General features: G+C 35.8%; 6 protein-coding genes and 1 pseudogene across 9 annotated transcripts; 4 read left to right on the top strand and 3 right to left on the bottom strand.

Moving 5' to 3' along the window:
• The first annotated feature begins 1,785 nt into the window (after positions 1 to 1,785).
• On the top strand, positions 1,786 to 10,796 carry LOC113738633 (uncharacterized). 2 transcript variants are annotated; one of them, XM_072045710.1, is made up of 14 exons: positions 1,786 to 2,494; positions 3,906 to 3,980; positions 4,067 to 4,174; positions 4,566 to 4,598; positions 4,689 to 4,778; positions 5,399 to 5,524; positions 6,000 to 6,143; positions 6,345 to 6,764; positions 7,262 to 7,396; positions 8,398 to 8,616; positions 8,845 to 9,120; positions 9,480 to 9,617; positions 9,994 to 10,296; positions 10,404 to 10,796. In XM_072045710.1, exons 1-14 carry the CDS (start codon positions 2,306 to 2,308, stop codon positions 10,623 to 10,625), a joined length of 2,478 nt encoding a protein of 825 aa, XP_071901811.1. In that variant the 5' UTR covers positions 1,786 to 2,305; the 3' UTR covers positions 10,626 to 10,796. The 2 variants fall into 2 exon arrangements, with proteins under 2 accessions (XP_071901811.1, XP_071901812.1); XM_072045711.1 differs by lacking the exon at positions 4,566 to 4,598.
• A 522-nt stretch (positions 10,797 to 11,318) lies between these two features.
• Positions 11,319 to 18,063, top strand: LOC113740124 (CRM-domain containing factor CFM3, chloroplastic/mitochondrial-like). Its single transcript, XM_072045712.1, has 10 exons — positions 11,319 to 12,368; positions 13,922 to 14,384; positions 14,474 to 14,604; positions 15,006 to 15,347; positions 15,745 to 15,901; positions 15,996 to 16,288; positions 16,432 to 16,491; positions 16,641 to 16,724; positions 16,846 to 17,045; positions 17,638 to 18,063. Exons 1-9 carry the CDS (start codon positions 11,508 to 11,510, stop codon positions 16,966 to 16,968), a joined length of 2,514 nt encoding a protein of 837 aa, XP_071901813.1. The 5' UTR covers positions 11,319 to 11,507; the 3' UTR covers positions 16,969 to 17,045; positions 17,638 to 18,063.
• A 532-nt stretch (positions 18,064 to 18,595) lies between these two features.
• Positions 18,596 to 22,322, bottom strand: LOC113740125 (uncharacterized). Of its 3 annotated transcripts, none has more exons than XM_072045714.1 (7): positions 22,127 to 22,321; positions 21,871 to 21,948; positions 20,313 to 20,351; positions 19,647 to 20,189; positions 19,444 to 19,536; positions 19,057 to 19,236; positions 18,596 to 18,948 (listed from the first exon to the last, which is right to left on the bottom strand). In XM_072045714.1, the coding sequence occupies exons 1-7, from the start codon at positions 22,217 to 22,219 to the stop codon at positions 18,823 to 18,825; spliced, it is 1,152 nt and encodes a 383-aa protein (XP_071901815.1). In that variant the 5' UTR covers positions 22,220 to 22,321; the 3' UTR covers positions 18,596 to 18,822. The 3 variants fall into 3 exon arrangements, with proteins under 3 accessions (XP_071901815.1, XP_071901814.1, XP_071901816.1); XM_072045713.1 differs by having other exon boundaries at positions 19,647 to 20,204; XM_072045715.1 differs by lacking the exon at positions 18,596 to 18,948 and having other exon boundaries at positions 19,142 to 19,310; positions 19,647 to 20,204; positions 22,127 to 22,322.
• A 1,011-nt stretch (positions 22,323 to 23,333) lies between these two features.
• On the bottom strand, positions 23,334 to 26,150 carry LOC113738532 (NAC domain-containing protein 77-like). Its single transcript, XM_072045717.1, has 3 exons — positions 25,858 to 26,150; positions 24,741 to 25,006; positions 23,334 to 24,241 (listed from the first exon to the last, which is right to left on the bottom strand). Exons 1-3 carry the CDS (start codon positions 26,009 to 26,011, stop codon positions 23,681 to 23,683), a joined length of 981 nt encoding a protein of 326 aa, XP_071901818.1. The 5' UTR covers positions 26,012 to 26,150; the 3' UTR covers positions 23,334 to 23,680.
• Positions 26,151 to 31,640: 5,490 nt separating this feature from the next.
• Positions 31,641 to 36,231, top strand: LOC113738788 (uncharacterized). The gene is made up of 6 exons (XM_072045718.1): positions 31,641 to 31,868; positions 31,973 to 32,418; positions 32,540 to 32,893; positions 33,140 to 33,514; positions 34,377 to 34,591; positions 35,008 to 36,231. The coding sequence occupies exons 1-6, from the start codon at positions 31,726 to 31,728 to the stop codon at positions 35,251 to 35,253; spliced, it is 1,779 nt and encodes a 592-aa protein (XP_071901819.1). The 5' UTR covers positions 31,641 to 31,725; the 3' UTR covers positions 35,254 to 36,231.
• A 7,979-nt stretch (positions 36,232 to 44,210) lies between these two features.
• On the top strand, positions 44,211 to 46,290 carry LOC113739960 (uncharacterized). The gene is made up of 4 exons (XM_027267404.2): positions 44,211 to 44,368; positions 44,555 to 44,831; positions 44,979 to 45,045; positions 45,498 to 46,290. Exons 2-4 carry the CDS (start codon positions 44,596 to 44,598, stop codon positions 45,786 to 45,788), a joined length of 594 nt encoding a protein of 197 aa, XP_027123205.1. The 5' UTR covers positions 44,211 to 44,368; positions 44,555 to 44,595; the 3' UTR covers positions 45,789 to 46,290.
• A 1,935-nt stretch (positions 46,291 to 48,225) lies between these two features.
• On the bottom strand, positions 48,226 to 55,739 carry LOC113740126 (kinesin-like protein KIN-14C; annotated as a pseudogene).
• Between the last annotated feature and the right edge of the window lie 8,104 nt (positions 55,740 to 63,843).

Consider the following 63,843-nt stretch of genomic DNA (forward strand, 5'->3'; position numbering starts at 1 on the left):
TCAAAATTTTAAAAAAAAAAAAAAAAAAGTAAACAGACGCATCCTCTAGTGTGTCATGTGTGTTCGCGGACGTCAACCATGACGTCAACAGGGTGATTCACCATACAATCGAGAATGAGGAGAAATGTATTAGTAAAAGGAAAAAAAATGTTGAATGTAATAAGTCGCGACTCGTGAGACGTGCATTATTCTTTATTGCAAGTTGCTAAGGGAAAAAGTAAGAAAATGACAACGGAATAAAGCAAAGTTTAGTTTAAATTTATGAGCTTAATTGTCTAATCTTCAAGCATAGAGTTTTCTTTTTTTGACATGTCAAGTATAGAGTTAAAATATAGTAATAACTATCCGGAGTATTAAATAATACGGTTCGCATCAGTAAAGTTCCAACTTTAGAAAAGCGTGTGAATCCAATAATGTGGGGGTCCAACTGGTTAGCAAGGTTAATTTCCTTGTGCTTTCCTCTGCGTTTAATAATCATTAGTGTGCAAATCCATGCCTTTGACAAACAAGAGATGACCTTTCCTCCTCCTTTTATTTTGTTGGAGTCAATTAAAATTGTTAAATAGTTTTTTAGTAAACAATAACGATATATGTTGGATAACCCTTCGTTTGGATTAGCTATTTTAGGATGTGTTTTTGAAAAAGTTTACTGTAATAATGTATATGAAAAACATTTTTTGAGATGAGTCGTTTTTATTTATATATTACTATAATATTATATTTGAAAAAACTTGTTTTTGAAAAATAAGAAAATGCAAAAAAAAGTATTTTTAAATAAAAGTCTAATGGATATTTGTTAATACAGAATAAATTACACCTAATTTATTCTATGAATGTACACATTATTAATTATTACCTTCCATTGTATTTATATTTTTTCCAATTAACTTTATTTTAAAAAAAATTTAACATTTGAACTATATTTTAACAGCTATCAAATGGCCACCCATTAGATAGACTCATAAAAAATATCAAAATTAATAATTTTCATCTAAAAAAAACTTACACCACGTAGCAAAATTTGGGTAAACATGGTCATTAATTATCTTGTCACCAAATACAAGAAAACATCTTATTAAGGTAAAGCGTGCCCCATGCGAAATATCCTATAGAATGATATAAGCATTTTTCCCCAAAATATACAATAAAGAATTGAACATTTTTTTAATAGTAAATCTTTTCAACACTGACGGTGTATACAATATCATCGTTGGATTCAGGACATTTGTGCAAAAGTTAAATTTTAAATTCAAATTTTACATAATTGTCATTCATCAAACACTGATAGTGTATGAAAGATTAATCCTTTTTTTAATTATTAGATGGTTGACTATGCTCAAAATGAACGCTACTTTACTGAAAAAATTTTAAACATAGAATTAAGGATAAATAGCAAGGTTTGTGACCTTTATAAGTTGTTGATGAGAGACACAGATAGGAAGCAAATTTTGAGAGAAACAAATTGAGAACTTCTTAGGATTGCCATTTTTAGTAAAAAAAATGTTTAAGTTTTTCTAAATTATTCTTTGACACATGTTTTAATCACCCCTCATATGCATTATATCTCAGAAAATCCTACAGCAAGTTTTTTACAAAAACTCTTTCCAAAAGAAAAAAAAGCAATCCAAACAATCTCTTTGAATTTTGCAAAGTCAAGTGCTCCTTCTTGAATATTGTTGAAGAAACAGGGGTTTAGAAGAAAGTTAGTAATATTGACCTTTCCAAACTCCGAAGTCTGATATCACCGTTCTAAATCCACCGTTAAGTCGCAAATGTGGAGAATTAACTTTGGACAACATCATATTGTAATGAAAGCTTTCCAAAATCTGCAAAATTTTCTGACAAAAAATAAGTACGCCTCATGTCGTACTTAACATAATTACGCCGTAATAACAAACAGCAGCAGTTAACTGAAACCTCCAAAGGCCTTTCCGTTGACTAAGACTTTTCCCCTCTCTCTTTCTCTGCACCTGCCAAAACTGAATCAGTAGTCAGTCCTTTTGAATTCCAATTTAGCTCATTTAACTCTATCAACCTCTCAATGATCATTCGTTCTGTACTCTATCTTTCAAGAAATTCTCAGAACATGAAATATTAAGTTCTGGGATTCTCTACTTTCTCAGATAAAGTTCTGGGATTTTCTTGATTTTGGTTTCTGACATATTATACGAGTGTTCAAATTTTTTCCGGGAAATCTCAGGGGTGGCAAGCCAGGAAAGTCAAGTTGGAGCTGATTGCTGATAAAAATTGAATTTTGGGAACTGGGACTGATTGAGTAGTTTTGATTAGTACATTTGGATTTCCGATGGGTTCAAGAAAGACTAGAACTTCTGCTATTAATGAAGCCACAGAATTCTTTAACCAGCTGCTAGTGGATAAGCCTCTTTTGCCTCTCGTAGTTCCCCTGTTGTTTGTACTTTGGGGTATTGAGAAGTGGTTTTTCTCTCTCTCAAATTGGGTTCCTTTGGCCGTTGCAGTCTGGGCTACTATTCAGGTAGCTTCTTATACCATTTTATTTTTCTGAGTTTGGTGAATTATGATGTCTTCTTCATACTTCAATCCTTGAGTTACTCTTGTTTCCTTTGTTTAAATGGTTGTGCAAAATCTTGAAACTATAAGGTTGAATGTGCTTGATCATTTGGACTTAATTGGCTTCTGAGATTTTCTCTGTCTCTGTTCTGGATCTTTCACCTGTGCTTAGTGTAATAAAGTTTTGGTTTTTCTTAAACCAGATTTTTTTTCTATATTATTCACTGAATACCGTGTTTTCCACTACTACTTTTCATTTTGGTTGCCTGATTGCTATTTTTTTTTATATCAACTGATTTCAGAGGTTGTAGGTTCTCTAATTCTCAAATCATCTATCAAATAAGTAATGATTTAAAAATTTTCTTAACAGAAAAGTAATAGGGAGCCAGGCATTCAGCAAGTGATGAAGACTTAACTCAAGAATCACTGCTTTCAAGTGTCACGCTAGTATTTGCTTTGTTAGTTGGCTTTCATTGTTCTTTATTTTTATTTTAGTTGGTCGATGTCTTTATGCTTCTCTTTAATTTGTACAACATCCACACAAGCACCTTTTCTCTTTAATTTGCTTGCAGCTTTTTGTCCGCAAAGTTGATTGTTCGTGCTTTTCTTCTTAATTTCTACAATCTGAAACTTCTAAAAGTTATTAACAGTGGACGCCCACCTGAATTCTGTTCAATTTATCCATCACTGCAAAGGGATGCCCTTCTAAATTTGAAAATTAAGGACTTTAGAGATCATTGTAACAATGATAAGATTGTCATGAGGCTTCCAAGATCTAGGTTTGTGGCCTAAAGTTTTTATGAGCGTCAGGTACCATGAAGAAAATTATTAAACAGAACAAGGTGTGGCTGGTGACAAATTGTTGAATAATTTTTTAAGATTTTATCTCAAATGAGAAAATGACTGTAACGTAGGTTGAACTGGATATAGGCTTTCTCAATATCATAGCATAACTAATCACATATCTTAAACTAATTGCACATAACAGAAGATGTTAACATTTTCCAAGGAAAATTTGGGCCATAATCTTTAGGTAGATTCTCTTCTTGTTTCCTAATATAAATGGTGGAAGCATGTCAGTTATTATTGGCTTCAGCATCCCTGGATGACAGTTCTTCCCCTTTTTTTTTTTCTCTGCCTTGCTTCTTATAGTACACTTACTCCGTGTATGAATGAACAGAAGCACGAGCTGTTTTGGGGGTGGGGTCGGGGGTGGTCTGTCAGGGATTGGCAACACAACTTCACTTTCCAGTGGGCTGACACTTTCTCTTTGTTACTTGATTCAGTATTTACAGCATAGCTTTAATTGCAAGATAGAATATTGATGTAGGAAATACATGGCTGTAACATGAGTTGTCAACGTTCCCAATTTGCAGTATGGGAGTTATCAACGTCGTATTCTCACAGAAGACTTGAACTCAAAATGGAAGCAACTGATACTACAGACCTCGGTAATTTTCTTTTTCATTTTCTTATGTAGATCTGCATGTCAAATAGGCAACTATCCTTAGACTTGATTTTTCATATTTCTGTACAGTCAACAACACCTTTGGAGCACTGTGAGTGGCTCAACGTGCTGTTAACAGAAGTTTGGCCCAACTATATTGGGCCTAAGCTCTCCTTAAGGTTCGCATCTATTGTCGAGGTGAGTTCTCCTCTCTCTCTCTCTCTCTCTCTCTCTCTCTCTCTCTTTGAAGGTGAAGTTTTTTATTACTTTTTATTTTCTTTTATTTTTGAAGATGCAAGATGCATGAACTTGCATGATGTAACAAAAGTTGTAAAATTGGTGTCAAGCATTTTTTTCCCATTGTAATACCAATAGCACTAACCATTGGAATCTTCTTGGTGGAATAATTTGCATTTTTGTAGAGTTTTTGGTCAACTTTCATCTTTTATGCTATAGGTCATTGTTTTAGTGAGAAATGCGGCAAATAAAGCTTCTCCTGATGAATTGCTTGATTGTTTAGTTCTTCTTGTGGTTGGTATTCACATCATAGAATAATTATCTAAATTCATTTGTACTTGTTAACGTGCAGAGACGTTTAAAGCATAGAAAGCCAAGCCTGATTGTAAGTATCTTCACTTTTCCATCATGTGACAGAATTTGCATCCATGCAGAGTCTAAAGATGTTACTGCTAAAACTGCTGTCCTTTTTCAGGAAAAGATTGAATTACAGGAATTTTCGTTAGGTTCACACCCACCTATCTTAGGTATTCATGGAGCTAGTTGGTCAACTTCAGGTGATCAGGTGTGCTTTTCTTGCTTAGATGTCAAACTTTGACCATATTCAATTCTTAGTTATCAAACTTTAGTAATTCTTGGAATGGCCGGATTTGCCAATCTGAATTGTAGCTTTTGTTTTCTATGAAAAATCTATGTCAAAATGTGTTAACGCTGCTAATTGTTGACATATGAAATGAGGAAACGCATGACGTTGGGGGGAGAAGAGAGGGCTACTAAGCAAATGTGTATTTGGTTGGTATTAGGAGAACTTTGCAAAAGTTGAATAAAATTTCCCACTATGGCACCCTGATAAAAGCTTCTCAAAATTCAGGGATATAATTCAATAAATATAGATACTTTTCCTTGCTATTAAACATGTTGATATGTTATGACTAGACTAGTTGTGGTTGCTGATGTCCGAAGGATAAAGATAAGGAAGCTATAAAGATTTCTTGAGAGTTTTGATACAGTTCATGTTGTGTCATTTCTGCTATTTAGCTATAGTGTATCTATATCTTACATGAGCTTTTCAAGCATTGAAATATATATCCTTTATTTTGCTTGTAAGGCTAATCATAGGTGTTTCCTCATTAATTTTATTTAGGATTAGATGAATTGTTTGCTGATGCCTGCTTATGTTCACAGAGAATTCTGCGTTTTGGTTTCAACTGGGATGCTACAGACATGAGCATTATGTTGTCCGTTAAGTTGGCAAAACCACTCATGGGAACTGCACGAATTGTTATCAATAACATGCACATCAAGGGTGATGTATGCACTATACTATGTCCTCATTTTTGTAATGAATCTTGAACGGGTAATTTTAAGCTGAATCTCTAGAAGAAAAACAAGGAGTTTTGGCAAAATAACAGCTTTTGGGATGGTTTTTCCCTTGGGGAAGTGTTTCTCAATCCAAAGCTCCAGATTTGAGCTTCACTGATTAAAGCCTAGATAACTAACTAACCCAAAAGTCTGATGTCTGCACCTCTTCTCTTGCACGCCCTTACCAATCCCCCCTCTCACCACTCTGCCAAAAAAAAAAAAACACGATGCATGCAATGGAATGCTTTTGTTACAAAAGGATAGGATGAGCATGAAGTTATTTCTCAGACTTCATCACTTATATATGTGGGACTTTTAGCTACATGGAGGAGGTCTTGGAGTCTAGATTTCACATTGTAATTTAGTTATTCAATTATTGCCTTTGTTGACATCTAAAGTCTCTTTGCTAAATTTACATCTACAGATGCTTTTAATGCCGATCCTGGATGGAAGAGCACTTTTATACTCGTTTATGTCTACTCCAGAGGTGAGACTAGGTGTTGCTTTTGGAAGTGGTGGAAGCCAATCTCTACCTGGAACAGAACTTCCGGGTGTCTCTTCATGGCTGGTATGATAATGCATTGAATAGATTTTTCAAATTGCTTTAAAGAACGCTCAAAAAATTGAACTTGAAGTTCTAATTTCTTAGTTTCACATACTTTACATTCATAGTTGAATATTGGCTGCTTGAACAAGAATATTTTAGCTTTGTGAAAAAACCAGTCAAGACAAGAAAATGTCATAGTGAGCTCTGTGTATTTTGTAACAGGTTAAACTTGTTTCTGACACAATAAGTAAAAGGATGGTTGAACCTCGTCGTAACTGTCTTGCTTTGCCAGCGGTAGACTTGTATAAGAAAGCTGTAGGCGGTGTACTGTATGTTACAGTGATTTCTGCTAGCAAACTTTCTAGGAATAACTTGAAGGGAAGCCCACCGAAAAGACAACAGAGCTCAGTGGTAAATGGACATAAGGAAGATCACCGTGATGACAAAGATTTGAGGACCTTTGTGGAGGTTGAACTTGGAGAGTTGACCAGGAAAACAAATGAGCGACGAGGATCAAGTCCCAGCTGGGATTCAACATTTAATATGGTTCTACATGACAACACAGGAGTTGTTAGGTTCAATCTTTATGAGTGCACTCCGGGTAGTGTAAAGTATGACTTCCTAACAAGCTGTGAAGTCAAGGTACACTTAATTTGTTATTCTTTCTTCCAACTTATAGAAATCATTTTTATCTTTCAAATGCATGGGTTTGATGGGTTTCATGTGCTGGGATTGCATGCTATATTAGCCAATGAAGAAGCATTATTTGGTAATTGTAAGACTTGTTTTATCCAAACATAACTATCTTCTGGTATGTACAATGTTAGTGGTTAAATCAAACTTGTTTTTCCAGCTGTGGACAAGGCTTTATTCTTCCATCCAGATACTTTTTTTTTTAAAAAATAATTTTCTGAATAGTGAAAATTTTTTCTCAAAATGCATGGATTTTCTAGTCTCCAAAGGCAGCATATAACAAAAATTCAACATTGTGTTTCTGTTTGCAATCCATTAATGGAACAACATGAAAAATTACATCATGAATTACCACCCAAAAAAAAAAAGAGAAAGAGAGTTCTTTATTTTAATCTTCACATCAATTACATGTTAATGAAGTGTCTAATTTATTTCCACAAACATAGATAAGATATGTTGCGGATGACTCAACAATATTCTGGGCAACTGGTGCGGACTCCACCGTGATAGCGAGGCGTGCGGAGATTTGTGGAAAAGAAGTCGAGATGACTGTTCCTTTTGAGGGAATAAATTCTGGAGAGGTATGAACTGGGGATGTTTTGAGTAATGTTAATTTATGCGTTCCACTATATTCGCAAAATATGCATGTCTTAGCTTATTCCTCTGAGATAAAGCTATATTAGTGAGTGAAGGTCCTCAATTCGTGTTCACCTGCATTTACATTTTTTTTTCTTGAAACAATAATTGTATTGATAGTGTCAAATGTATACAATATCTGGACAAAGGTTCAATGAGCTATACAAAAGTGCACATTAGCACAGAAGAACAGAATTGATCCATTTTTTATTTCGACAAATTCTTAAAGCATAATTACTAAGAGATGTAGTGATATCATTTTTCAACTGCCTTGGCACATAAAGTGGAACTCACTCAATTAGATGCCTGAGACACCATGCCTTTGTTCTTGAGCTTTTTCTTGTTATTTTTAGTTTTGATCCTGGTTGGTCAGGGTTGAGGGGAGGGTGGGAAGGGTTGATAGGAGGATGTTGGCTATATCATCCTCCTGCTCTGTGTCTATGTACTCCCCCCCCCCCCTCTTCTTCTTTCTCTTTCCAAACCGCAAATATGTGCTCTGGTCTCTCCTTGAAAGCTTCAGTTTCACATCAATCAATTAAAGATAAATATGAGAGGAAATACATCAGCAATCAATTAAAGATAGCTTGAATAAATAGGATATACATCAGGAATTAAAGATAAAGATGAGAGGCTTTTTGGTAATGTGAAAGTTTGGGTCATCCGTCCACGAAGTTTAAATTCTTCCAATCATCAAACAATTCTGAATGTGATGAATATACAGTATGATGTCAATCTCATATGTTGCAGTTTTCACTTATTTAAGTTGTTTTTTTCCTCCTATTGTACTAACATCATATGAAATATCTTATTTAAAATACTGGACATGCCTAAAGGTTTCATTCTTTTAGCTCATCAAGCATGCACAAGATATAATTCTTGTTAAGATTTTCCTCAATAAGAGCATGAACTGACAGAGCTACTTTTTTGCTTGGAATGACATCTGCAGTTGAAAGTGAAACTTGTCTTGAAAGAATGGCATTTTTCTGATGGTTCACATAGCATGAATGGTTCAAGGATTGGCTCAAGGCAAGCACTCAATGGGTCATCAAAATTTCTTCCAACAACAGGAAGAAAAATTTATGTAACTGTTACAGAAGGAAAAAACCTTGTTGTGAAAGACAGACTTGGGAAGTCAGACCCTTTTGTTAAATTGCAGTACGGGAAGGTACAATCCTTTTCTCTGTTCCTTAATCAAGCCCTTCTAACCCTTGTTGGACTCAGTTACTCTCTGTATTTTAATAAAATTGTGACCCCTTTCTTGAAGAAAATTCTATATCATTGATTGATTAAAAAGCAAATTTGATCATTGCACTATGCAAGGCACATGATGTTAACATCTGCTAATGTAGACTACTGATACTAGAATTGTGATGGTCATAAATCTTCTTTTCAGGCAATTCGAAGAACTAGAACTGTCCCACATACTTCAGATCCTACTTGGAATCAGAAGTTTGAATTTGATGAAATAGGAGATGGTGAATATCTCAAAATAAAATGCTATACTGAAGAAACATTCAGAGAAGAAAGCATAGGTGGTGCTCGGGTAAATATGGAAGGCCTTGTTGAGGGATCAGCAAGGGATGTTTGGATCCCTCTTGAAAAAGTGAATTCCGGAGAGCTGCATCTTCATATAGAAGCAGTGAGAGTTGAGGATAATGAAGGATCAAAGGTATGCCAAATTAAAATTTCAGCTTGTTCATGTTTCCAATTGTCAGATTTTTATTTTTGAAGCAAGACAGCCATGGGACTCTGTTTTATTTAAGAGGATTACTGTGTGCCATGCCTATTTTTTGTAGATGTACAATGCTCTTAAAATGCCAACATCTAGGCCAGATTTTGGAATAATGCTCCGTTGCTAGTAAAATGCTTCTACAATGCAAATCTTTGTAGATGTGCATGTTTAGAGCATTTATGTGATCATACATCTCTGGTTGCAATGTCATTGGCTTCACTATATTCTCAGCTGCAATTTCATGACTTCAACTCATATGTTTCCTAACTTTTCAACCACTTTTTGTGTTTTATCAGGGATTGCACGGATCTACAGACAATGGATTGGTTGAGCTTGTTCTTATTGAAGGAAGAGATCTCTTTGCTGCTGATCTGAGAGGAACAAGTGATCCATATGTGAGAGTACACTACGGAAACTTGAAAAGGAGGACTAAGGTTAGAAAATGTGGTATTTGCAAAATTGCTTTGCTTGTTAGTTCTAGCTCTTTATTACCTATAAGTGGTTTCTCTTTGGCTCTATGATTATAAAATGCTGACATTAGTGGTCTCCAACACCGCACGACTATGTTGTATGTACTGCAATGTACTCACAACTGTCTTCTACACTTATGGCAGTAAGAAAGGCTTTCAGATCCTTGTCCCATTCCCCAATTTTTTAGATTGGTTGCAAAAACTACTGAATCTATTATATGTTATAGTCCTTAGGTGGACATACCAATCGCATGAATATTTGAATCCAAAAATACTAGTATTATATACTGTTTTATATTACTGCATTGTTGAACTTGCTTTGTTCTGCTTTTGATTGCAGGTTGTGTATAAAACTCTATATCCACAATGGCATCAGACCTTTGAATTTCCTGATGATGGTAGTCCACTTGAGTTGCACGTCAAAGACCACAATGCTCTGCTGCCTACATCAAGCATAGGTGACTGCGTTGTAGAATACAAGAGATTACCTCCAAATCAGATGTCCGAAAAATGGATACCACTACAGAATGTAAAAAATGGTGAGATCCATATTCAAGTAACTAGACGAGTTCCAGAATTGGACAAGAAGCCACCAGACTCTGAGTCGTTTTCAATTCAAGCACGCAAGCGAACTTCTAAACAGGTGAGAACCTCACGCTTCTCTTACATTCCATTTCTCTTCCATGTTCCAGATAATGCGCCTTATACGCACTCTGAATCTTGCATGTACTGATGCAATTCTTTTATCAGATGAAGCAAAATATGATCAAGTTTCAGTCTTTGATAGAGGATGGCAATCTTGAAGGACTTTCAGCATCACTGAGTGAGCTGGAAACACTGCATGATGCTCAAGAACAGTACATTTCCCAGGTTGAGATGGAGCAAATGCTTCTCCTGAACAAGATAAATGAACTTGGTCAGGAAGTCTTAAATTCCCCAGCTCCCTTGATTAGAAGAGCTTCAATTCCTTGACGCTGATGTTAACTTTAGCAATGTAGTTAGAATCACGGGAAACCCGTAGTTGCTAATGCTAAGTATAGGGTCCTAAGAAAATTTTTTCAATCTGTATATTGTTTTGCCACATGTATGTATGACTGAGAAATGCTTATTTTGCCCTGCAATGAAAATATGGCCTTAGATCCACCCCAGAACTTCATTTTTTTCCCCCTGATGTATGCTAACTTTTCTTCTTAGATCAAGTGCACTGCTGGTTTGTTATGAATTCACTTTCAATCTTTCATAAAGCAAAACAATATACTGTTATAATTCCTGAAAGATCTGCAGATCACACTTCTCAGGCTTCAATATTCCAAAGAACTGATACAAAAACATATATGCATATTACAAATTTATGAAGAGCTTGGAAGATAGCTTTTTCCGAAAAATGCATGTCACAGAATAGCACCAGAACAATATTTAAAAAGTCGCATTTTCTTTATTAAGGCAATTATTCTTGTAGTATATCAATTCTAAATTTTTTTTTTCTTGGGTTTGGCATATTTTAGAAAGAAATCAAGCACATAAAACATCACTTCAAAATTCTTTTTCTTTCTAGTTTACACATGCAAAAAATTCTTTACTTCAAAGCCGATTAAATCTAATGATTCTGGTCCGACGTGTACAAACTGACAGTGCCACGTAAGCAAGCAAAATATCTGAAAAAAAAAAATCCAAAAATCTCACAATCACAACCTCCGTCTCACTCACCATAGCCAAAACTTCCTTCTCATCGTCTTCCTCCCTAAAACCTCATCTTCTCCGAGCTTCACATAAAATAAAATTAAACAATCCTGCTTTCTTCACTTTCAGAACTTCATTGCTATGCTGCCCGAAGAAGCTGAATTTGGTTCATAAATGGCCATGTCAACCGCGAAATTCTCGGAAATGCCACTGCCACCCCACTTCTTCTCCTCCACTTCTAGGAAACCCTCTTTCTCTCTCTATTTCCTTAAACCCTTTTCCTCTTCTCTCCGGCCAACTGCCCCCGCTACCACCTCCGCCGGCAGAATTCCCAAAAAGCCTTTTCAAAACCCGGATGCTGCGAGAACCACCACCAAACATTCTTCTTCTTGGCTGAATCAATGGCCCTCCTCCAACCTACTTCCTCCTGTTCATTACAAAAACCCCAAAACCCTCCAACCCGAAATCCAGGACTCCCGGGTCACTGGCGAACCGGGTCGACCCGTGACTTCCGCAATCGACAGAATTGTGCTCCGGTTGAGGAACCTCGGGTTGGGTACGGATGATGACGAAGAGGAGGATGGCATTGAGGAACCCGGCTCGGCCTTAGTTCCGGGTCGGGTTGAGGATGTGGGACGGGTGAATGGGGAGGAGAAGTTGGGGGATTTGTTGAAGAGGGATTGGGTCAGGCCGGACATGATGTTGGTTGAAGATGGGGAGGACGCAGATTCGACATTATTGCCGTGGGAAAAGGAGGAGTTGGCGGCAGCGGCGGAGGCAGAGGAGGGGGTTTTGGGGAAGAGGAGGACGCCAAAGGCGCCGACTTTGGCTGAGTTGACAATTGAAGATGGGGAGCTGAGGAGGTTGAGGAGAATGGGGATGACATTGAGGGAAAGGATAAATGTGGCTAAGGCAGGGGTAACAGGGGAAGTGTTGGAGAAGATTCACGATAAATGGAGGAAGAATGAGCTTGTTAGGTTGAAGTTTCATGAGTCTTTAGCTCATGATATGAAGACGGCTCATGAGATTGTTGAGGTTTGTACGGCGTAACGCCAACTCTTGGAATAATGTCAAATAAGTTTTGTGTTTAATTATTGATGTGAATTTAATAAATGTTAGAATTGTTGTTCCCAAGTTTGTTGCTTTGGTTAAATTAATTGAAGTTGTCTGATGTAGGCCACATTAGAATGAGTTGAGATTTGTATTTGTGATTAAGTTTATCGTACTTGGTTTGGCGTAGGGTATGGATGATTCAAAGAGGTCTAAGAATTTAACCAGTAGTTGTGGTCAATGCGGATGATACTAGAATGTGTTTATCCGTGAACTAGCTAAACCAATTTTAAGTTGAGAGACAATAATAGGCCAGCTAGTTAACCTTCCTGATGCATGGAGAGAATGAATATGGAAGTATAAGATCTGAGACAAAGGTCTTGATGTATAAATAGCCCTATCTTGTTAGAACAGGGATTTTTTAAAAGTGGGTATTGATGGAAAGAATGGAGCAAAGGTTAAGCCTAGGGCATCAATTGGAGATTGGAATGGGTAAGGAAATGCACTGAACTTGCAGAAGTAGGGTTGAACACAAGTAACGAAGATAATAGAGATAAATGCTTGGGATCTAGACTATCAGTCATATAGGAAAGCTTAAGGATCCTGTTCTGGTTAAGTTCTAGGAAGGGAGTTTTGCAAGTTGATGCAGAGGAACTGACTGTAAACTGGACATTGATGCTAATCTTTTACCAAAAGAAACTGGGAGCTTGTCTAAAGTACCAAAATAAAATACTAGGTGGTCTTATGTTCAATTTTTTCCGGTTATCTTCACTGTTATTAGATATACTTAATTATAGCTCATCAACAGCCAAAGAATTTTTGGTAGCCAGTATGTCTAAGAACATACCTACAACATTTACGCACATAGGTACATATGTACGTATTAGTGGTCATTGGAAAGTGAATGCTCATAATAATAAGTACATAGCAAACTAATTTTGCTCACTCACCGTGTCAAAATTGTGTGATTTTTTTTTTTAGCTTTTCAATCTAAAAGGCAATTATTGCAAGTTATTGATGTACTGGCAGCTGTTCGGGATTTAAAAAATGACTATCCAACAACTTATAAGGTTTTCTATCGTTTCAGGGAAAAAAAAAAACAACTTATAAGGGAAATAGATTAGTAAAACAAAAAGAGATAGTGTATGGACAATTAGCCTGTGAAAGGTCTTGGATTTTGAACTACAATATTCATTATCAAAAAGTTAAAAGTAAAGATCTCATAGAGTTGGATGCCAAGTTCCAGATGGTTGATTGGACTTTCAAGATGGAATTCGCCTCTGAGATAAGGACCAGATATAAGTAGCTATATTCCTTCTTTGCAGGACTCCAGCTCGTATCATTTAGCACACCAACATTTGTTCATTACTTCCTTAGTTCCATGCTGATAAATGTGATGTTTGTTTATGATGCTTCTTCCTTAAGAGAGCAGATAATATCAGGAATCAGCACACTGTTGTGTAGCTTAGATACAGAAGCAAAGAGTTCTTTTGGAAAGAACTGCTAATTTGGTGCTAATGTTGTTGTTTTTAATGCAGCGTCGAACCAGGGGACTAGTTATATGGAGGTCAGGAAGTGTGATGGTGGTCTACAGAGGGACTAATTATGAGGGGCCTTTATCACGATCCCAATCTGAGGGGGGAGAAGGTGAAACTCCTTTTGTCCCAAATGTTTCCCCTTCTGGTACTTCACTAGCCACAAAGAATGGCATTGTCTATCCTGTTCTGGAAAAGTCAAACCCAGCTGTCACTAATGGTGTTGAAAGCATGACGGAAGAGGAAATTGAATACAATAGTCTGCTAGATGGTTTAGGTCCACGGTTTGAAGATTGGTGGGGAACAGGAGTACATCCTGTTGATGCTGATTTACTTCCTCAGACAATTCCTGGTTATAAAACGCCTTTCCGGCTTATCCCTGTTGGAATGAGATCACATCTAACCAATGCAGAAATGACTAATTTACGAAAACTTGCTAAATCACTTCCTTGTCATTTTGCTCTTGGTAAAGATAAGCACCTTAAATCATTTTTTTCTGTAGTGTAGAATATAGATTTTTTTATTTTATTGATTATCTTCCATTGTATTTATTAGGGAGGAATAGAAATCATCAAGGTTTAGCAGCTGCAATAATCAAGCTCTGGGAAAAAAGTTTAATTGTGAAAATTGCTGTGAAGCGTGGAATACAAAATACTAACAACAAATTGATGGCTGATGAGTTGAAGGTATGACGCAAACTTTTTAGCTTGTTTAGTAATTTCGTGTCTTTTCTTTTGTGTTCCTTGGCTTTCTCTTTTCCTGAGCATCTTGTATAACTCGGTGTAAAATGGGTAAAGAAACACTATCCAAGATGGGTGAAACTAACTTAGCTAAAACTTGTACTATATTGAACAGGGGAAGGACAGTTTATAGAAAATTACTACCTCATTTTCTTCATGTTAGTATAGTACACCACTGGAACTGCTTCGTGGTTCGATTTAATTTTTAACTATGGAAAAAATGGTTTAGTGATCAGCGTGTGCTATACATGTATAATTGATTGGGAAGGTCGAAAAAAATGGGTACTTTTTTGGAGATGGTCAACGTGAAAATTTTGGGGTAGATTGACTGTTGAACTGGTTTGCAGAGTTTAACTGGAGGGGTTTTGCTGCTCAGAAACAAATATTTCATAGTCATGTATAGGGGTAAAGATTTCCTGCCCCCAAGTGTAGCTACTGCTTTAGCAGAAAGACAGGAGATGACAAAACAATCACAAACTGTTGAAGAGGAAGCTAAGATTGGACCAAGCAATACAGCACCAGTGGGTCAGGGTGGAGAACCACTTGCTGGTACTTTGGCAGAGTTTTATGAGGCTCAAGCCAGGTGGGGAAGAGAAATATCTAGACAAGACCGTGAGACGATGATAGAGGAAGCATCCAGATCAAAGACAGCCAGGGTAGTCAAGCGACTGGAACATAAATTAGCCATTGTAAGTGTGCCTTTCAAATATGGCATTTTTTTGAGAATGCATGTATCTGTCTCTGTCTTCAATTATCAATTTTTAATGGGACATCCGTGTCTTAGATCATGTTAGAACAAGGAAATGGGAAACTGCTATAGTAGAAGGTCATTACAGAAAAGTTGATTTCCAATTCAAATGGGGCTCGGGCCCAAATAAGAAAGACAGCACTTGCTACATTTCGGAATAAGGTGACTGAAGTATGGGTGCTACTGGACTCTTGAATTTTGTTCTTGATTGCTGTTCAGGGATTTGTATTGTTGCTGACTGTTTATTGCAATCATTAGCTCCTAGATTCTTTGAAGTTAGTTTAGCACGTTAGTGGCTCTCTGTATCTATTGATAAAGGTTCTTGCATGTGTCCACAGGCCCAAGCCAAGAAGCTCAAAGCAGAGAGATTATTAGCTAAGATGGTGTCATCCTGGATTCCAGCTGATCCAGATGATGACCAGGAAACGATTACAGATGAGGAACGGGTTATGTTTCGTAGGGTTGGTTTAAGAATGAAGGCATACCTGCCGATTGGTGAGTTTTCATCCTCATCTAATTAACTCAACTAATTTTCTTCCAATGCAAAATGAAAATGGAAAATGCACAATCTGATTATGGTATCTCCTAGGCATTCGTGGTGTCTTTGATGGTGTTATTGAGAACATGCATCTCCATTGGAAACATAGAGAACTAGTAAAGTTGTTATCGAAAGAAAAGGAACTTGCTTTTGTCGAAGAAACAGCAAGGCTATTGGAATATGAAAGTGGCGGCATACTAGTGGCAATAGAAAGAGTCCCAAAAGGTTATGTTCTTATATTCTATCGTGGAAAGAATTATCGACGACCCATTAGCCTAAGGCCTAGAAATCTTTTGACAAAGGCAAAAGCTCTGAAACGGAGAGTGGCTTTGCAACGCTATGAGGTTTTTCTTCATCTTTATGTTTCTATTTCTTTTTTTTTTGTGTTGATTTTACCAAATTATTCTCATGATGTAGATTGTCAGGTACTAGTTGCATCTGAATGATTAATACACTTTTTCTGACTTTGTCTAACACTGTTCAACAGGCCCTTAGTCAGCATATTCATGAAGTAGAGAACAATATAGAGCAGATAAAAGGAGAAATTGTAAGTTGTGATTTCATATTCAAATTCATGAAAACAGCTAGAGCTGCTAAACGCACTCACCTTTGTTTGGATTTTGTTGGTAATCTTCTATATTTTTCTTTTGTTCATTTCAAATTAGCTAAGTGTATGTTGCATTTGACTGCATATAGGGTGATTCCAAAGAGAAGGAAAGCATTGGAGTCTCGAATTTGAAGGATCATACCCTGTCTGACCATTTCTCTGAGTTCGCTCATGTGAGTTACTCTATTTCGGATGTCGTGAAATGTTTTGTATTTGCATGGGGAATCCACTATTGGCCTCTGTTGTTTGAAGGATCATACCCTGTCTGAATTGTATTGTTTAAACATAATGCAGGGTGAAGGTGAGGCTTCAATGGAGGTTTCTGATGTTGATGAAAGTGATGCTGATGAAGATGGAGACCTTGAGTGGGAAGATGATGAAGATTCTGATGTTTCTACTATGGAGGACTTTGATTAGGCATCAAGTGTGGATTCCCTTAATTCTTTCTAGCGGCATCAAGTGAGAGGAGGCAATCTGGGAACTCTCCTGTTGAGGTAATCCATGGATTGAAGTTTCTCAGTCCATATTTGGTTAGCTGAGAAATTAAATATGTTCTTTTCGAAGATGGACTGGTTGTACATGTAACTCCATAGTGCTTGTGTGGATAAAACAGTGTCTTTTATCATACTAGTAGTTCCTGTTAGCCATCATGCTGCAGGTTTAACAATGAATATAATCTTTGTCATGCATTACCACCTATTGGAAGCATTGGCTTCTGTAATACTGAAGTCATGATCATTAGACACCTCTTGGATAAGGAGGAATGATAAAAAGAAAATAAATTTTGATCAACAAGTGGAACAGTAGATAGTGTTTAACTAGAGCCATTTGTATATTTATTGTCCTTTATGTATAGATTTCTACTTGTGTACTGCCTGGTAGAAATCTTCAAACTTGAATCGTTTATGCATGAGTTACAGTTGCCAGCATATGCTTGAAAGCTCCAACTTTTTCAAATTGCTTGCATGAGTGACTATAATGGAATCTTCATGAAAAAAAATTTCAGGGCATCTATAGCACTTTCCTAGTGGCGGTAAACTAACTTGTTTTATGCAGTTATAAAACTAACTTGTTTCTTACTTGCAGGTTAATGTACAGAACATCCTTGTATCGCATCCTTGGTGGTGGTAAACTAACGCGTCCAAGATAACTGAAAATGTTGGTTGGAATGACTGCTGATCCAATGTTGAGAAAGTCATCATGATAGCGAAGTTATTCTAAATGAAGGGTTCTGATGCCATTATATTTTAGCAATGAATGCTAATCCTGTATGTACTGTACAAGTGCTATTTGTCTCAAAATTTTCTTGTGGAGGTAATTTGTCCTCCAACCTCAATTTTGAAATAATCCTGTCACAGCCAAATCTTATGGAGGTTCCACCTGCATGGTTTTGGAATTGATGACATCATAAATGGATCGTTCCTTAGATTGTGAATTCCATTAGTGAATACATTGGCATTGTAATCACTTTCCATCTTCATAATTACATGAGAGAAACTTCCATTTGAATGATTAGAGCTGTTTTAATTCAGGATTGTTAGAGTCTTGGTGAATAGTAAACAGACGTCCAGATGTTACCGTTAAGTTGGTACTATGATCGTCTGGAGCTTAATATATATGCATTCGGGAGTTTAGAGAAAAATATTGAGGTGAAAGAAAAGTGTGAGAACATCGAAGAGTGAGAGCAGGACAATGAAAATCAGAATGGATAAATAAGATTATGCGAAACAAGACAGACGGAGAGGATGATGATTTAATCAATATCTCAGCCATTTGCTGTTAAAATGGAACTTGGGGCAGGAATGGCCATTCTGAATATCTGATGACTGTCCTTCAAAGGTTCATGATCATAATTGGCTTTAAAAAAAAAAATTGTGAGGCTCAAATTATTACACGTGCATCATTTTTACTTACTATGTGAGATTCACAAAAATTTGTGTCTGTTTAAAAATTGGTTCTATCTTTAATTTGTGTTCGAAGTGAATTACAACCTGAAAAAATGAATGTACATCTTGTGAAATTACATAAAAATCAGCAGAAACAGTTGACCTGAAAGCCATTTATGTCCTTGTCCATAAAAATGCAATAACTTTTTCTGATGCATAAAATAAGACAAAATGAAACGATAATATACATATGCCAGACATTTGGCAACAGCATTGTTTCTCCATGCCATATATTGATTGATAAATAGCCTAACGAACAGCCAGAGACGCCACTAGTTGGCAAAATCCCAAAGAGCACGATCTAATGCTTCTATCACGAAAGCTCTTATGGACGCAGCATTTGCTGCAACTGCAACACTTGATTCCTCTGTTCTGGAGGTAGCTGGTTAATCTGCTCTGGAGTGAGGCTCATGACCTGTTGAAGTAAGGCCTTTTCCATCTCAGGCGTCAACTGCACAATCATCACCAGTATATATTAGTGCCTTCAAAAAGGGTGGCGCAACCATGTTTGACCAAAACTCATGCACAAAATGAAATTCAAAAAGGCTGGATAAGCTACCGAAGGAGGTCGAGGCTGCTGATTGCCTGTGCCCATTTGGCCAGGGAATTGTGGTTGTCCTGAAAGCTGCGCCGCAGAAGCACTCTCTTGTTTCATTCCAGGAATCCAAGGAGATCCCCTATCAGCTTGATTGGAGCTTGCAATTTGATTGAAGTCCGTCCCTAATTGTGAGCCTCCAACCTATAAACGTTCAAGGATGAAGTATCAGGAAGGGATGCAGCATCTCCTTTGTCAAAACCTAAGAATTGCATTAACTGCAAAAATGTGGTGGACAAATTTAACTTTTTCAAGTGATTGATAGTGAACAAATTACTAAAACCCAGGCATCGAAATGAAACCACTGTACAAAGCATGTCAACCCAGAAAATCGAGCATCAAAAGCTGTACCTGATATGGTGGCTGTAATGGGGCCTGAATTGGATGTGGAGGTTGTCCCTGCAGAAATGAATGCCCAGGACCAGCTGGAGGTCTTGTGCCTGACTGAGATTAAAAACGTCAGACAAGTTAAGCTTTCAGAAACTAAGATTCTTTTTAAGTAAGACATCAAAAACTAAGTTTCTTTAACCTCAAAACATAAGTTCCAAACTTACATGATAGACAGGTTGGGAAGGATGCAGCTGAGGTGCACTGGAATGCTGAAAACCCACATTTAATCCCATCTGGGATTGACCTTGATGAGGGAACCCGGGCACTGGAGGCCTTTGTTGTGTTGGTAATGGAGGTTGTAGTGGGGGAAGATGTGATACGCTAGTAGTCTGCATTGGCTGCTGCAGCTGGTTAGAGGCTGAGGGAATCGGTGCTTGTAGGTGTGAAGGTGGCTGAGCAGCAGCATGATGTGGAAGATGAGGCATATTAGGTAATTGAGAGGATTGACGTATGGGCATTTGTGTCGGTTGGGTAGCAATATGTCCCTTTGGCTGCTGTGTGGACTGTGAGGGATGCGATGGAAAGGATGGAGGTTGAAGATTTGAAGGAAGAGCAGAAGCTGAAGATACTGTAGTTGCTGGCAGGTTCTGCTCCTGCTTTATATTTGGCTCCTGCTTTATTGTTGGTCCTGGAACTGGTGAAGAAGTCTGGATATTTGACTGCTGAATCGGTGATTTTGATGGCTGAGGATTTTGTGATGCTGCCGGCTGCACATTTGGGATCTAGAAGCAATGAAATGATCACTAAAACGCAGCACAGTGATATTATGTCAAAAAGTATAATTTGAACAAGATTCCAAAAACAAGCAAATAAACAAACAAAACACGTACCGCTTGTGGGGGCTGCACCATTCCAAGCATAATTTGTGCCTGAAAAAGAACTTTGTCAATAGCTAAAGAGGCAGCTTAACAGACAATCCATGACTTTCAATATCAAATACTAAACAAATTCAACCAAGCATCAATACAAGTTGAGTTCTAACTCCATTAAATTCAGCTAAATGAAAATGAACGAAAAGAACTATCTTGCTGGATAATGCTCCATGAAGAGCTTCTCAGATTGTTTTACAAAATGACCAGGACTTATATTTTCTTTGCTAGGTCCTAACCTCCAAGCTATCAAATCTTGGCCTAAAGCAAAACTAGTGATATCTATTCCCTCCAAAAAAAAAGAAAAGAACTGGTGATATCTATACTAGTACATGACAGTCCTCAAGAGGCTGGCATCCTGTCCACCACCTACCATCCAAAAAGGAAAAGAAAAATGTTTCCATAATTTACAAGGGGAAGTACATTTGCATAGTAGAGAAGCTAGACTGGAAGGTGAATACAATTGAACATTTTGAACTTCAAAGACCATGATCTTTTTAGAGAATATGTTGTAGCTAGAGTCCCACGAAAGAAAAAAAGCAATTACCTCACTTGTGACTAAAGTCTCTACAAAATTTTAGTATCCAGTAAGTTGGATAAGAACTTCAAAATAGTCTAAATTTGTAACACTAATATCACCATGACTTTATAGACATCAATTAATGACACAAAAATATAAATCTCATGGTAGCGGAAGGAAAGTAGAGGTTAGCTAAAGGTGAAAGCCAGAATTGAAATTAGCCACGGTACAGGTAAAGTATCTAAGGCCAACTAAATCGCCAAGCTCAATTTTACATAAAGATATCAGGACTGTTAACTAAGAAAAGAGCGGCAAAATTATAATAACCTGAAGCTAATGAAAACAAACAACTCACTTAATACCTTAATCCACACATTTTTCCCGTCCTAAATAGTTCTTTCAAAACCTAAATTCTAACTTGCAGGAACCATTTCACAATCCTAGAAGACGGTTACTATCAATCATGCAGTAATTTTTATATTTTTCTCAGGGGATGAGTAGAACATACAGTTCCTCCCAAAAAAGAAGGGGAAAAAATCTTTCCAGATATACTTCTAAGGCTCCGTTTTGTGGAAATAATAATAATAACAATAATAAATTGACCTGTTAACAACCTATTCCAGAGAGGCAATTGCAGAGCCAAAACGCTAAAACCCACTATCAAACAAAAGCTGCCTACCCCCAATTTACGCAAACAGTGATTCTGCAACCACTGACTATCAAGAATCCAATTTGACAAAACGCTGCCCCAAAATGGCCCTTGCTCTTAGATTCGCAGATTACCGTGAAAAGACTGAACTTTTTTTCCATAAAAGCTATTCCCAGTTTCTACAGTGATATTCAAGGATATAACAGTTCACTTTCTATCTTTAACCCTACGAACAGTGATCTGGACCCCAAAACGATTTTTTTTTTTTAAATAACACTTCAAAATATAAACACAATGATACCCAACAGACAAAACATTTTATATTAAAAAATGTTCAAATTAATCAGTACCTGAAAGAGGGCTCTAGTGAGAACCGGATTTTGGATTAGGATTTGTCTCGCTTGTTGCTGGTTCTGTTCAATTAATTGCTGCACAAATTTAAAAAAAAAAATCCCGTTACCAAAAATCAATAAAAAAATAAAATTCTATCCAAAGAATTTTTCTGTAATGAAAGAAAATCGAAAAAGCAATTCGAGATTCAGTGAATCCAAGACTCAGTTCATGATATGTTTAGAGGAAGAGCAAATCTTTTCTTTTTTCTTTTACCTTCATCTGAGACATTATATCATATAGTTGATTCTTCGACATTCCGGCGAGGTTCGCCGATATGCCTTCGCCGGGCACCTGCTTTCCCGCCATTGACAAGGCAGTGATATCGGTTTTTCCTTTCTGTTCGCCTTTTTCTTCTGTTTCGCTCTTTGAGTAAGTGCGATTGAGGAAGAGGAGACTGAATAGGGATGGTAATAATGGGTTGTATATTTATTCTAGGCCTGTTTTGTCCTGTGAAAGTATATGTCAACAACTTATAAGCCCATCAGTTAAGGGCTCAGGCCCATATTAAATTGGACTAGAGCCTACTGGACTATAATTAGCTGATTTTGGGCAATTTCATTTCTGCTGGAGGCAACTCGATTGCATTAAAATATTAAATTCTCATGTTTGATTCTCAAGCTTTTTTTTTTTTTTTTTTTTTTACACTTAAGGGACAAAAAAAAAAAAAAAAAAAAGACAAATCTAGAAGTTAGTTTTTTTCTTTCTCTTGACTTGTCGTTTGCTACTTTGTCTTTAGACTATGTTATTGTATCAGTAATAATTGAAACAATACTAAACCAAATCAAACTTTTTCAACCCCAATACTTGAGCCCTTGCAATACTTTTTGAACAATGAATGGAATATGGATGCGACCCCCATTGAAATGGAGCAGCTGAAATACTGAAGATGAAAATCATTGCATTGTTAGTTTTATGTATTGTTTTTATCTCCCAACACCATTGAGAGACTTTAGTAAGTTTCTTTATTGGCTGTAATTGATAAGAAATAGAGAAAGAAAGTGGTCAAGAAAAGATTAAGAGTGCCGGCATACTCAAAGGGTGCATTTCCAGCCTTTGGTGCACGGATGGAAAAAAAAAGGAAAAAAATTTAGTCTCCCTTTTAATAGATAATTCTTACAGATGAAATGATAGTATGATATCGGACAAAGGGCCACGACTATCAAGGAAGGAATCAAATGAGAAGATTCATGTCCCAGATCAATTGAGTCTAAAAGACCCTTTTATCTCGTTGATGAAAATGTAAAAGACCCTTTTTGTGATGGAGTTTTTTAACTCCTGTACTTTGAATGCATGATCTTCCTCTAAATATGGTCGTGAAATCTTGCTAAGACCATGTTAACTACGCGCATGCAACATTGGCTTCTTCGAAAGCATGATTCATGATTGCATACGGTTCATAGAATCTATATGGGAGGGACTCTGCATGAGAAGGAGAATTATATATATTGCATAACGTTGAGTCGACAAATAGTTTGGAGTTTCATGTTAATGGGTTCTTACACTTTACAATGGAAATTGACGATGCAGGATGCTTGATCTTCTGACGAAAATAAGTACAACAATGACTAGGGATTTTCCCCAGTTCATCACTTCTTGACCTAAGTAGACTGCACATATTATTAACGCTATCGAACTTATTCAACGTATGATCCACCTTTTTCTTTGATGCCTTGCCAGTTGCAATAATCGTCTTGGATCCACAGAGCATCGGATACGATAATAAACTAACCAACACTAATTTTACAAGCAGTTAGTCAGTTAGGCACCTCACCAAATGTTGGAGTCCAAATTAAATGGTTGCTCCTGCGATTGTTGCTGCACAGAATGATGATCTAAAACCCTATTAGACGACGAAGAAGCCGCCAGATGCGAGCTAAAATCATTTCCAAACTGATTAGAAATCATCCCTTGTGGCATAAATGAGTAATCGGCACTGGCTGTTGTTGCTTCCGTGGGCTGATAATTCCTCATCTGCAGCGCCCTCAGAAGCAAAGGGGCACTCATTGCAAGATTAGCAGTACTTAGTAAGCTAGGAGAAGGCCAAGAAGAGAGTGATGGGAGAGCATTTGCTGCATCTCTTAGTGCTGCCCAGTTGAAAGCATTGTTGAGATTGTCAGTGGAGAAAGTTTGTGGAGAAATGTTGCTGAAGATCCCGTTTGCTGAATTAACTGCTAAGGTACTAAAATTTGGAAGCTCGATATCTCCTAATTCATTTGCAAATGTGTTGGTATCACAAGGAGATTCTAGTGATTGTGGTGAGGATGGCGCTGCTTGTGGTTTCTTCACTGTTGCGGTCTTCTGAAAAACCCTACAAACCACCCATTCCTCCTGCGCAAAACATATTTATAAAATATTAGTTGTATGCAGATTAGCTCAATATAAACATAGTTGTAACTAATTATAAGCAAACACTTAAAAAAAGTTGTAATCAAGCATGCACTTAACTAATTATAGTTGTAACTCACTTAAAAAAGAGTTGTAACTACTAGAAGCGGATCAAATAAGCTAGATTTTTGTGCCCCCCTACCCTTTCTGCACTAGATCAGGTTAGGATGCATAAATGAAATGTAAAGGCATTTATGGATCACATCTTTAATTGAACAATAGATGCATCAAATGACTTGTATATTACTATATATATATATATATAATTTGTACATAATAGAAAAAGGACTGCTCAATGATGAATATATGGAACTTTATTCCTCTTGGCTTTGGCCTAATGAGTATAGTGCTGTATTACTACCCAAAGCAAAAAAGAAAAGAAAAGAAAAAAGAAGTATGATACTTTATTTCACTAGCTAGGGAAATTAAATAGCGGAGTTACCTTTGAAGTTTTGAATGCGAGCTTGGTTTCTAGTCTATATTCATGCATGACCCAGTTGGTTTTCTCACCCTTGGGAGCTCTACCTCTGTAGAAGACAAGGGTTTTCTTCATTCCAACCAAAACACCACCACGAAAGATCTCCTTGTCCTTTCCTGTTGTTTTCCAATAGCCAGCTTCTGTAGCTCGATTGGTCCGCATTCCTGTTGGGTATTTTCGGTCTCTCAAGCTAAAGAAATACCATTCTTTTTCTCCCATGGAGGCTTTGGCTGTACAACATTTAAACCATGCAAACCAAATCCTTAATTTGTGTATATCCTTAATTTGTGAAAGGCAACTAACTATGAATTAGCCTACATGGGTACCTGTAGTATCAATTACAATGCATTTTATATCTCATTTAGTTTGCACAAAGTAGCAGGTGACTAAGTATAAGTTGTTTACATTTTCTGTAACACAATTCCTTGTCTCAAATTTAAACCGTAGGACCTTTAACCACTATCATCACAAAAAAAAAAAATTGTTAAGAATTACTAATGAAGGTAAGGCCAAGAACGCTAGGAAGCAAGAAGAGTGTCAGCTTCTATATGATTATCATTTTACACATATAATTAGAAGTCAAACTTGTCCCACTTTTTTCCTTTTTGTTTTCAAAAAGAAGGTTAAACAACAAGAACAAAAAAAAAAAATTTGAACAAAGCAGTTTATGTAAAATATAATTACGTTTTGAAACACAAAATGCCTTCAAAAATGAAAGAAATTCCTTTGACATTTTCTTTCTCTTGAGTGTACAAGTACGCATACTATTATGCACCAGGATTTCCATTCAAAAGCTAAGATACGAACAAATATGTTTCGAGAGGGAAAGAAAGTGCCAATGACACAACATGCAGAAAATTGATACAACTAGGTAAAATTACAATCACTAACAAGAATAAATAACTCATAGTAATCTCAGAATTAGTTCCAAAGGGATGAAAAGGGTGAAAGACATGAAATACTGCAATTGTCTTGCATTCAACTGTTAGACAAATGATTTTATTCTTTCAAATTTGAGAATTGGGGAAAAGTTCTTTTGATTGAGCAAAGGAAACTACTAAACCCTAGCATATTTGGCTACCTGGGAGGTCCCATGGCTCAGACTTGTTGAGATCAACATCAGTGATAGCTTTTGAGGTGAAACCAAAATCAGAAACCTTGTTGGAAAGATAATAAGATATGAGCTCTTCATCAGTGGGATGGAACCTGAACCCTGGAGGAAGACTTTCCTCCATTTTCTGCCTCCTAGAGAGCTACTAAAAAGAGACCTGTCGGAATCTGCTTTCTTGAAAGCAGTGATGAAAAATGGAAAATTTAACCAAGTACGGATGCAGGAGGGCTCGGGTATTAATGGTGCCAGCCTCCGACTTTGTCTTCTATACCGTCATCCTTCAAGAAGAAGCAGCTATTCTTAGTCTTTCTTTATTCTGATTATTACAGCTAACATATTGACAAAGATAGTCCAGGAAGATTTTAGATTTTCTATTCTATTGAAATTACAGTTTTGCCACTTGCTGAGGAGAGCTGAGATGTCCCATTTCCTTATCTGCCATTAGAATTTAGAACTTCGTATTGTCTCCAATAATTGAAATATGGGATATCACTTAGAAGTAATTACCACTAACTGGCTGGATCAGCAGAAATTCATGAACAAATGGCAACTTTTGTAACCAGAATTTAAAATGTGCCCATGATCCATCCTCTTCTTGCTCTTCTTCTTTTTTTTTTTTAAATTATGGCATATCATATCCTAAGTTTGTCATTTACTTTGTGTACTTTGTGATTAGATGAGTGACGATTACTTTGTGTACTTTGTGATTAGATGAGTGACGATTAATTTAGGCCGCAGGGTTGAGTCAGTGTTACATCTAATAGCAGATATTATTCTTCCATAGCATGTCCAACCACCTTCACCCATTTCTACCCACCAAAAAGTCCGCCTGACCTCATCTCTCCCTCCAATGGGAACAAGGCTTCTTTATCAATTCTTAATACGCAACCATTATCAGCCACTTGGCATTTTCCTAAGTACCTGTTAGTGTGTGCTTTGTGCACGTGTATGTTGGTGTGAGATGTGGGTCGTAGAATTGATGATCATGAGCAGAGATCATAGTATGAATGGGGCCCTTTGGTAAGCTGGCCTTAAAGAAATTTCTTAACGAATTTAATGATTGATTAGGGGTACCTAGGGAGAGGGAGTTGAGTAAAGAGGTTAATCTCTTTTGTTACAATCTTTTTGTCTTTTGGACGAATGGTTCAAATGGGATATATACCTGATCACATCATTTGTCTATGGCCATTGCATGGTACAACAATCTTGAATTTTGGTTCACTACGAGGATTATCATCTCTAGCTAGCCCTCTACATTGTTTGCATACATGGGATCGATGACCATACATCATTCAGCGGCTACCAAATAAAAGCCATCACGGTGATGGTGATTAATCATATGCATCAAAGAAACAAGTTAAAACTATCCCAGGAACTTAAGGTAGATTAGTTCGCACCAAATCAAATCTTTTGATATAGCTAGGGGGCAAAGGTTATTTGAAGTGAGAGTGGTTAAAAATGTTCACCAAACCACAAGACTGTATCTAATGCGTCAGTCTTGATTTCAAAGATTTCTATGGTTGCTGCTTCAAGCCTTCACATTTTCAATCCTAACAAGAACTTTCATGTACTTCATCTTTAACCCTCCAACACAACCCCCCCCCCCCCCCGCGGCCCTCTCCTCTCCTCTCCTCTCTCTCTCTCTCTCTCTCACACACACACACTCTCACCTGAGACAGCACACATATATCCTTAGAGACTCTTTGAGAGATCGACGATGGACACGTCCAACGCACACATACATAGTTCAGGGTAATTGAGCTTGTTAGTAAGTGTGAAAGTTACAACAAATTAAGGGCTTATCTTTTGAAGTCTTGAGGCTTAAGATTTACTATTGCTAGAAATATACATTGGAGTGGGTTAGTGAACTTCCGAAAGCAAATGTGAATTGAATCTTTGATTTGGTCCTTTGTGGTTGTGACCTTAATGTCTTCATTATCCTTTTGTGGATCGACCAAAGAGCTTCTAGAAATGTACGCACCCCCCATGCACAGTAGCTTTCTGGACACGTACGTACGCACAAGTTGTTTCGCAGACTATAGGGTTTCTTGCAACTGTCAAGTGCGAATACTACGAATGTGGCAACTTCATTTGAAAATGACAAGCTTGAGCGATTTCTTTTCTATTCAAGAAGGTAAAGCCAAACACTTGACACTATAGTAAACTTCCTGGTGAGATCATATGAATTGGCCTTTATACTTTGCACTTCTTGCTAGCATATAATTAAGTGTTGAGATGAGATGTTAAGCACTTCTTGCTAGCATATAATTAAGTATTGAGATGAGATGTTAAACTGAAGAGAAATTGTGAAATGTGCTTTGCCAACTCAAAGAAAGGAACTTATGCTGGCAACCCAAATAGGAGCAGAATTTTTTATTTTTTATTTTTAATGAAAATTATGTGCAAATGAGCACAAGAATGATTAGGCAATTCGCTAGTAATGTATTTTGATAATCTTTCTTGATTGAAGTTTAGAAGAATGAAGTATAATATTTCACTATTTTATATGATTTTAGTAGAATTACAAAAAAAAAATATTCTCTACTCTGAGTGAAAGTGATTTTTTTAAAAATTACTTTTCTATACATTCATAGTATATACACTTTTACCATTAAACGCATGATACAAAATCTGAATTTGAATTTAAAACTCAAATTTTGCATATGTATCGTACATTAGACTGTGATAGTGTTTATAAAATTTACTCTTTTCTTAAATACTAATTACGTCTCCAGCTACAAAAAGTGTGATTAAGATGGAGTTTCAAGATTTTGTGGCAGTGTTGAAACCTGAAGAAAATTTTACATGTACCTAACCTAGGCGAGGGCTAGGAAAGATTTCTGGAAGGGATTTGGTAGGTGGGCCAACGAGTTTTAAATCAACAAGGGCTGGGCTACATTAGTCACCAAACTCGGACACTCTGTACCAAAGGAACAGGCCCCGGCCTTACAAGCGCCCCCGGCCTATGTCGAGCCGAATCCAGGTCACCAAGAGACGATGGGTTTATCCGTTGGAGGATGGGTATGACATTTGCTTCAACAGCACCATACATAAACCAAAATACAATGGCAGTGAAGACAGCGGGTGTAATAAAGAGAAATCAATTCACAATACACCTCACTTGAACCATACATCTAAAAGAAGAGGAAATGGATTATTTTAAGTTCCTGACACTGAAATGCAAGTCTAGTTCTTGATTGAAATACCTGTAATCAATAAGTCATGGATTCGAGTCATTAAGGGTAAGTACTGTTAATTCTCTTTATATATTTTTTTTTTAAAAAAAAGGGTCTTGATGTCAATACAAATTTAAGATTCTAGTGGTGGTATCAAATTGTAACAAAATAGAAAATACTAACAAATTACAAATCAATGAAAACCGAACTTACCAACAAATGAATGATACTAACATATAATTACGAATTAAGTTTTTAACCACTATCAATATACTGAATGCTTTACGCTAACAGATGTAAAATGTATGCAACCAACACAAAAAGTGAATTTCAAATTTAAAATTAAATTACATGATATACATTTACATTCGCTCGTATATACATTAATAGTACATAAAAAAAATGACTCATCAATCAGTAGAAACTTACGTGTGTGTACAGTAGGGGGGGCAAAATTATCCGCTAACCCGAAAACTCGTTACATCGATCCGATCCGATCCGAAAATTAGGATATCCGATTTTTATTATTTGATCGGGTCAAAAGAGGGTCGGGTATCTGCTAAGATGCAGGGTGGGTTAGGGTCACATAATTAAAAACCCGCGGATACCCGATCCGCCCCGCATATATATATTTTATTTTTATTTTTATTTTTATACACACACTATAAAATAATAAGTTAGAACTAAATAAGTAATTTTATTGAATAAATTGCATTACAAAATATGAGAGACTATAGTTTATTTACAAGATTCATTTGTAAAGGCCATGATCTTATATTTTATAGAAAAAAGTTTAATTAACGTGGAATATATATATTAAAAATTGTGCTATTTATTTCAAACTTTTATTGATTTTGAATTCTTTTAATTTTTTACCTTTATCTTATATTCTCTTCATATGCTTGTTTCTTGGTGGGAAACCTTTTTTTAGAAAAAAAAATTATTAAATCTTAGATGAATATGTAAAATATAAAATTAAATTGGTATAAATCATTTTTTAAAAAAAAATTAAATGATAAACGGGGCGGAACGGGTACCCGCTGATATTCGGGGCGGGTAAGGGTCAGAAAATGGCTGACCCGTAAAGTACGGGTCGGGTCAGCCAAATGGTGAATGGGGGCGGGTACCCAACCCACGCCCACCCCTAGTGTACAGTGAGATCCTAAAATCATAATCTCTAATTTTTTGTACTTCCACCTCATCGTTCTATCACTAAATTAAAGCTCCAGCAGGATCTATATTATAATCTCTTTTAAGAAGTGAAATACTTGATCAAATATCATCCAACAAACGCAACAAATTCCAATTCATTAAAGTTGATTGGCATGTTTTTTAACGTGTAAAGCTCTCTTTTACCAAGATCTGGCCAAGTATAGGTCTAGGTCGTGCTGGGAAACCCATAACCTTTTGGTCCTTTTCCCTTCCAATTTTCCAATTGCTATTTTCTTCAATTTTCCTGCAGGCCGAAACATGAGAAGATCCTCTGATTGTTGACCTTTTTCAAATTAATATTAATGAATTTTGAGGGTCGATCTCATGTATCCACTGGGACAAAAATCTTAGTAGAAAGCACATCCACTAAACCTTAGTGGCCAAGTTAAAGACAAGGGATGATTATTAACGAAAGATTCATGGGAAAACTTCAAAATGACAAAAGCACCCTTCAACTACTATTATGGTCCTTCCTTCCACAAAGATGCAAAGAATAAACTTACCCAACACAGTCGATTTAATCCCATCAAACGTAGAAGCAGTTTTCTATTATATATGTACTCTTACGATTTTGAAACTAATATTTCTAAACAACGAAAAACCATGGTAGCACTTAGTATTTTAACATTTCTTTTAGAAAGAACAAGTCGGACATGTTTCCAGATGCGTGTGGCCAAGGTTAATTTTGTTCTCTTCTTTTCATTTTTGTTTTTTTTTTTTTTAATTAGACAGGGAAATTAAAATTTACCTTAGCCTTACAATACTCAGGCCGATATTTAACCATTTAGCAAGCGATGAAAAAGAGCCTTAATTTGCACCCAGAATTTTGATTTAGTTACACTTTGCACTTTTTCGAGTTCCCCTAGCTCTGGTCCTTGATATATTTAAAATACTTTGGTATTGCTAATTATTAGTAAACGTCGACTAAACTGAAGGTAAAAGAAAAATCAAATCATATAATGTGATATTGAAATTAATCCAAACTCCAGTACCATTTTACTCAAGTTGTTTAGATCATTAGATGTACATAATCATAATGTTCTTGAAATAAAATAATTAACTGGCACCAAGAACCTGAATTAGTCACTACAAAGATCTTCATTAGTCTTCCAAATTACAATTTCAGAGTCACTTTACTCTTCATTTGGTATTCAAAGCAAAGCCTGCCATGAATAGTATCAATATTCCTTGCAGCAAAATCCTTTTGCTTGTCTGAGCCAAAGGATATTTGAAACTTGACAAAGGATAAAAGGTTTCTTAAGGACCAGGGTACAAAAGTCATTTTGAAACTAGAAGATAGGCCATCTTGCCAAACAAGGGAAGTAAGAAAAGCAAATAAAGAGCTCACCTTTTGAATGTCACTTTGTTTTGCTTTGTCTAGGATAGGATCGTTAGGGACTCAAACCTTATTGTAGTCAAGTAGCAATAAGCCAATAACCAAATCCAAAAAATGCAATGTCCCGGAGAAACCATTGCTGGGTTGTTTTACAATGCCTCAAGCTCCTTCCTACTTCTCTTCATCTTCTTCTACGTCACTTCCATTTTGCTTGCTAAACTCTTTAGATTCCTTGGTGGCAATCTTTTCTTTTCAAGGTACTTAATTATATATATATGTGTAAATCCTCTTCCTTTTTTCCCCTGAATGGACCAACCCTTTTTTTTTTTCTCTTAACCAAGTAATATTGCTGTTCTTGTAGGAATCAGAATGAATTTGAATACGGGGAATTTTCTGATGAAGAAGTGGAACAAGAAAATGGACATTTTCATGCAGATTCCATGCAGCAAAGTGGTCCCTTGGAGACAAATATACTTGATGGTGGTGAAACACTAATTTTTATGCAGGAAAACAGTGACCATGAAGATCCAATCCGAGTTCCAGGAGAGGAAATTGTGAACCCTGACGAGGAGGCATTCAGCCAAGAGTGCAACGAAGCAAGTTATAATTCTGAAGAACTGTCTGTTTATAGCTCAGCGGCTTTAGAATCTGTCCATAGTGATGAAGCTGTTGGTGAAGAAGAGATTCCCCCAGCAAGAGATACTGATTCTTCTTATGCTTATCAGACAAATAAAAATGACCCCACTTCAAGAAGGACCTTGAATCAGATGAAAAGTGGCTTGATTATGGATAATAAAAATAATAAGGGTAAATTAATTAATTTTGATAATTAAATTTAGTTATTGTGTTTTGGAGCACTAATTAGTGCTCCGTATTGCTATCTTAGATAGACCTGATCGTTGGCTCTTGTTTGTTTTTGCTTTTTCAGCAAAATGTGAAGAGGGAATTGCCAAGGATGAGGAAAAAGATGCCACTTTCACAAGAGATGAAAATTTTCTGGTGTTTGCACCGTCAAAGAGGGAAAGCAAGAAGCTGCTTCAACCTGAAGGAAAGGATGAGGAAGATATCTTTGGGGACTCATGTACAGTTGGATCAACTTCTAAGAGTTCTTCAGAATGGAGAAGCTCAAATATTAACTACAGGGACTCGGGTACCGATGATCCATTTTCGTCGTCTTCACGAAGGAGTTGTCCCAAGTGGGAGTCCTACACGGTGTTCCAAAAATATGATGAAGAAATGCTGTTTCTAGATAGAATCAGTGCCCAGAAACTTCATGAAACAGGTTTGTATTAGCTATACATACATTTCTCTCCTTCATTCTTTTCTGTCTACTGTGGCTAGGGGAGGTGAAATCTGGCAGTTTGGCACGCCATTTGGTTCAACTTTGCTGTTATAATCCATCTTTTTTAGAACAATTTGTGTCCCCAAATATTGGAAAGTAACTAGCAAAATCACAACACAAATAACTGATCCTGCTCTTGGTTTGATGAATTTTTTTTGCAACAATGTTGAAACAATCAATTTTCAGAATCATTGAAGTCGATACAAGCATGCCCAAGATCAATATCGGACAGGATTGTATATAAGTTGGCAGCAAAAAATAAAAGCTCATCAGATTTCCGTCGCAACCCATACCATGAGCTGGAGGGTACATATGTAGCACAAATATGTTGGACATGGGAGGCACTGAATTGGAACTACAAGTACTTCCAACGCCTAAGAGCTGCAAGAAGGGAACAAGACCCTGGTTGTCCTGCTTATGTGGCCCAGCAATTTCAGCAATTCTTGGTGCTTTTACAAAGATATGTTGAGAATGAGCCGTATGAGCATGGAAAGAGACCTGAAATCTATGCCCGGATGAGAAGCTTGGCCCCAAAGTTGCTTCAAGTTCCAGAATACCGAGGTACTACTAGTCATTTCCAATATTCCCTTGTCCCATCCCATTAACTTTGTGCGTTTTGACCATGAGTACTTACAGAGAAAGTAATTGATTTCTCTAACAAATTTATCTGAAATTTTGGCAGCAATTCTTCTTTTCAGATAAGTAAAAATTCAGGTGCAATGTAGGTTTAGAGTTTAGAAACAAATATATATATATATAACTAGCAATTTCAGTAAAATGTGTTCTTCTATTTCCATAGTCAGACTCGTGAATTTGTTAAAAAGACCCACCTACATGGTTTGCTTTTTTCTTTTTTGGTTAAACATGGTTCGGAAAAAGTTTTTCATATCTTGGCCTTTTCTTTTTCTTCTTTTTGGTGGAAAATCTTTCCCATATCTTGGTTGCTGGGAGAATTACCTAAATGTTCTTAAGCATTAATAAGTATATATAAGCCAATATTTTTCCTCTGTTTGTTTTACAACAAAACCAACCAAACTTTAAGTAAATTAATTACTCTAATTACTTGAGGAATATCATTATGTAGAAACTGTGTGATATATTACTTTTGGCTTATTTTGACCAATCAACACATACTATGACCCTTCTGATCATAAAGATGGACCTACTGGAATTCATGTGTTACCAGCATCTGACTAGTCGAATGCACTATTATGAAATGTTGGCAATTAACTTTAAAAAAAAAAAAAAGAAGAAAAATTGGTTTGCATGAGCAATTTTGACAAGTCATAATGGGTCATAGTAAGCAGTTCGGAAGTGATATAGTTGTAATCTTTATAGTATTAAATTCTTGAATTAATTCAGCACTCTCGAGTACTAAAGTTAGTAACTTCAAAAAAATTGTTACTATCCATCCACCATGTAGATTCGGAGGAGGAGAAAAAAGACGAAGGTTTGGGAGCAAGAATTTCCTCGGATTCTTTTCTAATAATCATGGAAGAATCAATTAGGACATTCATGAATTTCCTCAAAGCAGACAAGGAGAGTCGCTGTCAAGTACTGGCAGCCTTTTTCAGAAGAAACCGAAGAGGCTCAGCTGATGCCACGCTTCTTCTCCTATTAAAGAAAGTAAATAAAAAGGTTAGTCGATCTGTCTACACTTTTTTTTTTTTTTTTTTTTTTTTTTGCCATCAACGTAATATATATATATACATATATTGCAAGATAGAAAGAGAATAAAATAATCACTGCGCAAAGAGGATTACGATCCAGCACTACACCTATACAACTACATTGCATATATAGAAGAACCGAATGACATGTTAACGGGTGTCAAGTGGGCACTTGTTGAATGGGTCTTTTCTTTAACTAAATGTAGCAAAAGGTTTTCAAAGGGGCAAACTTTTATTTTCACAATTAAGAATACATTGTCATACGGTATAAAAAATCTTAATGAGTTAAAGCATAGGGCTGACTTCCTTCACAAACTCCCTAAGAACTCGTATATGAAAGTAAACGATTTTGTTTTTCATATCTCCTTGAAAATAAATCTGCAGAAAAAAATGAAGCTCAAAGAGCTCAGGCGGTCTGGAAAGTGCTTGCGGAGAAGAAGATTGAGGCTGGAGGAGGAGATGGAGATATTAATGGCTTTCATTGACCTGAAAGTGGTATCAAGGGTTTTGAGAATGAGGGAGGTACATGAGGAGCAGTTGCATTGGTGCGAAAACAAGATGAGCAAAGTGAGAGTCTCTGATGGGAAGCTACAGAGAGATTCTTCACCACTTTTCTTCCCAGCACACTGATCATGATCACGACTAATCAGACTGACCCACCACAGACATAGATTGAATTAGGATGAATATTGCTTGATGACTAGATTTTGCATGTGCATGACTCCAAAGTTGAAGCCTTGAAGGAGAATAATAAGGGAATGAATATCCTCTTGGGCTTGGCACCCTTTACCAAGAAAGGAGAAAAGGTTTTGGTACACGTGACATTTAGTTGAAAAACTCGACCAATTCCTCTTTTTTTTTTTTTATCTTCAAGATTTCTCGTTACACATGGCATACAATTACATTTTTCAGATGAGTTGATTTTTTTTTTCTTTTGGAGTGGGTCGAGCTTTTCACGTTGATTTAGGTTTTCATTTTGTAAATAGATAAAATTAAAGGGAAAGAAAATAATGATGAAAAAGGGCTTCGCAGCCCCACAGGGATCAAAGTCGCTGCATGCATGTGGGTGAATGACATAAGACATGGAATTGGATTTGAAGCCCTGGAATCCATGAAAGATGAGAGGTCGAGCTAAAGCGATTAAAGATGCGGTGGCCGATTACTGGTTTCGCGCAACGTTGAAAAGTGGATTGTTGAGGCAAAGCAAGGGACATGAAAGACGCAGACAAGTGTAGCTTTAGTTCTCTTTATCGTCTTTTTTGAATTAGCTTGGGTTTCATCTACGTAGAAAGTTGATCGTATTAGCAGAATTGAAAGGCAAAGCTGCGAAAAATATTCACTGAGGAATGAAAAGGCTGTGGCACGTGGAACACATCAAGGGATTAGCAGAGAGCTTAGTGTATTATGGAGGTCCCACTTGTTGTTAAAGCAGGATTACGTAGAAAATAAAGAATTGAATTAGTACTAGCTAGCATCAGATCTGAAGTTGCATCCAGAAAGCAAAAAGATGTCAAGCTTTGTAGTTGGTACTGGTATTAGTGATGTTAGGCAAATTGAGGGATGTACACGTTCTTTAAATAAGTGATTAATCATTTTCAGATGTAGTAATCATGTCTCTTCAAGTCAGCTCTACCTTGATAAAGGATTTCTGCTCCTAACTTTTTCTTTTTCTGCTCAACAGCCTGATTTATTTCGTCTTCCAATTTTTCAAATCTTACTTCAGAATATTTTTTTTTTCTTTTTTCTCGTAAAAGATAAACTAGAGGACACAGGGAAATTGTGGAGGGGATTTCGAACCCTTCTTCTTCTCCATTGAAATGGTTGAATATTGATAATACCTGTTTTGGACGCAAGAGCAGGTGGAGGAGGAATTTATCAGACAACAGAATTCTGGCCCAGGATTTTGGTAACAGGCTCCGCAGAGTGGCGCGCTCCTCATTTCAGCCTCTCAGCTATGGGCTTCATGGAAGAGCCCCGTACCTCCCTACATGGGGGAAACATCGATGATATAATACAACCAAATTTAATATTACCATCTGCAAGCATATAAATATCCTTTAAAATTTAATTTGTGCTTTTTCATAGAGATTCTGAAACAATCATGAACTCATGAGTTGGGTTCGGGTGGATATAGGAACAAGAAATGGTTGAAGAGCGAAGAATAGGCTCTAAAATGAAAGTTCCTTAACCTTTTTATTTTAAGCACCATTTCATGTGTGGTACAAGCTCAAATGCGTCCCTTTGCACTTTCCCCTCTTACGATTTAGATCCTGTTTAATAATTCAATTCGACACTTAAATTTAATAGATTCAAATCTTAACATGTTCATACGTATTTGATAATAAAAAATTGAACATTTGAATTAATTAAGTGGCACTAAATTTCCTAGACAAAATTATGTCCCAAAATTAAGTGATAAGCTATTCATTTATCAGTGAATGTGATATACACTCAAATCTATTAGATTTTATAATTAACAATTTACTATCTTAATGGATTCAGATTTTAGATTTTAGACTTTAGTTTTATCAAACGCATCCATAGATTTTTCTTTGAAATTAAAAGAAAATCCTATAGATTTATTATCGTCTCACTGGAAATTTATTTTATATGCCTTTTTTTAAGCAATGCCATAGAGTTTGAGAACTTAATTTGGACTATCAATATTGAAATAACCATTGGCCGTGCAGTAGGTGTTGCAAAATTAAGTTCCTATCTCATCATATAATCCATTGTCTCGCTATTGATGAAATTCTTAAAATTTAGAGTACACCATTGATGCTTGTCGTAAGGGTCGTAAATCTCCTTCAAATTGCGACTCACTTTAGGTCAATATATATATATATATATATATAGGTCAATGGATAATGATTGTTGATTACTAATCTCTTAATAAAATCAATGGTTTGAGAATGAAAATGGCAATAATCTAAGACTTCAAAGTTCTTCTCGGTATGTTATAGTCTAACCAATTTTCATCTCTGTTGTAACATTCTAACCAATTTTCTTTCTTTCTTTCTTTCCTATTTTTTAATATCAATCGACAACGTTTACATTACTTCTATTCTAATCGAGCAATTAAGGGAGTGCTTCTAACCACTCTTTAGAGAAAAAGTAGAGCAAGGGTTTGGTTATGTTTTGCAAGACAAGAAGATTGCAATAACCATTGGGGTTAGCCCATTTAAAGTCACACACGATCTTCCTTCCCTTGTACAGTCGGCTGTCAGGAACAAGAATATTATGTCAAGAAATGCAGAGAAACTCTTCAGAGATGAATTAAATTGAGAACAGAATTCAGGAGATATTCAGAAAGCAAGAAGAAGAATGAAGAAGAAAGAGATAGAAGAATTAGGTTACTAATTTGGTTACTGAATTTGTAACTAATCCTTTTACTTAACATAACTACATCATTTAACCAATGCTGCTGCCAAAAGACTAAAAGGACAACACTTCATTGTCACCAGTCATTTAACATATAATATGTAGTATATCCTGACATCCTCCCACTTGAATGCTGAGAATGGACTTGCACAGCTTGACTAGAAGAGGATGGCTATTTCTTCTTCAATTTAAGAACCATATTTTCATCCCTCATCCCTACCATTTAAGTATACTAGTTTTTTTAGCCTCACGCAATGCGTGAGGATGCCCTGGGTCTATGTTAATCAAGATCAAATGAAGGCAAGTGGATTAATGTAAAATGGTTATATATTTAATACATGATAGGTGTTAATAAATGTGGAGAATTTGACTTTAGATAAATTGAATATTGTTGTTACTTGTTTACTCATTTAATTTGTAATTTTCTCTTAGATAGTCAGTCTTTGACTCAAGATCTTTGCGAATTCTTGATATTATAAATAAATGATGCATTCATTTAAAATGTACAAGTACATACATATATCATAAATATGGTGACGTTGATCACTTTTAAAATTATGCACACATTATTTGTATCTAATCAAGAATGAAATAAGTTTAAACAAGATCAGCTAGGTGAGAGTGCAAGACTTCACCTTGTAAAACCGCCAAATCTAGGTCTTCAATTGGAGAAAGAAACACATCCAATATGTTGCTTTTCAGATGACTTTCTCTCAAGATTACATAGGCAATACAGCTTTGTGCGGCTCCCACAGACCGCTTCGGACACCACCCACCGTCTACTCACCAGGGGAGCTCAAGCAACTACAAATATACGATGAAAATACAAATACACGTCTGAACTCTGAAGCACAAACACAAAAGCCACCAAAGTTGACCAAGCACACAGCTGAAGCACGAATGCAAAAGTCACCGAAGTTGCCCATAATTTAGGCGGTGGATCTATTTTACAAATGGGGTAACAAACTCATGTTTAAAATCCAAAAATATGTATTTATAGAATCATTTTTTCATGCTCGAAAGAAAAATTGGAACTACGGTAAAAGTTTAAAAATTATAATCCATTTCTTAAATTGCATATTTTTTTATGAAGAAAGTTTATCCTTTTGCAAAAAAAAAAAAAGGTTTACACAGCCACAGGATGCCTTCATATTTTTAGTAACAAACTCATGTTTAAAATCCGAAAATATGTATTTATAGAATCATTTTTTCATACTCGAAAGAAAAATTGAGACTACTGTAAAATTTTAAAAACTATAATCCATTTCTTAAATTGCATTTTTTTTATGAAGAAAGTTTATCCTATTGCCAAAAAAAAGAAAAAATGTTTACATGGCCACGGGATTCCTTCATATTTCTTTTAATTTTTTTTCCAAAATAGGAGGACCCTCTTGTTTATATTGACAGTATACATTTTCACATTTTAATGCATATTATTTAATCCAAATTTGAATTCTAATATCAACTTTTGTATATATGACATGTATCCAAAAATGATGGTGAGTGTGTTTGGATTGAAATGATTTGAAAAAAATAATTTGCTTCACAAATTCCAATCACCTTTTTATCTCACATATATCACATCATAAAATATGCTACAGTAATTATATCAAATAAACTCCTATCCAAATAAACTCAGTGTATACTGTATATTCTGAAACTCTTGGTTGAAATGTAAGATAATTAAAGAATATTTCATAAAGCTACATATGCAAAACAGTGGAAATGTAAGATGCTACTTTCAACGTGAACCTACTGAAATAAAATGCACAAAAACATAAACAATTTGATTGTAAAAAAAAAAAAAAAAAAAAGACACAATCTTATGTAAGCAAAGAAGAGGACCATGTGCCGAGCAGCTTACAACCGAGCTAAGTGGACACATGAATGCACCAGCAAATTGCTAAGAATCAGAAGACACACTTTAGCAAAGAAACACGCGGACAGGAGCAAATTCCCAGCAAAACCACTACCACCGAATGACAAACGACCAAAATGCCCCTTAAGCTCACACAAATAACAGCATAACCGGACCACGAGGCACTGTTCACAATCCCAACTCCCGCTTTTAGTACAGTAAAGATTCACTCTATATTTTCTTGCCTTTTCCATATAATATAGGCATACTTACTCCGGATATAATAGATGATTATCAAAAATTTCATGGCTTAAAGATTACCACAAAGTAACATTTTGAATTTATGTGTGTAGCTTTAACTTTCATGGCTTCTATAATTACTTTAGAGTGATTTTCCAATCCTATAGAATATGCAACAAAGTAGAATCAGCCATTGAAGTTGAAACTTATGTTTATCCAGGTAAGTTACGTGGTCCTGTTTGGATTACAGTTTTCAAAAGATAAATTTGTATGCTTCATATATCTTTCAATGACCTTTCTATTTCACATATATTAAATTATTATCGTACATTTTTTTTTTTAATAAAAATCCCCAAAAAAATAACAATCCAAATGGGACATCCCTCCAAAGTTTAAATTCACTCATGCATAAAAGTGAGATACCATATTGGCTTAAAATGAAATATATATATATATATATATATTGCTACAAAAACCTCAAAAAATAACCATTCAAATAGGACATACTCTGAGCTCTTCCTCCAAAGACTAAACTCATTTATGCAGAAAAGGGAGGTGCCATGGATGGAAAGTGTTAGTGGAAGCCACAATCGAGAAAAGCAAGAAACTCAGAGAATCATGATTCACAAATGGGACCTGGATTATTATTTATTTATTTATCCGTTTTCTTGAATGGTCAGAGATCAGGAGGAGTGCCACTACTGCTTCTGCTTCTTGCTCTTTTATATTTGGTGATAGCGTCAGCAAAAGTAGAGGGGGGGAGCGGCCTATCCCTCATCTTGTTCCGCTCCACAAAGTGCGAAAATGACAATACCCTGCATGAATTGGATTTGCCAGTTGCACCCAAGATTCGAACTCATTCATTACCATTTGTCCTTCATGGTTAAATACATATATAAGCAAGCAAGCAAGCATTCCCCAGTGTTGCCGTTGTTCCAGTAGCTAATCCTATATACACGTAAAATCTTTGACCATATATGTAAAAAGATCTGATAAGTTTCGTGATGGATAATATTGTCCCAATCTTATTGGTGTATCTGTTTATTGTATAATTATGAGATGAACGAAATGGTTAATTAATCCTGGTATACCACAACCCTTTTTTCTTTTAAAGCAATGGTAGCACCACCTGACTATAATAATCGCATTGTTGATTGCACCTAATATGAGTACTGTCCAAACTGCATTTTAGCGTACAAGCTAAAGCTTCTTTGAGGCTTGTCAACTTTGATCACAAGTCTTAGTTTTGCTGATTTAGTCAACTAAAACTGGTCTGTGATTAACGACAAGATGGACCAAATTCCCAACTTAAAAGTAAAAAAGTTGAAAAGGTTATTCTTCCTTTTTTTCACATTAAGCGATTCAAAAATATAAAAATAAATGGGTTTTCTCAAATTTCTTTTTTCAAACTTATTAATACTATGAAAAGAAAAAGAGATAGGAAAGAAGGAGCCAAAAAATTAGATTTTGCAAAGAAAGAAAATAAAGAAAAATCTAATATTATCATATTAATTTAAAGTTGTCGGAATTAGAATTGAAATTTGGTGGTAACAAAAAAGTGAATAATTTAAAATAATAAAAGTATTTAATTCGTTCTTATTTGTATTTTTTTTAAAAAAAATTTTGAGCTCTCCCTCTCTCTCTCTATCTCTATCTCTCCCCGTCCCCGTCCCTGTCCCAGTCCCAATTTTTCTATTTTTTTCAATATTAATAAAATTGTCAAGAAGAAAGAGATTAAAACTTTGACTTCTTTTCTTGATACTAAAAAGGAGAAGAGCTACTCTAATTTTTTTATTATTTTTATTATACAAAGAGGAGGGTACTTTCTTCTAAAGTTTTTTAATTTGCTAAGTTAATTTAATGGTGGGGTAAATTTTCTAAAAAATTATTTTATGGAGTAAATTGATAATGAGACTATAGTATACGGGGTAAAGTGATAATAATTTTAAGGGTTAAACACGTCTTTTCATTTTAATTAACAAATTCTGTTAAATTTGACCTCTAGTTTTGGGTTAAAGTGACTAAAAGGTAACGTTAAGAAAGAAATCGACAGTAGCACCAAACATTAAGAAATAAAGTGATGATAACCCTTTAATTTATCATCCACCTTATCACCATGCAAACTGCACTTCTCTAAAACCGTCTTTGCTTTTTCTTTAGCCCATATTTGAATGCGCATGGGCAAAGAAACAAGACCCAGAATTTGAAGAGCATTTAAATGTGATACACATATAGAGATCGATAACCGAAAAAATTTGTGGGCAAAATCAAAATGGCCTGCCGAGGAATCAATGCCAAAGCAAACAAAGAGAAAAAGGCAAAGATAACCAATGTTTAGTAGTAATATTTTTGCGTCCCCAGCTGCAAATCTGATTTGTCTTTTCTCACTTTGGAGCGGAATCACATGCACTACACGACTACGTAACAACGCTCTCTTTGGCCTACATTCATTCTACTGTTGAGTGCTGGCCTTGCTGCTGTATGCTACAAACCAAATGGGCTCTCCTCTCTCTTCGTTCTTCGGTCACTTTATTTAATGTACTTTTGGCTTTCTTTAATTGATCCTGTTAAGTACACCTTATTTATTACTCCCTCCCTTTTTTTATAACTGGCGTTTAAGAAATTTGCTTTTAAGTACTTTTATCTGTCGTTTTATTATCCCTATGCAGCATTAATTATTTTTTCACAATTTTACCCTTTTATCTCTCTTTTCATAATTGGTGAGAGTTAATTTGCATTGCTTTTGGCCTAGTAAAACAGCACCATTTAATATTCTAGTGAGAGAAAACATGGGTGAATTGGATAATTAATGAGGGTACAAAAGGAAAGTAGTGTATAGATTTAAACAATGAAAAACTTTTCTTAATTGGTGTGCAAAACCTTAAATGTCAGTTATAAAAAAAGGGAGGGAGTACTTCTCAATTTAATTATCAAAGGATCCTGACGCTTGATTTGTTTATAGGTTCAATGGGAGTTTTTCCAGTAGAGATGAAACAAGTAAATCTTGATTTTTAATTACTTGGGGTTTCGTGCTGATCTTGAGTTTCAATCTTGAGCAAGTCAACTTCGTCTGCAATAGGCAAACCTTAATGTGGAAAGTAAAAATTGACGCAAAACGGTTGTTGGTTCTGTGTTTCATGGCCTCCAGGCATATGGATTCTTATCTGGACGATAGAAACTTGACACCAGCGTGTGGAGTTTTACTTTATCTAATGATGAGAAAAGAACAAGCCATCTTTATGTTTAAGGCGACCAATCCCTTAATTTGATAAGAAAGATTTGGCGATTCCCCATTTTTAATTTTTCTTTACGGAACCTCTCGTAATCTCATGCCTTGAATAGTAGATTATTATAGATGAGTTGTTAAACAAAATGATACTGTAACATTTTTATGATGTGATATATGTAAAATATGATGGGTTTGTTTGGATTGTGAATTATTAGAGATATTTTTACTGTAGTACTTTTTGTGATGTGATGTATGTGAGATAAAAAGGTAATTGGGAAGATAAAAATGTGTGTTGGAAATTGTAATGATGATGTAAGTAAATATATTTTAGCAAATAAACTGCAATCCAAATAAAATATTCCGTTTAATTCACTTTATATTTTTAGATTCTTAGTTATGCCACAATAACAAAAGAATTTTTCACAAAGATAAGTAGCAGAATCTAATGGTAAGGCAACAAAAAAAAAAATTAGGAGAAGGATAACTGCACTTATGTTGCACTACTTCAAACCAAACCAAACTCAAACAAGATAAATTTTCGTACCAATTAGACTCAACTCAAATCGTTAATTTTCTCACTCAATTTCTTAAGCAATGATTTCGTTTGAATAAAGTTATTTTATTAAAAATTTATTATTTTTTACCACCTTCTATTACTCGTCACAAAAATGTTAAAGTAAATACCAATACAAAAAAATTTTTCTAGATAATCATCCCTCCAAATTGTAAAAAACAAAAAAGGGCGCAAAAGAAAAGGTAAAATTGGCTGACTCAGAGAACGTGCACGTGCATCACAGAACGAATCACAAAAATGTTTGCCGTACCAATCCATCCACAGTTGTCCTCATCAGTCATCACACCCTGGAGCCTGTGCTCCGTCCCGTCTATGAATAGCCAGCCCACCCATTTTCTTATCCCTCCCTCTTCTTCGTTCGTCCCACCAAAAATCTCTCCCCGTCTCCCTCGTCTCTCTCTCTCTCAGCCTAGCCCTCCTTTGCTCCATCTCTCTCTCTCTCTCTCCTCTTCCCACCACCAAGGTCCGCCTCTGTCTCCCTTTCTCTCTTTTAAAGCCGGTTATTTTCCCACTTTTATTTTATACTAAAAATAGTATGTAATTGTTATTATTTTCTCCAATTTCTGTATCATTTCTGGAATTCATTTCTTTTTGATCTGGGCATGACTAATTTTTGTGGGATTCGTGAACATGTTTTTGTTTTGCATAGGCTTGGATCTGTGAAGGAGAAAATAGACTGAAAGTAGAAAGATGAATAGGTGTGCATATCCAAGCCAGCAGCAGAAGGCAGCCTTGGTGGGATTGGGATTGGGATTGGGTTTGGGAATGAGTAATTATGTTGGAGTTGGAGGAGACTCTTTCTTCAACTCTTCTTCTTCGTCGTCTACGGCTGCTGCTTGTCCAAACGGCGTCGTATGTCCTAAGCCTCGTCGACTTGTTAATAATGACCCCATAAATGTCAGACCCTCCAGAATTGTTCATACCAAGTACTATGTTCCTTGCCTTTCTCATTTCTTTTTCTTCCTTTTTTTTTTTTTTGTTGGCCGTAAAGTTTTTTGTTGATATTGGTTTGGTTTCTTCTAATATCTTAATTTTTTTTTCACTATTTTGTGTTTTTTTGGTTCATGTTACAGTAATCAACAGATGGAGAGCTGCGAGTCAAGGGCAGGATCAGAGCTCCTGGACATAATTCTTGCAAAGGTAGAATTCTGTTCTTATTTTCTACGGAAGGACTAGTTCTCCGTGTTATGATTTTTAAATCCTCTTTAAAAGGATTTTGATATTTGTTTCTTTTTTACGTTTTAGGAAAAAAAAAAAAAAAGAGAGTGTTTCTTTTGTCATCATATTTTTCCCATCAAGTACAGCGCTCATGTAAAGTTTTCCCCTGAAAATTATTTTGAGCCCTTTTAAAATAATTTCTTTAGGGAATCCTAAGCGGGCCGTATATAGTCTCTGCATCTCTGGTTTGGCTGTTTCAATTTTAATTAAGTACCAAAATTAGCTGCTCTGATAGTATAGTATTAGTATTGTTGTCGAGATTCCTCAAATTCAAAGCGTTTTGTTAAATGAATAAATGTTTTGACCTTAATATGTGTGGGCTGGGCATCTTGATCAAGATTTTGAATTTGACTCTTTTTTTTTTTTTTTCAAAGGGTAATTATGGAGCTGGAGCTGAGAAGCCCAATTTTCAGGTGGCTTCATCTCCTCCATTTTTCAATGGATCACCACCGGTTAGAGCCTCAAATCCTTTAATCCAAGATGAACAATTTGGGATTGGGAAGATGAGTCCGCTATCATCTCCTCCAATGGGATCGTCAGCTTCGCCGCCGTCGCGAAAAAACAGCGGAGGAGGATCATCTGGCCGCGTGAAATGTGGGAATCAGCCAGCTCCGGTGAGAATTGAGGGCTTCAACTGTCGCGGCATTTCTGCTGTGATGGCCTAAAAAAAAAGAGAAAAATTGAAAGCCCTTTTTTTACCTCAAAACATAACATATTATATGATTATAACAAACAGGTGTAGAGAAGATTTTTAGCCCATATGTCAAAGGTTAAAAAAACAAAAAAGGGATTGAGTGAGAGTGAGGGAGAGGGGATTGATGAGGAAGAAATTATATTATTGTTTTGTTTAGTTTTGTAAATAGAGGAGTTTAAGGAGAAAAAAAAAAGGAGAGTGAATGTGAATATGTAATGAGGAAGTTGATCCAAGGAAACAACAATAAAAAAGCAAAGAGAAGGTATGGCAATTTCATGCTTCTCTTTTGCTTATGATGATTTTTAGGTTTTGTGCTTCTAGGCCATGAATTTGGCTCTTTGGAGTAAGAAAGCACTAGAGAAACTTTTGTAATTGATAAAGTTTGCCTTCTTTCTTGTCCTTCATTGTAATTGTGATTCGAAGGCAAGGACATGATGGTCTTTTTATCAAGTTCCTGGGAATTTTCCCTTCAATTTTCTTTTCTTTTTTTTTTTGTTGGTGGACATGTTACAATTGTTAATTAATCTGTACAAATCATGCGTGGGATCACGTGGTTCTACTGCAATGCTCAACTCAATAATAATAAAATATTTTTATTATTATTATCGTTGATAGTAATGTCAGTGGGGTCGGCTAATTTTTGCTTGTTCAACTTTTGCTCTTGACAATAATTTCTTCTAACTTTTATTATTGATTTGTTTTTACGTTGCCTGGCTCTCAAAAGCTCGCTCATCTTCGCCGCTCCTAGTCTAGTAGCCTACTCTCTACTAGGAAGTGGTTGAATTATTAGTGCTGGTGCTACAAGCCACGTATGATATATGATAATAATAATGTGTGTATTTCAGATGAATTCAATTTATATAAAATTTTCATTATTAAAGCAAATTGTGATTTTTTTTTACTCCCTTCAAATGATGGTTTTACAGTAATTTTTGTTAAGATGTGTTTAAATTAATTATGATTAAAAATAATTATAGGTAGATATTTCAACAATTTATATTTAGATAGTAAAATAATAAGTGATTTTAGCAAGGATAAAATTGAAAGTATATAAAATGAAAAAAAAAATGTTTTATCGCAAATTCTCATCTCTCTCTTTTCTTCTCTTCTCTTCTCTTCTTTATATAAAGTGTAGATGTATAAAGTATGGAGGTCCAAAAGTATCAAAGAGATTTTTTTAAATTGGTGGAAAGGAGGTGGGAGATGCCAACTTGTCCAAAAGCAGGTGGGATATATATATATATATATATATATATATATATATATATTTTTTTTTTTTTTTTTCTTCGGGTGAAGGGAAACATTGGAGACTACGTGGACGAATTTTCTTCTCTCTTGTTTGTTTTATAAGCAGTATGATAACCTTTTCCATATGTCCGAATTTTGTAATGTTTTGTAAAGATTTTTTGGGGGGGGGGGGGGTGGGTTGGGGGAGACAGTGGGGTATGGTGTTACGTGTTAATATATATATTTAGTTGGGAGGACTTGAATGCTGACTAATGGCTAGGCTGGCTTTGCTGGTGGTTGGCTGCCACCTAGCAGACAGACCACTAATAAAAGAGTCCGGGGACTAAGAAATGGTCTAGGATTTGGACCATGTCCATTTCCAATAAATAGGGGGGCTCCCCCTTGGTACTCTCTTTTCTCCGCTACTTGAGGGAAAGTCCAAATCTTATATTGGATTCGTTGATGCAGATTCTTAACTCAACTAATCACTATGCTCCATCTAGCTAATCACCTTTTTTTTAATATATACATATATATATATATATACTGTATATAAACGACTAAATAGAAACGTATTAAGAATAATTTTTTATATATTGATAATGTATGCATTGCTGGTTAATGCTAAGAGAGCGAGCGAAAAGTAGTTCGAATCTTATATTGGATTCAGTAGCGAAGATTCTAAACTCAAGTTGTCTTGTCTCTTGCCTCGCCGTCATTAATTACTGTGCTCCATCTAGCTAATCGCTAAACAGAAACGTATTAAGATTAATCTTGGATGAGTAAATGTTATATAAAATTTGAATTCGAAGCTAACGACGATGATATATACATTGCCGGTCGGTGTACATAAAATTCACTCAACTTATTATGATTTCGTCACAAGAAGGGAGATTTCTATTTCTAGCTTTAATAGTTCTAGAGTAAAACGCACGAGTTCTCAACTTTCACGAGATAATATTGTTTAGGAAGCATCAAAGGATTTCGTAATCCTTTTGTATGTTAATTTTTGCAGACACTTTATGGGATTTCAAATTCCGCTGCACGACAAAGTATTACTCAAGAAATGCTTATTCCAATATGAGTTGCTTACTTTACAACTTTTGCACGTTCTTTTTTACTCAGAATGCATGCAGCGATGAAAGTGGAGTACATAAATTGAACTCTCTGGGCATCAGAACTAAGAAAATGTTTAACTTGATATATATTAATAAATGTAGCTTTCTTGTAACAACTCCTTTGCTAGCATTGTTATGTATACTTGGAGAGAAAGAAGTCCTACAGCTTTTATGAACCTTACAATCTGAGCTGAACGTCCTAACTAAAAATAAGAGATGCAAAACTGCCAGCACAAGGCACTGGCCAAGGATTCTTCATCAGAGGCATAAAAAATGTTAAAAAGTTAGTGACCAAACTGTACATTTGAGTCAAATTGAAATTTTGTAAAATTGCTTCCTCTCATTGCCACCTTCTGGGAGTGGGAGGTTTAGGTGATAAATTGGCTCCACTGGCTGATTTCTTCAATCCTGAGTAAATGCAGAGAAAGTCTCAAAAGAAACATCGGCAGAAATGAAGCTCATTCCATTCATGCAAAAAGCATAGCAGTGCAATCTATAGAGCACCATTGTGCGTACCAGTTGAGGCTCTTGGAGACTCCTTTGGTGATTTTTCTCCTGCTGTAGGTGATCTAACTACTATTTTCAATCTGCAAAAGGTAATTTTGAGAACAAATGATCAAAGATCCCGAGCCAGTCATACCTGATCGCCACTGCATAACTGCAGAAGTAGTAAAGCTAAGGTAACATAGTCCCTTGACCTATTTAAGTGGTATGAAAGCCTAAACCACATGGTTAAAGCATGGCTTAATCTGATCGAATCAAAGTGGTCGAATGTCCGAAAAGTGGCAGAATTCTTCATTAGCTGTGAAAAGTTATAGCAAGGAACAAAAGAACAAGAATGATGGCAAGGTACTTTGGCTTTAATATTTCAGAAAATAAGGGGTGAAGGAAGGAGAGTGTTCGTTCTACTATCAGTGGTTTAACGTTAGACAATTTAGAACACCATATCCTCAATTACTTGAAAAAGAACTTCAGGCACATGCATAAACAGTAAATATTGCTCCTAGTACTTTGTTACATGGATGCTTTCAGTAAACTGTAAGATAGAAACGTATAAAGACTAATTATATTGTCTCGTTTAGAATAGGAGAAAGCACTGAAATCGTTACGCGTATTATGAAGGTCCTGAGAAAACAAGATGAAACATTGAATTGGCTAGTTAATTATACACTTACTTATCAATATTCTCAGATCGCCTTGCTCCTTCAGCAAGGGGACTTCTTTCCACTGAGCCATCAGCTTCTGTGCCCAAAGAAACACAAATATCAGACATATCAGTCATTCTTTGCAAATTATCTGCATTGCTGGGGTTCCAAGGTCTCAGCCTCAGCAGAAAAATGTTGACCTATATTAACCCTCCAGCAGTCTTGGATTGCTGGGGGGGGGGTGGGGATTCTTTTTTATATCTCTAAAATCATTGGTTTGGAACTATCTAAAGAATGTTTATCACTACCCTCTGAGTTATCTTCATCAGAAGCTGCTTTCTCTATTAGTCCTGAGCCTTCCTCACCAGATAATTTCATGCTTCGTTGAGGAGTCCCATACCTCAGTGAATTTGTATCATTATTAGCTCCAGGGTACACATTTTTGAGATCCTTGAGGAGTTGTAATCTCTCAATTTCCTCGTCTTTCTTCGCAATTGTGTCTTTGAGGGATGCAACCTGCAACATTCGGAATGAACCACATTTTCTTACCGCATATATGAAAAGTTATCTCCAAGAATATCAAAGTTACTCGAAACTAGGAGAGACTAGAAACTAAAATACACAAATTTCTTTATAAGTGACTTCTATGATTTCGACATCTGTAGTTGTTTGTTTTTATCAACGCAGCCTAGAGTCCAGTTATACTTTTTCAACTGCATTTCTTTTACGAATTTTCCATGCAACAGTATATAATTGAAATCCTTTATGAAAACAAAAATTTCCTAACACACATGAAAACCAGTAAAAAAAAATCTTAGAATTTCATAATGTCTATATGAATTGTAAGAAAGAAAATAAACACTACCTGCTCCATCAATTCCCTAACATCCCTGCCATCTTTGCTGCTTTTAGCAGCACCTAGCTCAACTCCAGATGCCCTTTCAGCAAATTTCAAGGTACTTAGAGTTTCTGAATAAGAATTAACTTCAGGGTTAAGTTGCACAAACATGAGAGTCTTCGCATTTCCACCTGCATCACAAAAATGGGAAAAAAAAAAGAAAAGAAAAAAGAATGAATGAAATGCATTTCACTTTTCTGGTCATTGTAGTAATCCAATTGCCCACGAAATGCACCCCAATGTTTCTTATACTGAAAATTACAAGATTCTGTCACATAGTACAGTGTTTATACTAAGGCAGATAATAAATTGTCAGCCATTTTTAGTTTCGTTGGTTGAAGAGGGGTATGGAGGGAAAGTAATTAGTGTGGAGGCCTACTCAGGATAAAACAGATTACCTATGCACATTTAGACAAGGAATGCACAAGAAACGTACTTGCAAGGCCAAAGATACGAGGAAAAGAGAAATCATCCCCTTCGAGGACTTATCTCCGAAAAAACCATCTGAGCTTTTTGCTGCCTAAAGTCCTATGGCAGAAAATGCTAAGGAGTTTTACTGAGTTTCACATGAAGTACTAAACTTGTGTCATACCTTGCCAGCCAACTAAGTTTTCATCCAATGCATGTTTAAACATGACAAAATACTAAAGCAACGTGAACCAAGTGATACTACCCCATGTATACTTGAACCTAATAAGATAATCTGCAAATGTTCCAACCAGATGCAGAAAGTCCGTAAAGTAACTCGGAGGCTGAAACAACAACGCATAGAGCATTTGCTTAGCTTTTATATACCCCAAAAAAAAGCAGTGAATTAGATCCATTTTCGCTCATATGAGGCAATATTACATTGACAAAAAATAACATACCCAAGGAGCCCTGAAGGACTTGAGTGAGCTTGCTATTTCTATATGGAATGTGAGGACTCTTTTGTGCCAAAGCAGAGATGACATCTCCAAGGGCAGACAATGATTTGTTTATGTGTTGTGCCTCCTTTAATCTATCACCTGTGACCTCACTGCGGTCTACTCTTTCACTTCCCGCAAGATCCACTAGATGAAGACTACTCTGCATAGAAGATCGGGTTTTCTGATCTACCCCACGAGCATGTATACTCACAATGCTGTGTAAATGGCATGCCAGTTAAAACGCTGACAATAACATGAGAAAAATAATTAAGGAACTTTAACATGATAGTAAGAAACCTGTGTGATCGACTGCTTCTTTCGTTTAGTGCTGTGGAACCTTTAGCTCTATTCTTCAGTCCAACATCCATCAGGTGCAATACATCAGATGTCGCTTTAACTGGGTACATGGTTGCATCTGGGACCGCTAACCCATTTGGTTGGGAGCCTGACAAAATCCCAAGTGTGTGCAAATAAAGGAAAACCAAAAGAAAACTGCTATTATGCAATTCAAAAGCACTTTATTGTAATAAAGATTTACGTGAAAAAAGGTTGCAATTTCTGCTCCAAAAGTGGTGTTATTGTATAGCTTGGAGCACAATTATTTTACTAGGACTTTATTGGGAGAATGCACTTATAGTTAGAGCATGAAAGAGGACTCAAGATCAAGCTACAACTCGGTCTCAAAATAATTATCTTCCTGAAGCAAGATAAGATATTCCAGCATATAATGAAGGATATCTCTTTTGGGAAGTATCACTTGAGAGTAAGTCACGGACTTGCTCGTTATATATTTCCACCATCTGAACAGAAATTTCGTAAGAAAATGCGTGCTCTCTATTCTGAGAAGTTTGGAACAGATGGTTTAACGCTCGGTAGTTAACACCCCATTCATCTTCAGATGCTTTATCAGGTCCAGTCTGGAAGTAGATATGATATTTCAGCGACGCAGACCACAATGAAGCATATGCACTGTAGACAGAAACTGATCAAAATATTCATACCATAGTATAGGTTTTCCCTGATCCAGTCTGGCCATAAGCAAATATACACACATTATATCCATCCAAAACTGATTGTATTAATGGCTGCGTATCTGAAAATACTTCAGCTGCCATTGGGGGAAAAAACAGTGAATTTCCATGTTGTTTTGGCCTATGTACTTGAACAAAAATATAGAACCAAATAGCTTAATCCTGCATAAAACTGTTCTGTGGAGCATACCAAAGGACATAAAGAGAATCAAAACCTTGTGTAGCAGCTTGACTGTAAACCTTGTTGAATTTGAATGAACGACGACTTTCTTTTCCTTGTTTGGCAGGATTTACAATAATGAGTTCTCCATTTTCACCAACATATTCAATGGACGACTGCTTTTCTCTCTGACCCGGGAGAAATGGCCTTATACGACAATAAACTCTGATATTTCCTGTTCATGTTTAAAGAGCAGAAGAAACTAAAGAATACGATCGATGTGTAGTTAGAACCTACAAGTTCATAATATTGATATAGAACCTTTTAGCTCTTGGAGCTCATTGTGTAGCTTTTGATTTTCAGCCAGCATTGCATAATAGCTTTGAGCTGCTTTCTGCATAGCTTTGACATTCATTCCTGCAGTTAATTGTTAACCATGAGGTCAATTCATGACTTGTCACTTTAAACAACCAAAATATAACCCCGAAAGTAGAGAGAGGTGTTCTCAGAGTAGGGACCTAAGACATTAAATTCCTCTGAGTAGCTTTTTTGTGTTTTCACAATTTCTTGCTTGATTGACTGCGAAGCAAACCTGAGTTCCTGAATATTGGCGTTAGATCAGGTCAAACATAACACCCAAGTCAGAAAGCCAGAGAAAGGATAAATAACACAAACTGAGGCATACACGCAGTGCGCCAAGTTGGAATTCTGTAAATATTTGGTATATGTGCTCTTTCTTGGTCCATCCCAAAGATTTTGATTCAGATAACGCCTCAAGTTCCTTCACCCTATTTCTTGACTCTGCTAGAAAGTTCATGACCTCCTTCAACTTCTTCTCTAATTCTTGTTGAACTCCTCTACCTTCTGTTTCCATTTGTAAGCAATGTTCCTCATGCATTTTCCTCGATACTTCTAGCTCTTGCTTCAAAGCTGTGATTTCATGACTGAAATCATCCTTCTCTTTTATCGTTCTAACCGGGTCCTGCTCCTCGACATTCCTTTTCTCTTCTACTTTGCTCTGCTCATTCTAGTGTGAAAACGGACAGTGAAGCATTTAAAAATAGCAAAAGCATTCCTTATAGAGGGCGAAGAAGCCGTTGATCTATTACATGATTTACATCATAAAAAATAAACCATGTCTTTTCAAAAAATCCATAAATGAGGAGATGGATCTGTTGAAAACAGATAAATAATCAGCATTAAAATATCAATGCCCTTCATTAACAAAGAAGAACATTACAAATTACATTTTAGTGGTTTAAATTGTTGGACTAACAGTGGATTCAACATGCTTCCATCACTACGAGAACAGATTCTTTTAAATCTGCCAAGCGCAGGGTGGCATGGTTGGCTGCTAAAAGAAATTGAGGTCTAGCAGAAACAGACTCACACATATGAACCAAAAGAAAACAATGACATTTACAAGAAGAGTGGTAGACAATGCCGAACCATAGAAAATGGAAGTTATACCTTAATATGATGTAGCTGGGGCGTAACATGATGTAGCTGGGGCGTAACAATCTGTAGCAGAGAAACTTTGGTAGACAAAGGACCAAATTTCAGCAAAATTTAGGAACTGCAAACTGGCAGTGCAAGAATGACTACCTGTGACTCTTGATTACTCCCAGTTGCAAGGGCTTCAAGTACTCTAATCCTAGACTGGTACTTCTCCTCTCGGGCCTTGAAAAGATTGTTTTGCTGCAGGTTATATAAAGAGGTTGGTTAAAACCATATTGCTGAATTTATGAGAACTGTTCCCAAGAAAGATGCACAAATCATTACCGTTTTCAAGTGTTCCCCTTGAGTAGATATCCGCCGCTCAATCTCTTGTACAACTTTCCTCAAAAGGCCTGCCACTCGCTGTCAAACAGAATCCATGGGGATAAGTTAAATCTTGTTGATTGCCAAGTACATGAGAAAAGGATAATAATGCTTGGACTCATCAGGATTACTTGAGGAATCTCCCCATTTTTCCGCTCAATGCTTTCATCTAGAATTCCGTTTACAACACTTAGAAGTGATTGAGTTGGGGCATTCTGCACAGAACAGAAACAGAAATTGTCTATAAGAGCACGAAATGCATTGGTAGTGACAAGTCTCTCTACAGAGTATAGATCCAGTCCATAGAATTCACAAAAGCAGGACCCGAGGACATACATCCAAACTGTTTGATTTCATCATTTCAGAAATCTTGGAAGCAGGGAGATCTGCATAACGCCCATGTTTGAGCTGAAATACCTCATGGAACTTATGCCCGACATGATGCTTCGTTGTCGCTGATGGTTCTGAAGAAACGAAAGAAAAAAGGAGCATAGACAAATCACGAATAAAAAGATAATGATTGCATATGAATTCAGTTTGTCATGATTGACAAGCAACAAGTATGAGTTTGTCTTGTTATGATTCTTCTTTTGAGAGTAAAACGTAGCAATATACCTGCCATAACTGGACTGTGTGATGCATGTTGAAAGGAAGAACATTTATGAACACCATGACCACTGCGAAAACAGTCCCCTAACAACTTCCATTTTGTACTTCCATCACTTCCTAATTGATTGGTCGAATGTCCGCCAAAATGATGATGTGCCCTTGCATTTGGCATAAAATGTGCTCTGAGAGTTAAAAGGCACTCCAACACCATTTTCATGGACCCCTGTACCATTTAGATGCGTTGAAGATGCAAATGAGCAAAAGAAGTGCAAGAAGCAGATGAACATAAATGTTGTCAGGGTAAGAAATCATACTACCACATTCTGCATTTATGAAACTATTTACTGAGAACTGAATTTTGTTTACCTTTTCCAGGTCTGATAACTGGAATCTGGGCAACCCCATTTGATCCATAGTTGCTAAAAACCTTTTGACATTCTCTGACCGTGACTCTGGAGACTGAGCAGGACCACCATGCTGTAAACGATGCAACGCAGATTATCAACATTTGAACACAACCATTTGATAAACTTCGCAATTTTACAGATGAAGATCCAACAAACGACAACCTCTGTCACACAACCAGGTTTTAATTTGTTCAACAATTGGCATAACACTATGCCATCAACCAAGATTTCTCGTAATTCTTCATCAGAGGCATTCATTGGCAAACTTAAATTAGGAAGAAGACTGTTCAACCATTCCACAAGAATGGCCCTCTGCTTAGCTGTGGAATCAAAAAGGCGAAAAGATCAGTCCAGTGATCATTGAGATAGGCACGTATTCTAACGAACGAAAGCAAATGCCGCACCAGCCTCACCATCACTTTTTGACATAGGCTCAAAAGCATCAGCACTGAGAGACATAGTTGAGCTGTTGAGTCTATCATAATCCTTGGCTCTCCAGAGGAATTTAGGACAGCAGGCCAGGGTTCCTATCCTCTTTCAGATGCGAGCTGTAGCATGAATGCACCGTGCAAGGAAACGACCTTTGATTACCACCAGAAAGGGCATAGGAAAAGCATATTTAGTAATGGAATAGTGAACCAGATTTCACAATAATCACGAGACTTTTCTGGTTGCAAGAAAATTTAGCTGAAACATAAATTATTGTCATGCAACTCTGTGGACAAACAATATAAGAAAGAATCACAGCTCAAACTAGCTACTTAAGAGAATTTGCTAAAATAAACCTGTTTCATTAGAAAGTCATGCTAGCCTTTGTGTAGAAACAAATGATATGGAATTTTACTCGGTAGCAGCTTGAAACTGGCTATATTTATTTTCCATGCACAAATAATTGCTTGCAAGTCATTTTTCAGCAAGTAAAGCAGAAAGAGAGCCGAAGCTAGTCTTCGTATTTTCATATTTTTATCTGCAAAATAAATCTCAGCATCATTTCTTAGAAAAACAATAGCCCGTATTTGGCAAAATGATTTGATATAACAATGGATTTGTCCAATCAATTTTTTAAGAGTCTGAAAATGAGGGAAATCAAAGTGAAAATTGGTACTGGCATTCTTTTATGTGATTTATTGGGATAAGTGAGAACCCAATTCTCAAAATTAAGAGGGGAACTAACTTAGGAGATGAACCTGCAATTAGGATATTTAGCAAATTACAAAGCTAGCGATCAATTGAATCTTTCTCAAGGTCTGCCGGACAATGACAAACCAGAATCTGCAACATGGATATGGAAAAGATAAAAAAAAGGTTTCAGAAATTGCACTAAAACAAGCATTCGATCACTTATGACCACATTTAACGCGCAGAAATTCTAATGATCCAACAAAAACCCGAAGATATAACAGTTAAAGAATAGAGTCCTTGCCCTGCTTCAGCTTTGAAGAAATCAGACAACCTCCAACACAGTATAGATTTAGAGCAGAAATATTGAACATCATACCAAAACGGGCTTCAAATGTAACAATCCACACGTGCAAAATGCAGTAAACATGCAAGTTCTCATCCCGCTATCAATAAATTAAAACATGAAATATTTCGCTTACGTGCACTAATTTGTCATCACCTGTTCAACTCTGAAAATAAAAGAAATATGATCAGAGAGATCCATAACAATGTGGCCATGCAAATCGAATATACATTCCATGCAAATAAGAAGAATAAGAAGAAGATGGGACGAACCAGAGAAGAAATGCAGCGGCATCAAGGCTAAGAAAGGCAACAAAATGTGAAGATTTTTTTCTTTAGTAAATAATACTAGTTATCTCTCATTACTACTCGTTTACTTTTTTGGGGTGTGAAAATTATTGGTAAGGGAAAATTCTAAAGCATTTCTTTCAAGTCTTCCGTGAACTCTTGGCATTCCATCTTTGTAAGGTTAAAATCCTGTCCGTTCTCCGTTTATTCAGGAGTCGATCAACAATCTTTTAGCTCTCTCAGGTGAGGTCTCAAATCAATTGAGTTAGCTTCGCCTCTTTGCCTTTTTTGGGTCTTTCTAATTCCCGTTTTAGTAATAACTGATAAGGCATATTCTTGATTCATGTGTGTTGGCAGGGAAAATTTAATTCAATACGTCTACCTAGGCAACTCTTGAATAATTGAAAGAATAAATGGAAATGAGGCATGTACGTAGGCTTGGGAATAGGAAGAGAGAGATCCAGATTCTTTATTGGATTTTTGTGGTGAATATTTTTGTTGAAGCTTTGTCATTTTTTTTTTTTTTGATTTTCTCTTTTTAACCCGAAGTATCCTTACAAGTGATAAATTAGTTTGTATATAGGTGATTATGACACATGAAGGTTTTAGAGTCACAAATTTTGTAAAATTTCCACAAACAAAAGGGCTTGGCCAACAGAGGGTCAATTTAAAAAACGGTCGAAATGCAAGGAGTATTCATATACTCTCTCCGTTCGACTTTGATAGTCTTGATTTTTTTTTTCACACAGTTTAAAAAAAATAATTAACTTTGTTAGAACAATCAATTTAGATAGCTATTTTCCTAAAATACCCTCACATTAATTAGAGTACAATTTTATAAGAACTTGAATTAATGGTAAAAAAAAAAAAATCAACTCTCATTAGATGGGGTAAGTTTATAGTAACAACAACATACATTGAATAAGGGGTATTTTAGAAAAATTAAAATACAACTACATTCTTCAATTGGAAAGTGGACTACAATTTGGGACAGACGAAAAAGGAAAACGAGACTATCAAAGTGGGACAAAGGGAGTATTAAAAAATTAGGTGTTATTCAGGTATACTAAGAAATACTATCATTGAACAACCGTTACAAAAATTCTAAACAAAAAAAAAAAAAAAGTGTGCATTCGATGCTATTGTTAATGAAAATATCATTTTAGAACAATCTTTCTTTTTAATTTAGGAGAGATTCTAAAGTGTTTGGATTGTATTTTTCATGGATTTTTCGTTGAAAAATTACTGTAGCGATTTGATGTATGTGAGATAAAAAGGTGATAGGAAAATGTGTTCACGGAAAATAAAACCATTTTTGGATGGAAAATGGTTATCCAAACAAGCTAACGCGTTTTTTGTTTCGTAAAATTTCACTTACAATGAATTAATTGGTCGACAATCCTTCTGCTGCTGCTGAACCCGTGGGATCAGTTGTAATGAGTCGCCTTTAACGAAGGTTAATTGTTGGTCGAGCTTTATTTTCGTGTGCCTAAAGACTAAAGTAAACGAAGCTTCACATTGAATAACAAACCCCATTGTAGACAGATGATCTAACCCTTTTTTTCAAGTGCAAATGAGAGGACTAGAACTCGACCACAATCACTCAATTCATTCCTCTCTCCAAATGATCTAAACTCGAGGCTTTCCAAACTTACGCAATTCAACCCGTCGAGATACTTCAGAAAATTTTTTAGCTCTTTTACATGCATACATGTATAATTAATTCTTTTAGGACTTGACCACGAGGAGACGGCAAAGGCAAACAAGAAGTTGAATTAATTGAATAGCTGGTAATGTGTAAAAGTTTCATCGATGATATTTTTTTGTTTTTGGCCAAGTCAAGTTTGAAGATGCAACAGGAGGGTTTCCATGCTCTCGAATATCCTTTACAGCTACTGACTGAAAAGTCATCTTAGTCTTCGGTGTTACAGCGCCTAGACTTATTACTGCCCACCCCAGGACCCCAAGGCCAAAAAAAAAAAAAAAAAAAAGGGTTATTCTGTCGCATTACCTTTGTGAAAATTAGTTGAACAAAAAACAGTTTAACAAAATAAAGGTGGTGTGCCATAAAGGAAAGAAGAAAAAATTATAGTAACTTGATGGAAAAATCTTGTTTGGCTGACAAGTTTTTTAAAAATTTTAATTATAGTAATCTCAAAAAATTTCTCAAAGTTTTTAAATTATACACTTCAAAATATTTATAAAAAAAACGCACTTCAAAAATTTTTTTAAAAACTTCTACAATAAGTTACAGTAAAATTTTAGACAAACAGTCAAAAAATTCACTTGCCAAACAGGCCGTTCTCAGATGAATTATACAAGGAATGGAATTTTTACATAGAACTAACACAAAGATTAGGTTACGATTTTTTTTTTTTTTTTCCCGATACAATGGAGGATCTGAAGACCCAACAACTAGTCGGATGCGACCCTCGATGTATCTTAGCTTAATAGCTGTCTGAGTGCAAAAGGAGCATCCTAAGAACAACCAAACCAGCAGATTGCTGCCTCACGCTAAACATGGGCAATTCCAGTCTCTTTCCAATAAAAGCCCTGATCTTCATGACGATATTGTAATATTGACTCTCAATTGGAGCATGAATTTTGTTTCTTTAGAAAAGATATTACTGTATCCTGTTTTCACATAGAAAAATAATTTCAATAGTATAAAAAGTTTTGGTCGAAAGTATAAAGAGCTGAGGACATGGATGTCTAATAAAAGTATAGAGAATGAATTTGGTATCGAACCGTGTGGATTTAGTGCCTCCGTTGTTAGAAAGCCCTGCTTTTGAGCACTACTACATAACCACTTACAAGAAATACTCTCTATTTTTTTTTTTCTTGTTTTTCATTGAGGGGTGTCCAAGCCTTTGTTTGGTCAAACTAATCCCTAAGACTAGCAGAGTCCCGACCAAGGATGTCAGCAAGTTACCTCACACGAGTCGAATCTGAAATTTTACAGTAAAAACTAACGACTAGTCCTGACCGGACTACCCGTGGAGGGCACTCTGTATTAATCAAGTAAAACCTCTAATCCCCACCAGTCACCAAAAAGCTAGAAAGCTCTATTGTGTTGCTCCAACGTTGGAAAGCACGAGGACCATGAATTGAGAAGATGCTAGTCACCAAGCGGAAGGAAGGAATGGAAACCTTCAATCCATTCTTGAATTGTATCAGCCAAATTTGGAATTAGAGAGCGTAGTTATTCACTTCCCCCAGTTGCCATCCTTGCCTGTCACTCGGGAAGATTATGAAAGATTTGCACCAACAGTCCAAAACAGGTGCAAATTGACATTTAAAAAAAAAAAAAAAACTTATCTGTAGTCAATGTCTAACAATCTTATCAACATCAATGATTTTAATTGTGCCACTGCTCCAACCAGGGGAGTAGATTTTTGCACTCGTCCCATGTCGTTGTCAGCTTGTGAGATTTCTAAAAATAAGTGACCTTTCGTATTGTTAAAGTAGGGAGAAAACTGAAGACAGCAACATTGGGCACTAAAGCCTTCACGGAATAGAATACACATTTGATCGGCTTTCTTTATCGTTATCCAAACAAGTGGGATCATAAAACAAAGGGTCTTAGAATTGGAATTTTCTGTGCTAGCTGTACTGATGCACAGAATTCTGCAAATATTTGCGCCATGATGTTTCATGCATCATATCAAAAATAACTTCATTATTGACTGGCTCTAGTAGATCAGATCATCCACTTATACTGATAAAGATTGGAAATGGACCATGACTTTCCCATTAAAGAGTCTCCATTTGTCCTGCTCCGTAACCTTCTACTAGGCTCCAAGGCCCCCCATCCCACACCAGAGAAGACATAAAGGCCAGGAAAAAAAAAAAAAAAAAGAAGGATTAACCACATTTATAAGACTTACAAGTAAGTAAACTTTTTTTTTTGTGATCCAGAACATGCTCCTCCAGCTCGAATCACTTTGATGAATCTGAACCGACACACCAAACTAAGAAAATGCGTTGCGGTCCCACACGTTGCATTCCAAGCGAGTCATGAGAGTTCAAATATAAGGTGATGGGTTGGATGATACAGGAGGATGATGGAGTGAAAATGAAGGATTTTATATTAAAAAATTTTCACTTATTTTTTTTTGAAAAAAGTTATGCATGTTCACTTTCTTTCAGAATAAATTTTATTTATGTAAATAGAAACTTTAATTTTTGTCAAATCGAATGGTATTTGTAATTTTAGATGTGCGTCTCAACCACTTTTTTTTTTTTTTTTTTTTTTTGCTTGTTGCACATACATAGTATCATAAAAGTCTTACTATACAATATAAAAAACAAAAATAAAACATGCAATCCAAACAGATTCTGTCAAAGTTCTAAATCTAGTAATCCCAATGGACAACTATTGCAAGTGAAACCCTTTTCTTTAATAAATAAATAACTCAAAGAAAGTATCATATGTGTGTGTTTTGATTGAGATGATTTGAAATAAAATAATGTGTTTCATAAATTTTAATCACTTTTATATCTTTTTAATTTTTTTTATCTCACATACATCACATCACAAAAAAATGCTACAGTAATTATTTCAAATAAACTCCTATCCAAACAAAATTGTACCAAGAAATCATTATTATCTTTGGGTATTAATTTTGTTGAGAAAAGTTAAATTAATTTGAAAAAAATCCAAATACAAAGAATGCAGTAATAAATATGAAAGTGTGCATTTAGATGGTAAGTGAGATGTAATTTAATGTAAGGGCCTTGCAGCAGTCATCAAAAGTATCTGTGAAGAAATGGAAAGGAAATTAATAGGAAATTGAGTGGAAGTTGAAGAAGAGAAGAAAATGAAGTCAGCTGCCCCCACCTCCAGGGTTTGCGGATAAGAATGGATGAGAAAACCAGAGGTCCAGTACAAAGGGCGCCCACAGCCCCACTCTAAACCAGTGTACGGATTCCACAAAACCGGGAGTTGTCCATGACTTTTCCCCACCAACGCCTTCACACGCGCCTACTCCGTCCATCGGCCTTTTACTCCCGCAGAAGATAAGAAAGGAGCAAGCCAAAGCAAACATTACTGTCTTTTGTTATTAGTTATTACTACTATATATTAGTGGTTGAACTACAAGTGATTAGTTTTATAGGGGTTTACAGAGGATATTTGTTGTTGCATTAGATCAAAATTGAAGTTGTTATGCAGTTGATTATATATGTGTTTAACTAAATTGGTCAAATATTTTTGCCAATTTGACAAGAAATTATTAACTTTACATATGATATTGCTAAAGTAGTATATATATGGCATAATCTTGTGAGTTGTGCATATGAAGCTTGATCATATACTGTATATGTGGTTTTAAATTAAGCTCAATAAACTCAAGAATTAGTACTGTATAATTTAATTTCATCTCATTTAGTTTTGTGACCTACTAGAGCTTGAAAATTATTACATCAAGCTTAAGTCGGGAATGAATAATTTACAAGTAGTTTGTTAAATGTTTAATTTTAGTCTCATCAAAACTAAAATAAATGCGGGCATATTATAATATTATATTTTTTATAAATTTTTATTAAAAAAACGTGGGTGATTATGATAGAAAATTATTTTTAAAAAAAATTAGGTACGTTTCTTTTAACTTTTTGTAATGTGATTTATTTAAATTTAAAGATAATTAGAAAGATATTTTTTTTTTTAAAAAAAAAGAGTAGTTCAAAATATGCGGAAGTGGGCCATAGACAAAAGCTTCAAGATTATGTGGCGAGCCGCCATGACCTGAAAACTGACGTCTGAAACACGTGTTCCATCTATGGCTTCCGTGGTTTTGGACCCACTTGCATGGCGATTCTATGTATCAACCCTTCCGATACCGCTGAATTACCTTCTCGCCACCGACCCCGTAGATTAAGTTTGGGGCTCTAAAAAGACGAATTTGACATTTGATGGAACGGCAATTTCGCTTTTACAAAAGTGGAGATGATGGATGGATTAGAGTATAAACCTAGGACTCGTGTTAATATGAGCCTAGTTGCATCTAATTTTTTAATCAATAAAGCACTTTTAATATTAGTTCAAAATTGATACTTTCAGAGCAAATTTTGTGTTCCAAAAAATATAAAATTAACTTTAACAATTTTATTATAAATTTTGAAACAACTGAAGAGATAAATAAATTTTAAAAATTCACATTATCAAATAAAAAATACTTATACAAGTATACATCTAAACAATATAATTAAGCACTCGATGAGTATTTTGATCAAAAACTGTACTGATAAAGTGATTTTAATAAGCCCCACCACAACCTCCTTTAATTGGTTAAACTACTAGTACATAATTCATTGGAATTTTGGATAAAATTGACTAAACTATGACAATTTGAAAATTTATAACTCTTAAACATACATGGAATGTCTATGTACTACAAGAAAATTTTAATTTTATCAGTTATTGGAAACTTGATTTTTCAATTGTGCTATAGTTATTTAAAGTATTGACAACAAGAAAAATGTGAAGAAAAATCGTCGTGATCGTAGAAAAAAGGAAAACAATTTTGTCAAATTTCTAGTTTTGCTTACTTGATGTAAAATAAATATAGAATATTACATTTTTCTAAGAAAAAATAGTCAATTTAATCAAATCATAATGCAGATAATACATAGATTTAAGGTGCTGAAGATAAATTTAAAAACTGGGATGTTGGCTAGTTTTTCGAAGTCAATTTTTCAACTATTTATCTCCAATTTTTAGTTTGTATTCCAAATAGATGTTGACGAGTTTGATCTTATTAATTTAAATTCAAGGCAAACATTTTTCTTGAGAATCATAAAACGCAATGTTCCTTGTACTTGATAAACACTACTAATGGATTATTACAACGGCTAATGCATTTTTCTTCTCTTGTATTTGAGTTGAATCCGTATTGATCAACTGAAGTCTCACCTCTTCTGCCTTTTTCTCATGGTTGAAGGAAGGTTGC

This window comes from Coffea arabica, chromosome 4c (assembly GCF_036785885.1).
Source record: "Coffea arabica cultivar ET-39 chromosome 4c, Coffea Arabica ET-39 HiFi, whole genome shotgun sequence".
Taxonomy (NCBI): domain Eukaryota; kingdom Viridiplantae; phylum Streptophyta; class Magnoliopsida; order Gentianales; family Rubiaceae; genus Coffea; species Coffea arabica.

Bases quoted from the DNA above. Each gene is read 5' to 3' on its own strand.
- LOC113738532 (XM_072045717.1), bottom strand. From the start codon at position 26,011: ATGGAGGAAAGTCTTCCTCCAGGGTTCAGGTTCCATCCCACTGATGAA. The intron at 25,007-25,857 runs GTAGCCAAATAT...AATGTTGTACAG, and splicing joins TGAGCCATGGGACCTCCCAG to CCAAAGCCTCCATGGGAGAA. The intron at 24,242-24,740 runs GTAACTCCGCTA...TGTTTTGCGCAG, and splicing joins TCGCATTCAAAACTTCAAAG to GAGGAATGGGTGGTTTGTAG.
- LOC113738788 (XM_072045718.1), top strand. From the start codon at position 31,726: ATGCAATGTCCCGGAGAAACCATTGCTGGGTTGTTTTACAATGCCTCA. The intron at 31,869-31,972 runs GTACTTAATTAT...CTGTTCTTGTAG, and splicing joins GGCAATCTTTTCTTTTCAAG to GAATCAGAATGAATTTGAAT. The intron at 32,419-32,539 runs GTAAATTAATTA...TTGCTTTTTCAG, and splicing joins GGATAATAAAAATAATAAGG to CAAAATGTGAAGAGGGAATT.
- LOC113740125 (XM_072045713.1), bottom strand. From the start codon at position 22,219: ATGGCGGGAAAGCAGGTGCCCGGCGAAGGCATATCGGCGAACCTCGCC. The intron at 21,949-22,126 runs GTAAAAGAAAAA...AAATTTGTGCAG, and splicing joins ATATAATGTCTCAGATGAAG to CAATTAATTGAACAGAACCA. The intron at 20,205-20,312 runs GTACGTGTTTTG...CATTGCTTCTAG, and splicing joins TGGTGCAGCCCCCACAAGCG to ATCCCAAATGTGCAGCCGGC.
- LOC113738633 (XM_072045710.1), top strand. From the start codon at position 2,306: ATGGGTTCAAGAAAGACTAGAACTTCTGCTATTAATGAAGCCACAGAA. The intron at 3,981-4,066 runs GTAATTTTCTTT...ATTTCTGTACAG, and splicing joins AACTGATACTACAGACCTCG to TCAACAACACCTTTGGAGCA. The intron at 7,397-8,397 runs GTATGAACTGGG...TGACATCTGCAG, and splicing joins AGGGAATAAATTCTGGAGAG to TTGAAAGTGAAACTTGTCTT.
- LOC113740124 (XM_072045712.1), top strand. From the start codon at position 11,508: ATGGCCATGTCAACCGCGAAATTCTCGGAAATGCCACTGCCACCCCAC. The intron at 16,289-16,431 runs GTTTTTCTTCAT...ACTGTTCAACAG, and splicing joins TGGCTTTGCAACGCTATGAG to GCCCTTAGTCAGCATATTCA. The intron at 16,725-16,845 runs GTGAGTTACTCT...AACATAATGCAG, and splicing joins ATTTCTCTGAGTTCGCTCAT to GGTGAAGGTGAGGCTTCAAT.
- LOC113739960 (XM_027267404.2), top strand. From the start codon at position 44,596: ATGAATAGGTGTGCATATCCAAGCCAGCAGCAGAAGGCAGCCTTGGTG. The intron at 44,832-44,978 runs GTACTATGTTCC...TTCATGTTACAG, and splicing joins TCCAGAATTGTTCATACCAA to TAATCAACAGATGGAGAGCT. The intron at 45,046-45,497 runs GTAGAATTCTGT...TTTTTTTCAAAG, and splicing joins TGGACATAATTCTTGCAAAG to GGTAATTATGGAGCTGGAGC.